The sequence below is a fragment of the Magallana gigas genome, chromosome 9, assembly GCF_963853765.1.
Source record: "Magallana gigas chromosome 9, xbMagGiga1.1, whole genome shotgun sequence".
Classification (NCBI taxonomy): Eukaryota; Metazoa; Mollusca; class Bivalvia; order Ostreida; family Ostreidae; genus Magallana; species Magallana gigas.
Window position 1 is genome coordinate 25,280,295 of NC_088861.1, and position 72,089 is coordinate 25,352,383.

General features: G+C 33.0%; 5 protein-coding genes and 4 long non-coding RNA genes across 12 annotated transcripts in view; 4 read left to right on the plus strand and 5 right to left on the minus strand.

The window, feature by feature from the left end:
- The first annotated feature begins 252 nt into the window (after positions 1-252).
- On the plus strand, positions 253-6,397 carry LOC105333986 (uncharacterized). Of its 2 annotated transcripts, none has more exons than XM_011437238.4 (4): positions 253-524; positions 1,249-1,375; positions 4,202-4,330; positions 4,571-6,397. In XM_011437238.4, the coding sequence occupies exons 3-4, from the start codon at positions 4,208-4,210 to the stop codon at positions 5,471-5,473; spliced, it is 1,026 nt and encodes a 341-aa protein (XP_011435540.3). In that variant the 5' UTR covers positions 253-524; positions 1,249-1,375; positions 4,202-4,207; the 3' UTR covers positions 5,474-6,397. The 2 variants fall into 2 exon arrangements, with proteins under 2 accessions (XP_011435540.3, XP_011435539.3); XM_011437237.4 differs by having other exon boundaries at positions 286-524; positions 1,249-1,354.
- Positions 6,398-7,043: 646 nt separating this feature from the next.
- Positions 7,044-9,314, minus strand: LOC105333985 (uncharacterized). Of its 2 annotated transcripts, none has more exons than XR_901053.4 (4): positions 9,182-9,312; positions 8,976-9,024; positions 7,965-8,097; positions 7,044-7,149 (listed from the first exon to the last, which is right to left on the minus strand). It is a non-coding gene; the product is annotated as an uncharacterized lncRNA (long non-coding RNA). The 2 variants fall into 2 exon arrangements; XR_010709260.1 differs by lacking the exon at positions 7,044-7,149 and adding an exon at positions 7,638-7,656 and having other exon boundaries at positions 9,182-9,314.
- Positions 9,315-11,156: 1,842 nt separating this feature from the next.
- On the plus strand, positions 11,157-15,369 carry LOC105333984 (snRNA-activating protein complex subunit 1). Its single transcript, XM_011437235.4, has 2 exons — positions 11,157-12,277; positions 14,982-15,369. Exons 1-2 carry the CDS (start codon positions 11,242-11,244, stop codon positions 15,293-15,295), a joined length of 1,350 nt encoding a protein of 449 aa, XP_011435537.3. The 5' UTR covers positions 11,157-11,241; the 3' UTR covers positions 15,296-15,369.
- A 4,429-nt stretch (positions 15,370-19,798) lies between these two features.
- LOC117692069 (E3 ubiquitin-protein ligase TRIM71-like) lies at positions 19,799-25,321 on the plus strand. The gene is made up of 2 exons (XM_066071926.1): positions 19,799-19,908; positions 23,471-25,321. Exon 2 carries the CDS (start codon positions 23,503-23,505, stop codon positions 25,075-25,077), a length of 1,575 nt encoding a protein of 524 aa, XP_065927998.1. The 5' UTR covers positions 19,799-19,908; positions 23,471-23,502; the 3' UTR covers positions 25,078-25,321.
- A 3,216-nt stretch (positions 25,322-28,537) lies between these two features.
- LOC136271154 (uncharacterized) lies at positions 28,538-30,018 on the minus strand. The gene is made up of 3 exons (XR_010709003.1): positions 29,949-30,018; positions 29,235-29,378; positions 28,538-28,837 (listed from the first exon to the last, which is right to left on the minus strand). It is a non-coding gene; the product is annotated as an uncharacterized lncRNA (long non-coding RNA).
- Positions 30,019-36,244: 6,226 nt separating this feature from the next.
- Positions 36,245-39,426, minus strand: LOC136271646 (uncharacterized). The gene is made up of 3 exons (XR_010709581.1): positions 39,319-39,426; positions 38,871-39,023; positions 36,245-36,522 (listed from the first exon to the last, which is right to left on the minus strand). It is a non-coding gene; the product is annotated as an uncharacterized lncRNA (long non-coding RNA).
- Positions 39,427-42,875: 3,449 nt separating this feature from the next.
- Positions 42,876-47,672, minus strand: LOC136271537 (uncharacterized). Its single transcript, XR_010709446.1, has 3 exons — positions 47,541-47,672; positions 47,099-47,253; positions 42,876-43,138 (listed from the first exon to the last, which is right to left on the minus strand). It is a non-coding gene; the product is annotated as an uncharacterized lncRNA (long non-coding RNA).
- A 2,267-nt stretch (positions 47,673-49,939) lies between these two features.
- On the minus strand, positions 49,940-55,682 carry LOC105345046 (ashwin). Of its 2 annotated transcripts, none has more exons than XM_034479072.2 (4): positions 55,527-55,682; positions 52,890-53,083; positions 51,829-52,225; positions 49,940-50,171 (listed from the first exon to the last, which is right to left on the minus strand). In XM_034479072.2, the coding sequence occupies exons 1-4, from the start codon at positions 55,626-55,628 to the stop codon at positions 50,106-50,108; spliced, it is 759 nt and encodes a 252-aa protein (XP_034334963.2). In that variant the 5' UTR covers positions 55,629-55,682; the 3' UTR covers positions 49,940-50,105. The 2 variants fall into 2 exon arrangements, with proteins under 2 accessions (XP_034334963.2, XP_065927804.1); XM_066071732.1 differs by lacking the exon at positions 55,527-55,682 and adding an exon at positions 54,861-54,932.
- Positions 55,683-71,619: 15,937 nt separating this feature from the next.
- Positions 71,620-72,089, plus strand: part of LOC105345446 (tripartite motif-containing protein 3-like) — a 2,242-nt gene continuing 1,772 nt past the window's right edge. The window contains exons 1-2 of the mRNA XM_011453575.4: positions 71,620-71,702; positions 72,082-72,089. The exon at positions 72,082-72,089 is cut by the window's right edge and continues 1,772 nt beyond it. The gene's annotated coding sequence lies outside the window, so the exon portion shown is untranslated. The remainder of the gene's footprint in view (positions 71,703-72,081) is intronic.

Below are 72,089 nucleotides of genomic sequence, written 5' to 3' on the forward strand. Positions count from 1 at the left end.
GTTGCAAATTCATTTCAGCATCAAATCTTTTTTAATCATAGCACGTTATCACATCCTACATCCTTTCTGCTATTTGACTCACCTTGCATCTTTTCTTTCAATAACGCATTTTTTAGATATACACATTGTTACTTCAGCCTTTAAGTTTTTCTTAAACGCGCTTACAAAGACATTCCAACCTGGGCACATCAATGATTTAAAATTTGTTAATTTTATCAGATGAAACGGATTAATATATTAAGGGGTTACTTGTTTCCGACTCTTTGATACCCTGTACGTTGTTTTCATAATAAACTATGGTTTACACTTAATCCATCATTACGTAACGAAGAGCGACCGTTGTTATCTACATAGAGGGCCGGGTGTTTACATTGCAGACTAACGCTGGACATCGTCACAACTTTATCTACTAAGTGGTCAGCGTTAGTGCGGACTTTGCGAGGTACTAGTAATTCGCAAACAAGTCCAAGATTTCCGCGTGACAGAGGGAGACCCAATTTTAACATGTCTATTCACTTATAAAGGTATGTTATTTTTGTGAATTTTCTAAAGTTAACGTACATGTAAATGCTATTTTAATGCTCTCTCTCTCTCTCTCTCTCTCTCTCTCTCTCTCTCTCTCTCTCTCTCAGTTGTATGTTGCGTTTGGAGGGGGGGGGGGGGGGGATGGGGAGGGTACAAATGTAGGGACGGGGGTCATGGCTTATGACTGTACCCTGCTTCAAGCTGACACTTAAGCTTTTAATTCAATATCCCCAATTCAACTGTCAACATCAAGAATGAAAATGATCGCGCTTTTAACTTACACACCCAATTTTATTTATAATTAGCTATCAAAAATCAAATACAGACTAAAGTACTTCTTGTTAATTGTACAAATATACTTTTCAGCTTTCCAGCTTTCCAGAGCGTCAGCCTGGGGGGGGGGGGTGTTACCTTTTCTTTATTTGTTACTCCCTAATACTATGCTACTAGATACACAAAGTTAAGACCTTCACCCCCTTCCCACATGCACTTATCCACCTTCCTTTCCTCGTTTTAAATTTGATTAATTTAATTATTATTTGATTAATCCCATATGCAAATTATGATAGCAATATTTTATTAATATTAAAATAAAATACAGTTGCAAGCTGTCCTTTCAGCAGTCGTTAAAAGGAAACGCCAAGCGGACCTTTCTCGATATAAACGCGTTCTTGTGTACTAGTCTACATGTATGTACATATGGTTGGGTGATTTTACTTACAGGTCCATGTGAATAAGGATTAGCCATTTCACTTCGACAATCATCACTAATGAATGTACCACATTGCCGCAGGCCATGGACATAAATTATAAGTGAATGATATGAAGAGTAAGTAATACGTGAAACGATGTGAGTAAACCTACATTTCTAATTTCAAGTGCAATACATGTACGTATTTATCTATGTTTTTTAACCAGAACTGCGTTCAATTATGACGATTGTATTAACACCCCTTGTACAACACGTTGTATACACCCCGTGTACAACATCATTTTTTCGCAAATATTTCTGTATTCGATTGATTTTATTCACAACAAATTTATGAATAATCAAACACTGATGGTAAGTAATTGTTAGTAACAAAACAGTGGTGATAAACGGAACCTTTGTCCAGATATTTGATCATTAACGTACGTCATGCAGGGTCAAACTCACCCCGACTGTCGGATTTGTGTTGAGGTATTTGAGAAAACTAGAACATGTACAATGGAATAAAACGTGTCTATGTATTCCGTAATTCATGCTTTCTTACGTAAGCATACTCTTTTTGGCAAAATAAGTCCTTTCGTTAATTAATTGGACAAATATCGTACCTTCGACACCGTTTTCTCGCTTCGGAAGCCTACACCCCGTGTACAACCTAGCATGCACCCCGCATTTTGTGTTATACGTGGTGAATATTTCAATGACCCTGGTTGTGTTCGCGGTGATGGTTTTGGCCATATTAGCTGTGATGTGCATGTTTTGTTTTTTTAATCATCACTAAAGACAAATCAATCACAAAATATTGCCAATCATATTAAGCACGCGCAGAAACATACTAATTTAATTAATATAGTATAATACTAGTATTGACGTTTCATCACGGGTAAATGATTTCAATCGTTTTTTTGTTTCATTTGTGCTATTTATGAGAAGACATATCAGTAACGAATTAAATTCTAAAAAGTTCACTTCAATTATTTTATTTCAAAATTATTCTATTTATCTATTTATTTATTTTTACACTTAGAAGTTTTGTTGAGTGTGTGTAACTGTGTATGTTATCATGCAGTTCATTACGAGCCGCCAGGAGGCGTTAATTGATATGCATTTATATATTGTAAATGCGTTTCTGCGGGAAAGCTTTTTTTTTACAGAATTAATACTATGCTTATTTTTATGATTTAAAAGTAAATTTTCATGAAGAAATATGTTTTATGCCTTTCAAAAAATATTACATATTTTTTGTTTTGCTCGTAAATGTAAATTAGGTCATAGACTGTCGTGTTAGGTGCGTTTTCATCGAGACTATAATTTATTCGGGAACTTTCGGATTTTTTCTTTCTTTTCAAAACAATGTATCGGGATCGGTATACGGCACATAGACCCGAATGACATGAAATTTTATATAAATGATATTACTTCATACTATGGCAATGATCATACAATTACCTTTAGAAATGCTTACAGTAACGAACTCGATTCTTAATAAAAGTAGTAAAATGGTCAACTTCAAAAAGTGTTACTGAAAATATATTATTTAAATTTTACCATAAAAATTATATAGTACAACCAACTCGTTTTTTTCTTCTTTGTGATGTGTTTTTGATGTAAACAACCAATGATGATTCTATACTCTGTCCCGGGTTTTTGCTTCCACCACTCTTTGCTTGATATTTCAATAATAGTAAATACCTTTGTGCTCAAACTATATTCGTCCACTAATATGAAAAATGTCCAGATTATCTGTTTTGAAACGCCCTCTCTACCGCTTCAGGTTTCAATACACATCCCGAAATTGAAAGTCTACGGAGATTTTGCATTGCAACAGCCATTAAAAAGCCCGGATGATAACGTTAAAAATTTGCGCGACGTATTCCGAGTGTATTCCGAATGGAGAAAAGATGTAAACATTCCCCATTATAAATCTCCGTAAGGAATCTGTTTTCGTTCCTGTGAATTTTTCTGAGTGAAAAGGGATAATTGTTCAATGAGGATATCTTGGATATATTCCCTTTTAACGATTTCAACTGTATTTCTTTCACAGTTCAACTGTATTTCTTTCACAGGTATGTGTAATTTTATTAAAAATCATCAAAAAGCGATGGAAGCAATAACTTGGGACAGACTATAACAACAATTATATTTTTTGCGGCCCATTTGACGCTTGTATGACCGCCGGCTTTGTACCGTATGGAGTATTTTCCGTACCGGGCGATTACTAGGGAATTAGCTCAACACTCGCTGTATTTTCCACATTTATTCCAGTAAATAACACAATAACACAAACAGTTACTCTCCACTCCGTACACATTAAAAAGGGGAAACTCGCTTATAAATAATTCTAACTTAATGTTAACCTACATATGACAGTGAGGGAAAACGTAACGGATTAGACGGACGACTTGTACCTTGACTCTTAACCTCTAACTATCGAACTCTGACTCTCTACTCTCTACTCTCTTCAACTAGCTAGCTATCATCTATAAAACATATAATAATATTTTACTGGCATGACCCTCTAAATAATTGACATGTATAAATCATCCAATCAGAGAATATTTCTTTATCCTTAAACTGACCATCGCCTAGGTTAACGCCCATTTATTCACCTGCGTTAATCCGCTAATTGTTATGTAATTGCATTAACTCTATAAGTGTCAAACACACATTTGTTAGCTGAAGCCATTGTCCTTCAATCCTGCCTTTCTAATAAGTATATTTCCTAAAGCTACACTTCATTACTTTGATGTCCTATTCCTTTGTTACAGTTAAGACGTTTGATAAACATTAATTTACATTTTATCACATCACAGTCAGGAGGAATTTCACGATAATTAAGAAGAGTAAATAACGTTAATTTACCAACAAGTTAAAACTATAGAGAATGTTTGCAACATGTAAAATATACATTTTGCCTGGTGACACTTGCGTCAATATGATTTCTTGTTTCACATTTGACTCTTTAATTAGGCTGCCATGTGGAAAATTGTCAGGAAGACGCGGTGGAGATTAGTATGTGTAGTTTGTTGTGGCGTCTGTATCTTACTGCTGTTGTTGCTGACCAGAAGCAAGTGTGGCATCAGAGGAAATCTAAAAAAGGTGCGAGAAACTTAATCTTTGTTTTCTTTTCTCATTGACACCACAATGATAGTTAAGGAAATTTATAATTAACATGAAAACTAATTTGAGATTATTATTATAGGCTCAGTGTTACTGCTGCATGCATGTCTACTATATATATATATATATATATATATATATATATATATATATATATATATATATATATATATATATATATATATATATATATATATTTCCTTATTTTGTTATTTGAAGGTATTCAATAAAGTGTTGTATTTCCGCTCTAGTCGGAAATTACCAGAGGAATGGATAACGACAACAAAGCACGACAACGTCACGATCATCTCGGCATTCTGGGACCTGGGTCGCTTCCGGAAGGGGGCCAGCTCAGAGTATTCTCCAAAGGATTATAAGCAATGGGCCGAGGTGTTCCGAAACATCGTCAACCCCCTCATCTTTTACACTGATTCGAAGGATTTCAAACTGCTCATGGAAAAATATCGAGAAAAATTCCGGAACAAAACCAAAATAATACTAATAACGGATCGAAAGAAATTTTGGCCATTCCAAATATTAAAGGAAATCCAGACAGTGTTTCAGCAGCCGAACTATCCTAAGTATTACCCAAATACTGTGATGCCGGAATATTCCGCCAGCCAACACGCCAAATACGCTGTCCTTGCAGATGCTTTAAAGCAGAACATTTTCCATACCGAGTTTTACGCTTGGCTAGACGTCGGCTACTTTCGCGATGCCACATGTGAAGGTGAAAATCATTACTTCCGGATTAATCCACCTCCGGAAGTGGACAAAACACGGCTGTCTATAAACCTAGTAAACCAATCTTTAACCAAAAATGTATCTTTCGATTCCATATTTAAAGAAAATTACGTGTGGGTAGGAGGGGGTATGCTTGTAGCAACCAAAGACGTGTTTCTAAAATTTGAACGACTGTATCATCGCGCTGTGGTTTATTTCTTGAGGCGAAGGTTGATGAACTCTGACCAGCAGGTGATTTACGGGGTTTATTGCGATGAAGGAAGGCGGGTTTTCTCTCCGGAAGTGAACCTTCAGTTGTTTTGGTCAAGTGGCTCTCGCAAAGTCTGGACGAGTAACACGTGGTTCTACCTGGGTTACTTGTGTTTAGAAGATATCTGAGTTTTTCTCCAATAGCACCAGAGAATATAAAATACATGTCATTTTTTTCACTTTTATTACCAACATGAGTGCAATACACACACACAATATACCGCTGTAATGATCTGAAAATGATGGTCTTTGTCCGTCATACTATACATTTGGGGCAGGATATAGTCAAACAGTATATTCAGGATGTCTATCCTTTATTTTAAGTGTAACAGGTTTTATACTTCAATAGTCAGTATTTGTTTAATAATAATATTACAAGTAAAGAAGCGGAAGATGTTCCTGAAACCACATAGATATATAATCATTTTATACAAACACGAGTTTTTGTTCAGGTTTTTTCTCCCTTTTTTCTGTTTTTTATTTTCAATGATTTTATTTCAATTTAAAATTAAGCAATTAATTACCGTAATTGAATCATTAAACGCTTTCCATCGTAACGCGCATGGTCACGATTTTGGTCAAATTTTATTTTTTTTTCTTCTATTTTTATTGTTTACAATGCTTTAGAAGTGCATTTCATGTGATTAACCAACATTTGAGATTCATTCGTAGAGTTATAAACAAGGTTAAAAACAAGGTACAGAACTTATAATTCTTTGTTAGGTAAACAATTGAAGGCTCTTAGGTCAGGGGTTTTTTTGGTTCAATATACCAGTAAAAATTCTTTTTCAAGCTGATTTTTCTATCTTCTAATTCGTTTTGAACATGAATAAACAGTTCTTGGCGTTTGTCACATTCAGTTAAAGACGTCTAAGCCTGGAATTTCCTTATCAACATTCAAAATGTAAACAAAAACAAGACATGAGCTTTGTTTACGTTACAAAGAATTATGAGCTCTGTATCTTGCTTATAACTCTACGGCTGACACTCTAAATTTGGTCGACAAATACAATTACTTTACGTACTGAAGCGTTGTAAACAATAAAAGCGGAATTTTGATCAAAATAGTGACTATGCCCTGCTTTATTTTTTGCTTTGTATGAGGCTATTTAAGCACATCCGTCTGTACAGTGATGTATATTTTTTGTATGCTGATCCTAAAATGGTATTATAAAATAAAATAAATATGCGACGTTTTCATGCGCGGATCCAGAATATTTTTTCCGGGGGGGGGGGGGGGGGGGGGGGGGCAAGGATAATTGTGTTTGCCGCGGGGGGGGGGGGTGTCCGAGGCATATTTTCGATAATTTTACAATGTAAACTTTATAAATTTTCATTTTTCAGGGGGTGTCGGAACCCCTCCGACCCCCCCCCCCCTTCTAGATCCGCGCATGGTTTTTTCCCTGATGAACAATATGATAGTGTTAATGTTAGTTTTTGTAAGCAGAACAGGGTAATTATATTTTTTACACAAATGGATGTGTTATTTCTTTATGGAGTTATATATACATTCTGAACACTATGATATTAAATCATTGAGATTAGATTAAATTTGACTCATTTACAATTGCTTGACCCTATAAAGTAACTTATCTTTTAAGCATAAAAAATGTGGAGAGAGAGAGAGAGAGAGAGAGAGAGAGAGAGAGAGAGAGAGAAAATGTCTGTATTTATATGGTTTCGTTGCCAAGAAATAAAGACTCTAAATACTCATTTTTGTTGGGTTTTTCTTTTCTTTTATTTTCCTATAATAAGAATAGTTATTTCTATTCACAAGATATATGCACTGGAAGTAAGGGATCCAGCTGAAAGAAAAGAAAATCAAAATCTTAAGAAAGACTCATTCATGTCCCATATATGCAAGCTGGATTATGTCAAAATTCAATAAAAAAATACTATAAATTGTATTTCACCATACAAGATAATTAACGACATGTCTACATGCAAGATAATTATATGTCGACATATCTGATAATTATTGTAGTATGCAAGTTACCAACTTTAAAAAAAAAGAGAATCTGATATGACGTAATAATGTTGCGTCATGTATGTATTATGTCATATACTGGAGGTGATAGACAATTTTTTCAATTTAGAAATCTCATTCGTAAATTGTATGTCAACACGTGCAACATAATAACCTTACATGTTGACATGATTATTTTTCAAGATGACATAATTAATTTTGCAAGTAGAGGTCATAGATCTGCCACCATACTACATTTGTAATACATACATGAATATTTTAAAACAGCATAATTCTTTTTCGGTGATTCATTCGGGTTATGAAGGTTGCGTTCATTGTTGAAAACCTTCATACATTTAAAGAACGCATTTTATTTTTAAATTTACATTTTTCTTTTAACAAATTAATAAAATGATTGTAAAAACTTAGTAAAATTCACTACATTATTGTTCATGTACATCAGAAAAGAAACCACAAAATTAACTTTAAGTTTCCGTAAGAAATAAGGGGAATCTACTCTGTATATGTAAATACTAGTATATAGAAATAATTAAGTACATCAATATTCTCTTAGACTATCAACACGTACATCTACCCCACGTGATTCAATATCAGAGATTCAATAACCTTATTAAATAAATTTAAGTGACTTACCGCGCTTGTTCTCAACAAAGAATCTCACAAATGTAGCCATGTTTCTCACAGAACTGATCGTACCCAATGTCTGATCTCAGGAGGAGGTCAAAGCAAAAGCTGGCCGCTTCCATATTCCCCGCAATTACATAGCCTGAAATCGCCATTGAAGGATAGGTTTAATATAATTGAAATTCCATAAATGTAGTGTTATAGACATACATTAATTAGCGCACTCAAAGTTAAGAGTAATATTCCTCTGGGTCTTCTATTAAACAATAAATGATTTCTTTGGTTTGGTGTTCAGTGCGGGTATGCTAGCTATTTAGCATTGCAGAAAAAAAAAAAAATTAATTAACCCGCGTTTACCAAATCCATGGTATCTCTTGTACATTAATAATTTTATTGACGAAATTTGATAAAAAAAAAAAAAAAAACCTGTCACCAAATGCATGTTATCTCTATTACATAAATTATTGAGGAAATTAAAAAAAAAAACCCTGTCGTGATTAATATCTCTAACAAACTACATGTAAAAAAAAAAAAAAAAAAACACTTTAAAAATGCTTTGTGAACAGATGTTGTGGTATCAATTAATATCGATCACCGTCTGGGTCTGAGTATCAAAATTAATGAAGTGTCGTGGTCGACAAAAACTTCTGCTTTTCAGTATTTTCATAACTCAAATAGATAAAGTGTCAAAATATATAAAATAAGATTAAAAATTACTTTCAGTAAATAAATTTTTATTCTTAATTTACCCCACCAACCCACGAAAATAAATTACATGTAATTAAAATTTAGTAGATCGAATTTTTATAAATGACACTAGGTAAAGCATATATTTACCACATTTAATATTCAATTTTAGCCTTTAACTTTAGATCTCGTCATTTTGACAACAGCTTTAAAATTAGAAAGATTACATTTTTTTAAAAAGTTGAATTTGTATTCTTTGAACCTGTGGTATTATACATATAATCATATTAAAAAGAAAGAGTTTTATCTTCAAGTAAAAAAAAATACATCTACCTAATGTCGAGAAAACAGCCATGAAGCAGATGCATTGGAGTAAACTCATCTGTAAATTAAAAAAAAATGTATATATTTAAATTACTATCATAGAAGCAATGCATAAATGAATAATCATACTCTCATACCACTTGTATAAATCATCCATACATTGCACATGTTGTAAATGAAATGATTTCAGTTGATAAATTTTAAAAAGCGCTTACCTTTATATATTGGTTGGATAAGGTGGGGGGTAAGCAATATGCTTTGTAACAAAATATATGATAGTCCGAGACAAGATCAGAATCGAGATAACATTTCTCGATTTTTGATAATCTTTTATATATCTAGAAAAAAGTTCATGCAATTAACGAAATATGTTACAATCGCCATGCAAAATCAAAAGAAATTCATTTAAACAGTAGTAAGAAGGTGAGTTTGACTCCATTAATTATTGCCACGACTTCTGTTACACGTACGATCGAGTCTAATGCACCAATTTTGACATGCACGTGCGCGCGGGTGTTATGCATGCACAATATTATTGGGCCCGGTCTAGTTTGACGTGCACTATTTTATCTCTGTCCACCTTTTTTCTGTCTTTAAATTAAAAAAAAAAAATTGAGTTTGTTATTAACCACGCTGGTGTTTTTTTTTCTCCATAAACTGATTCAAATCTTTAACTGTCATGACAGATGCATCTGTTCGTTAATTTATGTATCTATTATGTTAAACGCCTCTTCGTTTACCGATAATAAAAAGGTATCCTTGTCTTGTTTTTAATAGCACATGTAAACATATTTCATTTTTTTTTTAAAGGGGGGGTGTTTGCATTCTTTTACAAGACACATTCAACTCATTATCTTTTTATTTCATTCTTTACCTTGCTTTTCGCATTTTATGACATAGATCTAATGCCTCTTCATCTGTTTGAACATTTGGTAATCTAGTATGCTATTATGTTCTATTATGATGAGAGTGCACGTGGGCCCTAGTCCTGTAACTTATATCAACCCCTCCCTATAATAAATCTCAGTATTTTTGCATGCAAATGAAAGGTCACATATTTTATACATGCACACGTATAAAAATACGATTCAAAATTTATACACACGATAAAGTAGCTGCAGGTCGGTAGCTCCCGGTCCAAAAAAAAAACAAAAAAAACCCTACAGCTATAACAATGAAGGAACATTTCACACATTTCAAGTTTCAGTGGGGTAGCGTCCATTATAAGGCAAAAAGGCAAATGCCTACACATAATTTTGTAAAGCAAAATTTTGAATTTGTGTACATTTTAAATCCAAAACCAAGTTGACTTTAACTCTGCCTGGTTTACACAACTTTATAGTTCGTTTACAGAAAAGCCATTAGATCCTTTAATTGTAGAAGCAAAAAAAGGAAAAAAAGAAGAAAAAACGTGTTAACGTCGTTTTAATATTACAGTAGACATGCGATTGCATTGCCGAAGTGTTAACTCTATATAATCCATGAAAAGCTGAATTTGAAGGGTTTTTTTCACTAAAACTTAAAACTCTTGGCTATGTTTGAATATATATTTTCAATAGTTAATTAAAACGATTACTTTAGCGATTATACTGAATTTTATGAAAAGGCAACTTTCTGAACAATAAACATGATATGGTCTGGTCCCTTAAAATTTATCTTAACGTTGTCATGCCTGTGCAATAAAAAAATAATATCCGTATTCGATTAAGGGACTGAAAACATGTAAATGTGGCGTATCAAATATGAAAAAGAAGCCCTCCCCCCCCCTTGCAACCCCCTCCAGCAACTACCCCCTACCAAAAAAGCAAACAAGAAAAGCTAGTGACTCCATATCGGTTATTTTATCAGATTTTATTGGTGTGTGCTTTTACTATAATACATGTAATTATATTATCAATGTTCAAATGTACATTGCAAGGATGAGATAAATATAACACATTTGTATAGCTATTAGTATTTTATCATATTTTATAATACACATGTATCGTGGATACACGGCTGTACTTCAAATGTATACATGAAAAAAAACTTGAAAATTAAACTGCCAAAATTGTATCAATTTCTGAGGATGTCAGAAACTTAATATTTTGTTTTGTCATACACGCATTATGTAAATGAAGTTTTAATCGTGTAAAAAAGAGAATTCCATTAAATACATGTTCGAAAGAGACACGAATTCAATTACGCTCGAGTTACTTTACATGCTAAAGCGAAAGTAGCTTCTCATGAGAAAACGCGGGTTGAAAACAAAGTTACAGTTTGCATGGTTTGAGCGATGAAGCAAGAACGTTTTCCTCCTTACAACCCAACAAATGGCGTTCGAACAGACTTTGAAGCTCTCTTACAAAAGTTTACGGAGACGGAGTCTGTTAGATACGAAGAATTTGCCGCCATTTGGAGGGACATGAAGTTTTCGTTGTTGTTTGCGGGGCGTCAGGATGATAGAGAAGTACAAGACTTTGTGGACGAGTGTTTCAAGATTGCCTTGAAATTCTGTTTACCCCCACACAATTTCCAAATTCGGGTGGGGGGTCTGTACATTTTGTATGGAATATACTGCACTCAGCCGACTGTGAAACGTAGAAAGATCCGCGTGACACAAGATATCTGGAACAAGATATTGGAATTCCAGAGCGAGGCGCACCAACAAGAGCATCTAGATGTAGAGTTCATATTTCATAAGTTGAGGTATCATGAAGCCTTTCATTATTGTGCGACGGAATCCTACGTGTATCCGAACAAGAGTGACACGGTGATAGATGTCACGACGCGAGAGGAATTCAGAGAAGAGCAGAGCATGTTATACGAGTTATTCTCGACAGACGTACTCGAACAATTAGCCGCAGTCCATCAGCACTATCATCACATGAAAGTAGCCTTGGAAAACAAGAAGAACATCGCGCAGGGTGAAACGGAGACGGATATGCCTGCTAAATCGTTGGACGTGATTCAGCAAGATTTGGTCCCTGGTATTACGAAAGCTCTCATTCACTATCAAGAGAAGAGGAAAGCGCTCCAACGTGTGAGGAAAAACGCAGCAGAGACAGAAGAGTCGGAAGGCGATTTAGAGGAGGAGGATTATTCTGTGTTTTTGCGTATGGGTGAAGGGACATCAAGGCAGGCCTCAGTAAAGAATAAGGCGTTTAAAAGGTTGGCCAAGAGTAGCAAATCTAGGCGACACAGACAGACTCTTGGAGATACCAGTGAAGGGGAAAGTCCCCAAAAGAGAAGGAAAAGGCAGAAAGCACCTAATTACTCCCTTCCACATGTTCCAGTATCCATGACAAGCATCAAGATAAAACATGTAAAAGGTAAAAGAGAAAAATAAATACCAGTACTTTGTTACTATATATTGAAAAGATAAAATATACATGTAAATGATTTTAAGGTTCTCCGACCCTTAGCCACAAAATGTTTTTTACAACATGAAAAATGTTATTTCTCTTCAAACTTTATAAATGAAACCTGTTTTAAACATAAAAAGAAATTTATTGATGGTATCATTGCGTTTTACAATATTATTGCAAATTTGCCCACAACAGATATATGTATTATGGAATAGATATATACAAGTTGGGATCAAATTTTGAAATTTTCAAAAAGGTTGTAAGGCCTAACAAAAAAATAAGTTTGTTTCCGCTTTCAGGCTGAAATAAATTAAGGTCGGTAGGTAGGCTTTTTTTTTTTTTTTTTCCCTTCTCTATCTGTTCAGTTGTGCATATTAAACCATTTATCTATTAAACTGGGTAGCCCAGAGGAAAATGATCTGATGAACTTTTTCCCCGGCTGGTGGGAACATTTCTGGAGCTCAACTGACATGTGCTGCCATTTGTAAATAACATAGATCTACACAACACTAATGACATCTAAATAAGTTCTATAAGCATTTTTACGACTTAGAATTAGAGGACACAATAAATTTTTAAATCGGATAAAAATGGAAATTTTAACAAAAAACGGATAAAAACAGAAATTTACCAAAAAAAAAATTTTGGGGTCGGCGTGTTTAAGTTAAGGTCGGTTGGGAAAGCGGAAACAAACCTATTTTTTTGTTAGGCCTAACTTGTAAATGTTGTATTGGTGCATTGGTGGCTTGAACCCCTCTACCTATATTTAGATGCTGGAGATCTCCGTGGACCCACTTACTGGCACTATGACAAGCAATTCATCGAATAACTGATGGCAATATTACATGTACCAGTAATATAATTACCAATAATTTCTTATGTAAAACTTGAAGGCAGATTTATTGTACAAATGAAAAAAAATCCAGTTAATTTAGAGTTATTGGACATGGCTGAGGATCGAAGATCGTTAAATTATGTTTTGTTTTTATATTTTTATAAAACATTAGAATGTGTTGTAAACAATATGAAAATACTTGGTACAAGCTAATTAGCCTATTAAAGGAAATTATTCTGATAAAAGCTTGCCATGGCTTCTTCGCGATCTTTGTATTAATCTATATCAAACCTACATGTACATGCGTATGCTTAAGGTGGATGGGACACCTGTTGATATTAGTGTGGGCTAAAATTGAACATATATGTATCAAGATTACTTTTTATAAGTCTTCCAATGGAATATCAAGAAAATATTATATTTTCTGTAAAATTCTCTTATGGTCTTCATGTAAAAAGGAAATAAATATCAAAGAAAGGTAACGTTTTAACATCATAATGGTTCTACCATCAAAATGACACTTAAGAATCATTTACCAGGTACCGGTACTGTAAATTCCTTATATTTCGCGAGTACTTAATTCCGCGATCTCGCTGCTTAGTATCAAATCGCAAGAATATAAAATCGCGAACAAAGAACTTTTATCCTTATTTCTTATAGTTCTCAACTCTAAGGAAATTAATGACGAGATTTTTAAATCTGCGAAGGGTGCTCGCGATTTTACGCGGAAATTAATTCCTCGCGTTTAATTAGGTATCTACCGGTACTTGATCTTGACTTTCAGGAGGCTGGATGGTCAACAAATTAATCATCTACCTAGAATTCTAAGAAATGATTTTTAACTATAAACTATTATTAAGACAGTAAAGAAAAAATCCATATATTTTAACCTTTTAAATTCGGGTAGTTTGCCATACAGTTATTGTAATATATAGCTCTTCTTCTAATTGAAAGTAAATCAATACAGTCTATTAAATGTTGGCCACGACCATCAAGCCCTCTTAATTAAGGTAATTCAATGACGTTTCTGCATTTTGTTTAATGTGATAATACATGTACTGTTAAACTCAGTTACACAGTAAAACAAAATCTCAAAATATCAAATTAAGCATGTTAAAATCTGTTTTAACAGGACAAATGGAATCAATCAAGTCTTGTAGGGTTAATTTCAACTTTTATTTTGATTTAACTATTTAACTTCTTGGGATATGAAAAAAGACACACATTTGTATGGAATCCTGCAGTTTTATTATACATGTATTATTCATATGTAAAGACAATGAATAAGAAAAGTGAGAGCTTTTAACTTTCAAATTGTAGAATTTTAATGCAAATGTGGCATGTTTCTGCGAGGAATAAGGGAACACTGTTCAACAACCTTAACAGCATAATATGTATTAATAGGAATATCTTCATATCTCCTGGAAGGGGTGTTGTTGATTCAGGGATTGGACCAACGTTGAAAATTCAAACTCATTAAATTCACATAACAAAAACTACCAAAAAAGTCGGAACCAACACACCCAACCTCAGGCCCTTACAAACAAAATAAAATTTTTTCCATTAGAAACAACCCCCCCCCCCCCCCTCCTCTTCCAAAAAATTTGCTTGATTTGCATGTAGATGCCATTGCCTATACATTAGGTTAACCTTTCAATATAAATGTACATGTATTTCAAGTAGATTATAAATTTAGAACTACGGTAGTAAGGGTATTACCTTGTACCTTCAAGGCAAGCTATTTTCATTGTATTTCAGTTTTAGTGTCTAAACAGACCTTTCTGAATGTAAAAATGAATGTGATCGAAATGAATTTTGTCTTAATCTTTACAGACGAAAAAGATGTGGAAGGTTCTGTCAATAATGATGAAAATGATGAAGATAAACATGATGGAGATGAAGACAACTTCATAATGAACATGCCAGTACTGGATGATCTTCCACCCATCCCTCAGGCTTCAACTGCACCAAAATCCATCAACAAAGGAAATGTGTCCACCAGAAAAAGAAAGACGGAGGCAAAAGCTTCCACCTCTTCCAAGCGAAGACCCATATCCAAAGCCACACCTTTGAATTCAGACCTGCCTAAAGCAAAGTCAAAGGTCAAAGTGAAATCTGGCAAAACACCTGCCAGATCAAAAAGATAATTTAAATGCAATTGTGCTAATACACAGAACAATTTGACTGAATTGTGCTGGCTATATTGTATATAGTATTTGATTTTTGTGATAAAAAACTGAAGCTATGTTCAGTATTTTTACTGCTTTGAATGGTTTCACAGTTGATAAACAGTACTAAAACTTGAACATCTTCTCTTTCAATCTACATGTTATTGTGAAGATGAGTATTTCAGTGATTCTGAATCATACAGGGTTGGCCTTGAAATACTGGTACTGGGAATTACCAAAGGTACCTATACATGTAAATAGAAGAAGTTCCTTCCTTTCATGGAAAATACTACAGAATTTCTCTTCATTTGGAAATACAAATTTAGAATTTTCATTTGTTTGAGTTTTTCAATGTAGATGCATGTTTAGGAAATAAGATATATAAACAGTATGTATCAAAAAACAAAATTCCAAAATGTTTAGAAGCTGAACATTTGGATTTATCTCCCTTTATAACGTGCCAGTTACAACCAGCATCTCCTGTTTCGTTAAGGATCAAACAACTTTAGAAGTCAGGGCTGCGTTTTTCAAAAGAACTTACGACTTAAGATCAAATTAATGAATGCTAATTAATCACCAACTAACCAATGATTTATTCTTATGACTGGAAAATATAATTATGGGAATTGAAATATTTGTAAACAAATGGTTTTATGTCAATTTTGTTCTCTAAAGATCATTTTACGAGACTGTAAATATTTACGACTTTGTCGTAAGTTCTTTAGTAAAATGCAGCCCAGGTTTACATGACGTTTTGTCAGCTCAGTATTTAATATGGACTCTTTTTTTGTTGTTGACATAAACGAAAAATTGGTACACTATATTGAGGTCACGAGAAGTATCGTTGCTTTAGATTCCGAAAACACCTTTGCTTGAGCGCTTTTGTCACATGTTAGTGGGTTTCCCTACAGCCTCAAAATTTGAATCTCTTGTAAACAGTTATTAATAAATATTTCCATTTGAGAAGATTAAACATTTCTGACAGTACGCAGAATTTTCAAAGGAAAATGTAAAAAAAAGAAAAGATTTTTATTTCAAAATTTCCAAACAAAAGTAATTGCATAAGGAAAAAAAGTATTCTTTCCAAAAAAAAAAAGTTAGTTGTCTTCAGCCTCATATATTTACATCTACTAAGTATTATTCCCCCTTTTTCTTACGGAAACTTTTAGTTAATTCATAGCTCTATAGATACAGCCAGCCTGAAATCTACACGTCCCGTTTGTTGATAGGTCGAGACATACAGCGGTATAATTCACATAATAAAAGATAAAGCAAAACAAATGCCTTGGATACCCACGACCCCTGGCAAACAAAATTATCTGGCGAACTTTCATAACGTATATTTATATTATATAGATGTACATTTAATATAATTATTTTTATGAGAATTCAAGCAAAAATTTTTTTTAATTAATTCTGGCAGAGAGAATCTAATTCTACTAGTTTACAGAGTTGTCAATATTTTAGATGGGACCCATTGCTCGATAACACGTGCCCGACGTTTACAATCTTAACATTTCTGAATTTAGGAAACTTGGAGATGGGAATAGACCTATAAATCAGTAAATCACGTGATGACTGTACAGGTAACAAGACCAGGAATAGCAAATAACCGAATCGCCATATTGATTGTAAAGGTTTGTAATTTGGTTTTTAGGAATAATTGATGTTTAAAATCTAGGAATAATTCTTAACAACTAATTGCGCTCAGGCGTTATTAAAGGAATAGACTATTTTATCGGTAAAATAACATAGATCAGTGCCAGTGCTGTATGCCTTAAATTCACGGGGCCTGCCTAGACCTGTACACTGGACTTGGTTGTCGAAAAGTAGTACACAGCTGAAACAGTTATTTTTTATTTGTTCTTGAAGACATAAATACAAATTAAATATGGTAAATTTATATACGTGTTTCTGAAAAAAACCTAATTTTATCATGTTAAAAAGAGTTTAAAGGGTGGGGCAAGATCATGACTAGCACACCTAAAAGTATTCGCAGATTCTTCCTGGAAAGTTTCTAATTGCAGATACACATGGAATCAAAGTACTGAAGAACTGACGGGAGTTGATTTTGTCGATGTTTATTTATTTTAAAATCAATGATATGTTATTTTGCATAACAAGTACATATAGTTTCTAATTTAAATTACGCACATTTCTACAATATGAATTTTTGGACTTTTTCGACAAGAATGTCGAAAAATTCCCATATGAATCATGTTAAATAATTTAATAAAATTAATGCAATCAAACAATGTATCAGTAAGAGAAATATTTCTTGAAAATTGTATGGATCCAAGCAATATTGAACTCTAGTCTTCAAGTTGTTCAACCAAACGCTCGGCTGACACCGTAAATCTCCGACAAGGATTTACGGAGACAGCCGAGCGTCGAGTTGAACGAGGCTTTATAGAACTCTGGTGTAGGAATACATACGACTACAAAAAACATTTAAATTGTTCGTACCATTTAAAATCTGACTATTTTCAAGGTATTTATAATAAGTTTCCTTGAAGAACAATGCTTTAGCATACATTACATCGAATTTATCAATTATTTTCAAGAACTAAGTCTTGATTTGTGCTGAGGTCCAAACACTGTTTCACTTTCGGTTTGTCAGACTAACTGCATAGGAGAGTTGATTAAAATCAACTCCCAAAAATCACCGAGAATGGGCATTGATTAGATACAGAGCTCGCAATTCTTTGTTATGTAAACAAGACTAGTGCCATGTTTTCGTTTATGTTTGTTCAATATACCTGTAAAACTTTCTTTGTAAAGCTGATTTTCTTTCATGCTATTTCGTTTTGACCATAGATGAATAGGCTCCATTGTTGGCCACATTCATTCAGGTCTAAACATGGTAATTTCTTTTCATTTTTTTTTTAAATGTAAACAAAATTATGAGCCGGGCTTTGTTTACATCCTTTGTACGCTTATGACTTGACACCTTATACTCGAATTTTATTGCCAAATAGAAATGCCTTATTTAAGGTCTTTCGATTGTCGTGTGACGTCATTGTGAGCATTCCGGAATATTTTACCGTTATCGGTTATAATAATAGTGTTATGTGGTGCATAGTTTTGCCAATATTTCTTGATTTATACTTGTGTTTAACACATTTTAAGCTATGTAAAGTGAAATGACACCAATGTTTAACAATTCATAGAGAGTAGTTTGAGTTGAAATCGCTGAATTCAATGAAAAACTGATAAAACCGTATATAGGCAAACGGAGACCACAATTCATAATTTTTTACCAGGCAAGGTTGACATTTCTTTGCATATTTCGATAGGATATATCATGAATTACAAATGTACCAATTTTCAGTGAGTTTGAACCATTATTTTAAAAGTTATAGACGTTTTATGTTGCTAAACTGTACTTATTCATGGTTGAAAAATCGTATCAAAATGCACTGTAAATGTGATAGCTTTCATACTGGCAATTTTTAAATGGCCTTAAAATGTTAAAATACTTAAAATAAAGGATTGCGATTAATTTCTTTTAAAAATTGCTTTATTATATCGAAATTAGTTAAAATAAATGTGATGTTTGATAAAAGAGCAGTCGTTGCTATAACTGTCCTGATAGTGTACCTGTGTTAGCTCCTACAGCATGAACAACATATTTGCAACATACCAATATTTAACTTCAATTTGATTGTTTGCAAATTAATCATCAAATTTAAACAAAAATTACACAGATTAAACCATAAAAACATCGAGGGTGGAGAAACCTTAAACATCGTAAGCAATAAAAAATGAATTTTTTTAAAATTTGACTAAAATCGTGACCATGCTTCTTTTTAAGTGCAATTGAAATGTTTACAATGGTTTGGACTACTTTTGAATATATGAATTTAATTTTTTTATATCCTGAACTCCTATTCAAAGTGCTTACGTCATGTTGTAAATTATGTATTTACACCCACCCAGTAAATTCAAAACTTTTAAACCTAATTTCATACAATTTTCACTGTTCATTTTTTTATATGAAGTCGTGTATTTTAAACATTTTATTAGTATTAGTATTATGTATCAATATAATAATCATTTTCTAGCAAGAAGTATACCTTTTATTTTATAAAATTTGAGCTCGGTATAAACTGATGTTTATTTATTTTCTTTAGTACATTCTTACATGTAAGAAGGTCATACGGAGATATAGAATGGGGGAGCGTCCTTGTTTTTAAACTTCTATAATTTACATAGTAAAACATAAAGCTAAATAAACGACTTGGATATCCACGAACCCTGGCAAACAAAATTATCTGGCGAACTTTCATAACGTATATTTATATTATATAGATGTACATTTAATATAATTATTTTTATGAGAATTCAAGCATTAAAAAAAATTATTTAATTCTGGCAGAGAGAATCTAATTCTACTAGTTTACAGAGTTGTAAATATTTTGGATGGGACCCATTGCTCAATAATAGGTGCCCGACGTTTACAATCTTAACATTTCTGAATTCAGGAAACTTGGAGATGGGAATAGACCTATAAATCAGTAAATCACGTGATGACTGTACAGGTAACAAGACCAGGTAGAGCAAATAACCGAATCGCCATATTGATTGTAAAGGTTTGTAATTTGGTTTTAAGGAATAATTAGTGATCAAGATTTAGGAATAATTCTTATTCTTAACAACAAATTGCGCTCAGGCGTTATCACAGGAATTATAGACTGTTTTATCGGTAAAATGACGTAGATCAGTGCCAATGCTGTATGCCTTAAATTCACTGGGCTTATTTTTTAGTTGTTCTTGAAGACATAAATACAAATTAAATATGGAAAATTTATATGTTTTTCTGTGTATAAAAGTAAACACCCTCAGAAAAAAATCCTATTTTCATCATGTTAAAAAGTGTAAAGAGGGTGGGGCAAGATCATGCCTAGCACACCTAAAAGTATTCTTCCTGGAAAGTTTCTAATTGCAGATACACATGGAAAAATTACCGAGAATGGGCATTGAAACACCCCAGTCGTCGAGTTATTAATTAGATACAGAGCTCGCAATTCTTTGATATGTAGTGCCATGTTTTCGTTTATATTTGTTCAATATACCTGTAAAAATGTCTTTTTAAAGCTGATTTTCTTTCATGCTTATTCGTTTTGGCCACATTCATTCAGGTCTAAACATTGTAATTTCTTTTCAATTTTTTTAATGTAAACAAAATTATCAGCCGGGCTTTGTTAACATCCTATGTACGCTTATGACTTGACAACTTACACTCAAAATTTTATATGACTATAAGAAATGCCATATTAAAACTTTGTAAGCAACACAAATTTTAAAAAGTTTGATTAAAATCGTGATCATGCTCCTTTTAAGCTACTTATGAAGATTTATCAAAGATTTTTTTTTTTTTTGCTTTTTTTTTTTTTTTACACATTAACATTAAGATGTCCTCTACAACATATATATTTTTCTGTGACTAGTTTCATACTTAGCAAGAGAGATATTTTGATAAAAATTCCCCCTTTTCTGGATTTATGATTTTTAATTTTTACTATTCAATTTTTTGCAATAATTATTTTATTTGACGGAAATTATTTGCAAGTTGTATTCATTAAATTTCAAAACAAATTTTAAAATTAATTAGAACAGTGACCTTTTCTACATAGAAACTACATAATTTTACGAAAAAATGTTTGATTCTAAATATGAATAAAATTTGATTTTAATCACCCAATATCAACCTTAGCATATGCTTAATGACATATAAAAAACGTGTGGCAGCTTTTTTGACATTTAAGGGAGATACTATAATAGGAATCATCCCTACCTCTTATTCTGAAATCATGACTCTGAGAAACAATTTTTGTTTTGAAACATCAAAAAAGTAAAACAATATTTATATTTATTTATTAACACAAACAAATTAATAAGCAGAATATATATTCAATTATATTGAACACTTATGATTTGTACTTTTACATTTCTAAAATAAAAAGAATGTTAAATTTCTTTCAACTTATTTACTTTTAATAGGACATTAACATATATATATATATATATTATATAAACGTTTAAGAATAACTTGACATTCACAATGTTTATTACATTTTACTATGTATTTTATAATAACTGTCATGTGGTTTTAAAAAAGTCACGTGATCAAAGTCCAGTCTCCACAAGATTATAAGGGGGTAAAATAATCGATTTAAAAAAAAATTTAAATGCAGTATATGACTAGAAACATTGTAAGTTTTATTAATTGATATGTATATGCATCCTCATGTAGTATACTAAATAGCTCACTGTTCACCCGTAGACCGTACGTCTGTCTCCATGTCCGTCTGTAACCTTTTCTCACTTTTGACTTTTTGTAACTAAAGTTTTTAATTTTTAATTTTTATTTACATATAACCCCCCCCCCCCCCCCCCCACACACACACACACACAAATGTATAAACATATTTCAGGCATATTTCATACATTTTAAAATTTTACATTAACATATTGTAATATCTCATTGATTTAGAAAAAAATCAGTTATCCATACAGTGTGAAAAGGTGTTTTTCATGCAAAACAAATAAATAATGACAGTAGATAAAGAGGGGAAAAAGGGAGAGAAGGAAATGAAAAAGAACAAAAAAAGAAAATAGAAAAAAGGGGTGTACATTTATTAGATTATATTGTTACGAATCAATATACTTCAGGAAAAAAAAACCGAAACAAAAAACAAAAACAAGAACAGCTAAAGGTAAAGGAGATAGAAAATTGTGAAGACAAGGCCCTCCTTCCAAGGAGGGGGGGGGGGGGGGTGTAAGGAAGAAAAGGAAAAAAAAGGGTGGAACCCCTAAAGAATATTTTTGTTAAGAACCACTGGGCCAGAAACGCTGGAACTAATTTGGAAGCTTACTTAGGTACAGTAGATTATAAATTGTTTAATCATGGCTTCTTGTGGATATATAAGGGACACAATATGGAATCAAATTTTTACATTTATATGCATAGGAAAATGTTATCAAATTATATAATTGTGCCGACCATGGTACACAGGGGAAGGATGGGACCACAACAGGGAATTTTACATTAAAAAATATAAGTAACCACTTGGTCTGAAAAACTTATACATTTGTGGAATTTTCCTGGGGTAGTGTAAATTCTAATTTGTTCAAATTATAGTCTGTAATTGGGTTGCGGCCCTAATATATAATCTACTAGTATGTTTTATATGAGATTTTATATGGAATATCATTAAAACTCCAGCAGCAACAACTACATCTTTAGAAACCAGAATAACAGCTCTGGAAAATAACAACAAAGAGACAAAATGCTTGCTAAGAGAAATATTACAAAGAAAAAGATCAGAGGAAATAAGCCCTATACGTCAGCTCGACTCAATGAAGCAAGGCCACAACCACATACCAGATTCAATTATCAAAATCTAACAAAATCATCAGGATAAGTTTGAATGAAGAACAAAAAAATAAAAATAAATAGTAAATCATAAAAACTTAAATCAAGTTATGTTTCAACATAAATATCTAAGTACATGTAGTCAAGTTTGAAAAAAACATTAATAAAATTATATAATAAAACAAGAAAGATGCAAATATAACACATGATCATAAACTTGAATGATGCAGTCTTGACACAATGGTTTTGAATTATCGTGAACTGCTTTTTTAAATCACTGTTCATTTCTTTTAAATCTATGTTTTGGATTTTATTTATGTCAATAATTTTATGCCTCTTAATAACAGTGTTATCAGTTTTCATTTAATCTTTGTGTATATGAAAATCATAACATATTTAAACATCATATTTAAACATCACACTGACACACTTTAAGAATGCTGTAAATGCAGTTAAACTGTTTGATTGTAAACAGCTGATTTAGAATGTACTTTCTTTATTAGAAATGAAAATTATTTTAAAGTTTTACTAGTCCATTCTAAAATGATGGAAGGGAATGTAGGATATATGACAATCGGGTTCGGGATTACATTAATACACAACATATTTTTGTATCTATTGAAAACAAAGTTAAGTTGTGATATATATATATATATATATATATATATATATATATATATATATATATATATATATATATATATATATATATATATATTCACCTTCACAACAGTAATAACAATGTCAGCTATAGTTATAATTTTTTTTTCTTTCAGAAATCATTTAAGACCCATAAAGGTGTCTGACCATGAACCCTGATTACAGCCTTCAGGATGTGTTACGGTGTCATCTCTGTGAGACCCCAATCCCTCCCATGTACTGTGACATTTGTCATTTATATCTGTGTAAAGTCTGTGTTGGGGAACATCTCTCTGATGAATCCAAAGAACACAAAATGGTGCCATTCAAGAAGCGGGGGCTTACTCCTAAATGTTTAAAACATTCCACACAATTATGTGACCTTCATTGTGAAGAATGTAACATTCCTATTTGTGTGGAGTGTGTCTCCTCAAATGAACATCTAGGACATAAGCAAGTTGGCACATTAAAAATATTAGATACTAAAAAAGCAGCTCTACATAAAGATTTACAGGAATTAGAAAAAAACACTTATCCTAAATATCAAGAAATTGCATCTAATATCAAAGTTCAGAAAGATGGTCTGCAAAAAAACTCACAGAAACTGACAACAGCTCTAGACAAACATGGAAAAGATTTGCACAGAGACATAGACATTGCCATTCAAGAACTGAAATCCGACGTTAATAAATTAGAATGCAAATACCTGGTTGTCCTAAATAAGCAGGAAAATGAAATCAAACAAAGTATTTCTGAAATCTCACAGAGCATCGCTGATCTACAGAAATTACTGAACTCACATGATATCAACCTTGTTTCTGCCTACAAATCCAGGAATGCTGAATTCAAAATATTGCCTCAAAAAATCTCAGTTTTTTTGCCAAGATTCATCCCTAAGAAGATTGGCAAAGAACAGATTGGTTCTCTGTCAGTGTTTTCTATTAAAACAGAAGAACATGGTTACACAATGGATTATCCTGGTGCTGAGTCCTTTTCCCCGGACAGACCGCTGATTGATGTTTCACAGATCATCTCAGATATAAACACCGAGTATGGAGAATCTAATAAGTTACGCAGTTTGTCCTGTCTTAGTGATGATGAAGTATGGACGTGTGGTGGGGACTGCCGTGACAACACGATGAGACTCTACAACCTCCACGGTAAACTAGTGAAGTCAATTCAAACCAAGTCAGGGAACATGCCAGGAGACATAGCAGTGACATTAAGTGGTGATCTTGTTTATACTGATCCCAAAGATAGAACTGTTAACATAGTGAGGAATACACAGATACAGACAGTGATCAAACTTCAGGGATGGAGACCTTGCTTTGTTTGTAATTCCTCCTCTGGTGACCTCCTGATTGTCATGCTTAATATAAAACAAGCAAAAGTTGTGCGCTACTCTGGCTCCACAGAGAAACAAACGATTCAATACAATAGCACAGGACAGCCTCTCTATTCCTCTGATGAAACTATTTACCATAAATACATTATTGAGAACAAGAACCTAGATATCTGTGTAGCTGATAATAGAGCCGGTGCAGTAGTGGTGGTCAATCAGGCCGGGAAACTCCGGTTTACATACACCGGTTCACCTTCTACTACCAAGAAACCGTTTAGACCAGTCGGCATCACTACAGACAGCCTAAGTCGGATTCTGACAGCAGACCATAACAACCACCGGATTCACATCCTGGATCAGGACGGAAATTTTCTCTTCTGCATTGACAACAGTCATATTTAGTTTCCATATGGTTTATGTGTAGACACCAGAAACAACCTCTTTGTTGGAGAGAGAGACACAGGTAAAATAAAGAAAATCGAGTATTACATGTAGAAAAACCGTGAACTTTACATAATTATCTACAAAGTGCCATGTAAGAAAACTTGTTTTGAATGTGAATAAACTGATCTGTTGATGGTATTCAAATATCGTAGATCAACAAACTGCGTCATGTATCTATCAGATGTTACCATACTGTGTTATATTATGTTATTTTTTTCATCAAACTGAGTGACTGTAAAAAATGAGAGAATGTTCATTATTTTTGTAATTTTTTATACAATTGATATAATATCTTACATGAAAATTAACTTGTTATGTGTTAATAAATATAAACAATAGTGTCGTTGATGCTGTATCTTACATTATCACGATGGGTTTCGACATTACAGACATTTCTTGTTCTTCCGTGTTAATTAATCAGCTGCTGATTAATATCTTTATACAAAGTTATATAAATACAATTTACACACTTGCTTAAACCTTGAAAAACTATTAATAATCGTTAATGTAACATATATAGGTTCAATGGGCCGGTGTTTAAGATTAATGAACAGTTGTTTAATTATCTTTATCTTAAGAGACATAATTACAATTGTACATAATATGCAAATGTCACTATCATAATAAATTACTTATTGGCAGTTTGTATTAAAAAAAAAAGGGGGGGGTTAAATATTTAAGACTATTGTAATATTAATCTCCTTACGAGATTTATTTTATTCGTATCATCTTAGCAGGTGATAAAAATCGACATGTGTAAAAAGAAATCTTAAAACTTTTTTCTTTTTATCGATTTTAACTGTTCTTTGACGAAAGGTATGCATGTGAATTTATTTAAAAAATCAATAAATGAATAAAGTCCATCGCACACGATTTAAATGGGAAAACTGGGACAATATATATAAGCAACAAAACGCTTTCTTTGTTGTTTCATGCCCATATGAAGGTAGTATATGTACCTCGCTCTGCAACAAAAAAATACATAACCAGCATCAGCGGCATGGTTACAATGTCTGTAAAAAAGACAAAAAATATTATGATACTTTCATGTTTAATACTGAAATCTGATTGGTTTATACGCAGTTGATAATCCGTTCTATTACCCTCAGCGTTAGCAACACACTCGGCAACGGGTAACAATATATAAGTAGTGCCTGTTTGGGAGGATAACAGTTGAAATTGACACCCCGAGAAAACCATTGTCAACCGACGCGAAGCGGAGGTTGACAATGGTTTTCGAGGGGTGTCAATTTCAACTGTTATCCTCCCAATCAAGCACTATTTATTTTGTTATACTGAATGTCTTAATTTTTAAGAAAATTTTACTGCTTTTATATAGGAATAACGTGAATTCTACAGCGAACCGTACGCGCATAATTTTCGGGCATGTAACAATTTTAAATGTTACCCGTTGCTAAGTGCGTTGCTAACGCTGAGGGTAATAGAAAGTATTATGAACTGCGTCTTAACCAATCAGATTTCAGTATTTAACATGAAAGTATAACAAAACTAATTGTTATTGGCGCGTAAAATATGCGGGTACGGTTGGCCGTAGAATTTACGTCATTTCTATATAAAAGCAGTAATTATTTCTCTAAAATTAAGACATTTAGTATAATAATAAAGTAAATAGTGTCTGTTTGGAAGGATAACAGTTTAAATTGACACCCCTAGAAAACCATTCGCGTCGGTTGACAATGGTTTTCTCGGGGTGTCAATTTCAACAGTTACCCTCCCAAACAGGTACTTGATCAGGGGTTTCATCCCCAATTTTAGACTCCAAAGAGTCTGATGTTTACATTATATTGTAATATGTGAATTATTGTAAGCTAATGGGCTGTATTGCCCAAAGTTAAATTTCTAAATAAATAATTATTGACTAGTACACTACAAATTGTAGTTATATAAGCACTATTTATGTAATGTTACTATATAACTTTCTCTGAATCATTATGCCAGTTAATCGTAAACATGAATGAAAGTATGTGTTGTCGATCACAATGCTACACAAAAAGATCGAACAGCTAATTTACGACACATGTGAATGTCATGATATAAAACTACTTGGACATGTTGGATGTCGGAGGTCAGCTTGTTTAAGTCTTTGAACAGGTTGGACACAGTTACCCTAGTGAGGAATGATTACGCTAAACGGGAACTATTCCCCGTTTCAGTAATAAAGAAAAATGCTCCCGCAAATTCGGAATTTTCTCGATGTATGCCAAATAAACAAAAACTCCCACTTAGGTATAAACAATCGCATGAGAAATGCAATTTAGTGCAAATTATAGTACTTTATACAACTGACCTTCGTGGCCTAAAACTTAAGTCCTCCACTGTTGCAAACGAAAAGATGACGATTTTGAACTCATGGAAATCATGTGTATTATTGCATTGAATTTTTGTGAATTTTCTATTAATAGTTTGCTTTCTTTGCCTAAACCCCCCAAAAGTTCAGAGTCTGTGTTCAATGAGTTGGTACAACTTTATCATGCAAGAGAAATTTACAAATAAATGCAGAAATTGCTGCTTCTTTTGGATTAAATATGTTGATCTCGGGAAGACCATGAAAACTACGGAAGCTTGTACCAACAATGAACAAACCGAGTAATCTTATATCGTTTATTTGTACCACGTGGATTTTGATCGACAATAATTGACACGTGCTAAAAATTACAAGATTCTCGCCCGACTACGATCATCATGGAATACGAGGTAAAAGAGACTCTTAAAACGGAACACGTCATCCTTTCTCGATAATTTATAGATGGTTAACTGACTTCAGTTCATTTCAAAATTAACAGACATAAATTTGTCAAATAACCTCTAAACGAGCCCCTCTTAGAAAATGAATTTAGTAAAATATAGCACTTCCTGAAATGAAAACGCAAGATTCATGCTTAAAAAATGATGATTCTGGTTAATTAAAAACTTTGAACAAATATTACCTAGGAGAAGTAGAAAAGATATATTTCTATCAACAAACCTGTCCTGGAGAATCTTCGCACGTGTTTTTTTTTTTTATAGTAAATACGCATGCGTTATAGTATACAGAAAGGCGGAACCCCGTTACACGTTGCGATGCATGTATTTATGGGTTATAAATAATTGATAATTTTAATGAAATACCCCGGTAATTAGATTTTATTTCATGGAGAAATTTGTAATTACATTTATGAGTAGTACAAAAATATCAAACCCATTCGGAAAATTTGTTAAAGTCGGTTTTTTAAAAAGGTGTGCCACACTGTCTCTTTAAAGATACCAATACGTAATTAAGCTAGGTAATGAATTTTAAATGTAAAGAAAGGCGAATATTAATGATACACCGATGTCTTAAATGCTTTGCATAAATTTCACCAATATTGTCATTTTCTATATATATCAAAATCGATTTCCATACGAAACAGAACAAAAAATACATCGTGGATGTTAATAGCATCATTAATGTGTGTGACATATAAATCATGCTTTAATTATCACGCTTTTAATTGAATCATGATGTGGTACATTATTTGCATGCTTAAATCACAGTTTATCATGGTTTGCATCACGTTGCAATCTTTTAACCATGGTTGTCATTTCCTCTTCTCACAGAACTCGTGACACTCCGCCTTAAACTGATGACAGAACTCAGAACCATCGTAATGTTTCTCCATACAGAAGTCGAACCCAGAATAACTCTTGCTTATTTTGTCAACAAGGGAATTCTCAAGATCTGAATCAAAACAGTACATACATATTATTATATCAACATGTATATTATACATTTACCGGCACATTCAAGATAACCATATATTGCAGGGTCATAATAATACCTGAATGCAGACACGAAGAACCTCACAATTGTCAGTGAAATCTTTGCTTTAAAGTTAATTGACCCTCGTAAGTCAAGGGTGATAACTCGATATAATACACTCAAAATGTATAAGATTTGTGCAAATTAGGTAAATATATTAAGAATGCTTTTGTTATAAAAAAAACTCCATATATAAACTAGCATTTCTTCAAGCGACCCATTACGTGCATATTAACATGTGTCTATTAATTGTCTTGTATACGTCGATCAGATGTACAGCTGTTGACCAATAAACAATACCAAAAAAATTACTTACTTTGTTTCGACTTTCCAGCCGGTGAAGCCTGTAGATAATCGAAGAAGTTTGATGCATAGACAATGCACATGATGAAGACCTTTGTGCGCATGCTCATCTTGACACACGAAAATGATGTTTACTTTGAACAAAATAAACGGTCTTCTGAAAATTACAATGTCCGCTGTGTGAAAGTAATATATACTAGTAAATTAATAAATTCATGGTTTTGAAAAAGGATTATATGAATTTTTCAATTTTTTAATTTATTTTTTTCAAATAAAATAAATTAATTATTTCAAAAGCTAAGAGAAACGCATAAAAACGATAACGATAAATAATATAAATAGCTAAAGAGAAACGCATATTTTGCATTTTGGTTTGAATGATTAGCCATAAATTTCATGTTAAAAAGTATGACTTTTTATATGTTAGCATTACTTCAATAAGTTACGCATGCCTTTTTTCAAATTATCTGGAAAGACCATGCGTCTAGTAATGAATAATGCCCTAGCATTTGTTGGATTAAATAAATTCTGTTTTTTTAATCAGCTAGTCTGATAGGGAAAAAACTGAGCAAAACTAATATACCCAGGTACTTTGTTCTTGATGGATTCCTTAACATTGTTAACTTTGTTTAAAGTAAAACATTTTGATAATCTAATAATCATGTCTTTTGTTTCAGAAAAGGTGCCAATTTTAAAATAAGTAAAAATGTTTGGGTAATACATTTACCTGTTTTTAAAATTATCCGAACAACTACTGTCGGCTGGCTTTTGCACTATACATACTCACAGGATGTTCCTATATTATGTACAATTCATATAATTACGCCGTGGTTTTTAACTGCACGTGTTGCGTTTGAAACTTGTCATAACAACAATTAATCGTAACAAATGAGTAATATAATTATTTGATTGAAACAACCTTTAATCCTCAAGATCAAAATGTCCTCATTTTGTACCATGCAATACATAATCACAGTATTATCAATAGTTACTGTATTCATATTCAAATTCGAATTAATACCCGTTAGCGAATTACAAGTGTCAATACAGGTTTTGATTTATGCACATGCGCGGATCCAGAAAATTTTTCCAGGGGGGGGGGGTCCGAAGGATAATTGTGTTTGCCAGGGGGGGTCCGAGGCATATTTTCGCGATAATTTTACTATGTAAATTTAATAAATTTTCATTTTCCAGGGGGGGGGGGGGGTCGGGACCCCCCCGACCCCCCCTCTAGATCCGCGCATGATGCAAAATCATTTCATATAGAAACCTGTAGAAAGTTGTTACTTAATGAACATAGATCACAGGGGCTCGTCACGCGAAGTTTTTCAACTTTTTTGAAAACTTCGTGAATGGATACGCCGAAATTACATGTACGACTGAACGAAGTAACTTCATATCTCAGTCGACAGCAAAACAAATATAGTTTTTGAGGTTCGTTCGAACATGAGCATAAATTTACATCTACAAAGTATTATTCCCTCTATTTCTTACGTAAACTTATAGTTAAATCATAGCTTTATAGAAACAGCCAGACTGAAATCAACTTGCCCCGTTTATCGATTAATCAATATCTATAGCGGTTGAAACTGATATGGCTCAAATTGACACGCTCTGTTTATTGATTGGTCGAAACCTACAGCGACCTAAGAAAAATCACGAACAGCACGAAATAATCATGATAATATCAGACTCAAAGTGTCACAGGAGACGATTTGGCTGTTTCTTTTAGCTAACGTACTTATGTACATTAACAGTAATTTAGTGAATTTTACTTACTTTTTATAATCAATTTATTGATTAGTTAAAAGAAAGATGTTACTATAAACAATAAAATGCTTCCTTTGATGATCCATGCGGGTTATGAAGGTAGTGATCATTTCTTCGGCAATGTCGCTACCTTCATATCCCGAATGGATCATAAAAGAAAGCATTTTATTGTTTAAATATGTGTTTTACATTGATTTATAAAATTGAAATAATCTGTTTTATTGACATGATTGTATACAGTTATACCAATTATTGAAAGTCTTTTTTTTTTTAAAGAAATTTGTTCATTAAGATTTATAACCGTTACGAATAAGCTGAACAAATATTTTATAGAATTATAGATTTTCCATTGTTCACTAAAAAAAATTGACTGTAAGTGTTGCAGTTTTTATTACTAATTGAAAAAAAATATGACATGATTGTATACAGTTACACCAATTATTGAAAGTCTTTTTTTTTTTAAAGAAATTTGTTCATTAAGATTTATAACCATTACGAATAAGCTGAATTTTTTTTTTTATAGAATTATAGATTTTCCATTGTTCACTAAAACAAATTGACTGCAGTTTTTATTACTAATTGAAAAAAAATAAATATGCATGTATTAATGTAGGGAAAGTTTATAAGTACAATGTATATGTGTGCATATTTGTAACGAATAAGTAAATATGTTCAAAGTTTAAAATTAAATATTTCTAAGCTTATTTATAGCAATTTCTATATTTTTTAACATCAATTTCTCTATATCTTTATTTTTATTTACGTATTTATTCAATAAAACAGTGTTATTTTAATTTACAACTGTTACATACACACTGTCTTATTTGTTCTTATTAATTCTACAAAAGAATTTAACGAAGATACTTTTGGAGTATGATTGATGACTTTATATCAATGAGTCTTTATATTGACACACGAACTTAAAGGATAACTGCACTTAGCGCCGGGTTTTGGGTCATTTTCGGTCGCTTCTGTTGCGTTTATTTCTGATCCTAGTATCATTTTTGTTTATTTTATAATAGAGTCTTGTCAATTTTCAACATAAATTAAGATTTTAGACTGTGGTACAATAAACTTAATCTTTGATTTTTTCCGTATAACTTTCGAAAAAAGGAGAAATATCGCTTATCTGCCCTTGATCGAACTTGAGATTGATATTTCAAAAGCTGATATAAATTCATAAATACGCATTATTTTTCTTTTTTATCTCCGACTTCCCCCATATTAGTTGTCGATTCTATTGTTCTGCTCATCGCTACACACCCCCTACACCCCTGCGAATGTTTCCGGAATGTTTAATTTCTTTATCGTTGCTAATTATGCACTAAATCCAGAATTGCTCGAATGAAAGTTCACGAGACTTCCGCGAGATTCGTCTAGTTCCTGTGAAATTTCGAGCGGAAGTATAAGTGTTCGGATAATATTATCAAAATACATAAGTACTGGTCGTTTTACATATCGCAGCCTACTTTGAGTTTTGTGGAAACACGAAAATCTATCAAGATGTATGTATTTATTTCATCATTTAGCAGTTACTTAAATTAAACGATGATATTCAGAACAAAGTTATCGTTCGTGTTCAACCACTCTACATGGGGTTGATAATAATTCTTTGAGTATTATAAGGTGATAATTTCGGTGGGGACGTGATCAAATCTAATAAAGCCCGAAGGGCTATTTGATAGATTTGATTACGCCCCGACCAAAATTATCAGCTCATAATATTCAGAGAATGATTCCTTATTACTTATATTGATAGAATTTTAAGCCATCGTACGATTAAGGATGACGTTTACTCAGAATGAAAAAAAAAATCCACTGATGATAATCAAAAACCAACTATTGTGTGTTATAGACCTTTTATTGTAGTGTTATCTTTCATTTTCAAAAAAGTAGGTCAATGACCTACTTTTTGAGTTAATGGCCATTGTATATTTTTGGAAAATTAAAGGAAAATCACTTACAATTTTACACTATGATTGAGATTTTCTTAATTGTGAAAATAATACAAATTGCTCAACACTTTTGAAAATGAAATACAATTTATGAATGGCAGTGACACTAAATACATACAAAGCATTAAGTTTTCCTTCACAATTTTTATAATTATTCCAGTCCGAATTTCCTCTATCACTTTTCAAATTCCTACCAATTTTTGATCCAATTTTACAAAAAATTGAATGATGATAATACAAAAACATTTATAGTATTAAACTACTTATATTGATCTTATTCTGTTGGCATAAAATTTATATGAGGTCAAAGATCAAAATTTTGAGATATGGTGTCCTTTCTCGTTTTTAAGCATATTTCAATATTTTTTAAATTCATGCCATACGGTTATTATAATGAATAAATGAGGAAAAACTACCAGAAATATGCAAAATTATATAGACTAAAATATAAAATCTTAACTTTTAATATTAGAGTACTACCAAAAATGTTTTAGCAGAATACAGAATCTGCAAAATTTAGTCCGAATTTCCTCTGTTTGGCTAAAAGTCTATTTTTGTTTTGGCATAATTCCATAATATAGTAGAAATATCGAATGTTATGTCAATAATAGTTCATATCACAGATACTTTTTGTGTTTAGAACAAATTTTACTCATGACATTGAACTTTATAACAATCCTATTTCGAGAACTCAAACCCTGAGTAAACAACACCCTTAAATATTAAAATATAAATAAGCAAACCCCGATGGCGCCTCAATTTGGCGTCATTTGTAGTTCTGGTTTATATAGTACAAAATCAATACGTAGTCTTATCACAGGCAAAGACACTGGAAAATGTAATTATAATCATATAGCTACTGTGTTGGATGTAGTGCTGCCAGGATTTTCAAAAAGATGCAAACGTTATGCACAATGTTGACCATTTCTACAATTGAATGAAAAACTCTGCTTTTAAAGGTTTATTATCTCGCAAATATGTCCTAAAGTGCAGCCATACTTTTCTTTAAAGGTTTATTCTCATTGAATCGCTAACAAAACGAAATATCTATATACAATGTACACGTAGCACTTAATTACAAAATTAACGTCGGCGCAGAAAAAAACCCCCCAAATAAAGTAAAAATTGATCATAAAATATGACGAATTATGTCCAGAGGCCTCAATATCGTCTGTTTATGTTGAAATCCTTGGTTAATTCCCAATAGTTCAGCAGCAACTCTCCCCTTGGCCGTGCTAATGACCCGATTGCTCACCTGTCACATTCATTACTTTGTATGACATCATGATCCAGACCTTGCATGCACTTAAATTATCTTTTGATAGCATTAATATTAACCGGGGAGGGGAGTATGATCGCAATAAAAGTATTTCGGAACTCTGCCGGGAAAGACACAATATATAACTATTAACTGAGGGGAGTTGGGTATATCCCTCTAACTATTTTTAGAATCGGTAGGACAACAAAGTAGTGCCTTTAAGCAAAATAGTCCATAAACTTGCAGAGTGTATATACATTTATTGGGACATTTTAAATCAGAATGCTTAACACATGTCCGAAAAGAGGATTTGCAATTTTAAAAACAAGTGTCAAAATTGAATTATCATTTGAAGAAAAGAATTGAAATTGTTTGATGTACACCCTTTCCAAAAATGAGAAATTCCCTACTTATACTTTTATTTTCAGGGTTTTTCAATACAGACGCATTTTGCCGGAAAACGAATCTGACTTCAAACCACGAAATTTTAACAGGAAAGAGACAGTTTGATGAGCTTTCATTCAAGAGGTCCCTCGTTGCTGAACGAAAATTAGGGCCGGAGCTATGAACCCTAACGTTAACATTACCCCTATGCAAAATGCATTAGTGATTATACCCAGTTGGGTGCAATAGGGATAGAAAGAGACTAAAATGCATGCGTACTGTGAGAGGTAAGTCTAGTCAGCATAATCAATGGCGATTCAGTCCCTCCCATCCAACCCCAACTTGATTAAACAATAATCAAAATAAGATGGATTCTATATCTTCATTGTAGTTATTCATAAAAATAAATGTCTTAGCAAAACTTTACATACAGTATGGCCATCTAGTGTGAAGAAATGCAAAGTCATAACATCTCCCAGATCTACATGTAGCTGCCATTTAGACCAAAGAAAGAGGCCCATGGACCACAACACTTTTTGTACATGTACCAAACAACCCCTCCTTTCTTTGAGCAATAAAAAAAACCTTTTATTTTTATGTGATGTTCATTTTAGTCGGGCGTGTTCAAATCCATTATTAAAAACCATAAAACCTTGGACTTTCAGTAGGACGTCACCATATTTTCTTTGCATCAAAACAAGTTTAAAATGACGTTAATTTCAAGTGAAATATACAGATTGCGTAGTCTAAGCTCAAATGCCAGACAAATCTTGTTGGTTTCAAAGATCCATGGTTGATTGGCTAGCGATGAAATAGACAGGCCTACGTCACATTTTTGTTAGACCCAACCACCCAAAGTCCAAGCTCTTGTTAAAATGGTTCTGAAGCCCAAAGATCTTTCTGATAGATTTGATAACGCGGCGACCTTTATTTTCAAAGATTGTATATGTACGATTATCTTTACCCCGCTTGTGCGTCATTTGCGCCATTGATGGATGAAAGGACTATATATGATATGCCGATTGGGCCTAAAAGTCTTCTACAAAATAGCATAACATTTGACTGTATCCGAAACACTTTAAAAAATGGCGAATTATGGGGGCCAAATTTAGATCATACCATATATAGTTCTTTATTGAATTATGCGTAAAAATTGATTTGCACAGTAATGTTATCATAGATAAAAACATTAGAAAATGTAAATATATAACAATCAAAAATATATAATGTGAATAAAAAAACACCCAGTAATTTAAAATTATAAAAAGTTGTTTGTAAGCACTAAACACATGCGCTTAATATCCGTGAAATTCGCGAACCGCCTTGCTTGCAGTTATTTAAGTTCGTGGACAAGGTGTTTCTTGTTTCTTGTTTTTGTTTGTTTGTTTGTTTTTTGTTTGTTTTTTTGTTATTTAGGTCTAAATAATTTAAAGATACTTTTTTTAAATTCATTATTTCAAATTAAGACACGAACAATAGTTTCAGTTTGCAAATGTTTTGGGGTGCGGGGGAGGGGAGTCTCGCTTCCATTTAAGATTAAGTTTCCCGAACACTGAATATTTATTATATCATTAGATAAACCATCATCTGATAAGTTCTAATTAGTATATTTCACATACTATACTAAAAGATAAAAAATAAAAATAAAAACTCAAATAAAAATCAATAATAATTTCCTTTATTTGAACCATCAAATGAAAATGTGTTACGTTTTTGTTTTTAACACAATTTAAATCACACTTATAGACATGGCATCTTTTGTTGTGCTCACTGATAGTCTATGGAACGCTGTTATTTTTTACAGAACTCGTGGCATTCCGCCTCAAATTCAACACAGAAGTCCCCGGCTCCAGATAATTGTTTCTCAATACAGAAGTCAGATGCGGCGTAACTTCTCGCCACAGGCATGCTGCCCCTTGGGTCATTGACAAGCTCTGAATCAAAAATAGAACGTTAACATTATTGATATCATACATATGCATATTATATATAAATGAAGTACATCTATGCTTATTTTTTTATGCAAGAAATGAACTCTATACCTTGCAAGAGAATTCAAACAAAATTACCCCCCCCCATATAATTATATATATATATATATATATATATATATATATATATATATATATATATATATATATATATATATATATATATATATATATATATATAATGCTTTCTTTGGTGATTCATTCAGGATATGAAGGTAGCGACACTGCAGAAAAAATACATATACATGTAACCCTCGTTAATGCGTTATGTAATTTTTACTGCAATGATCGCTACCTTCATAACCCGCATGAATCATCAAAAAAAGTATTTTATTATTTTAACTAACATCTTTCTTTAAACAAATTGATAAATTGATTATGAAAAGTTATTAAAATTCACTAATTTACAGTTAGTGTACATAAGTACGTTAGTTAAAAGAAACAGCCAAATCGTCTCCTGTGAGACTTTGAGTCTGACATCATCATGATTATTTTGTGCAGTCCGTGATTTTTCTTATATAAACACTCTGAGCCCTAAAATCGCTATAATGTAATTTACCGATAGCACTGGGCAGACAGAATTAATCAGGCATCATAGCACGTGGGCTAGGGTACCTGTCAAGTATCTTGTTTGTTTACCGCAGTTCTTTTTTAATGTTATGTAATAGGAAAGATGCGCTTAATAAAGAAAGGTTTTGTACAATTCTTGCGTGTATTTGATTATTCTATGCAAAGACGCTATTTTTAAGAAAACCGGATTGTCTCACGTATGCATTGTTAGATTTAGTCAAACGCGTTAGTTTCGCTAATGAACACGAAACTTTCGCGAATAAACGCGTTAATTTTGCGTAAAAACGCCAGTGCATTGTTACGTCATTTTATCAACACATAAAGTTATATACGAAAAATGACGTAAAAATGCACTGGCGAGAAATGGTACTCGACGAGAACTGGTCGCATGCCAGTATATTATTACTTATTAGGTTTGTTACTGGCTGTTTACAGAAATTTGTGGGGTCGGTAAAGTCCATAGACGGCGAGGCGGAGCCGAGCCTTCTATGGACTTTACCGACACCACAAATTTCTGTAAACAGTCAGTAACAAACCTAATAAGTGTTTTGTTTTGTCGAGGACCTACAGTTTGATATGTAAACAAACATAATATAATATATAACAATTAAATTCATAGCTTAATTCTCTAATTTGTAACCTTCCTCGTCAGTCGTTTGTGCAAACATGGATGCTATTGTATGATCATAATATTACGTCACGGGCAACAATAAATCTACAGCGACTGAAACTGACAAGAAATTGACAGGACCAAACTTGACACGCCCAGTTTATCGATTGGTCGAGACCTACAACTACCTAGGAAAAATCACGGACTGCATGAAATAATCATGACGACGTCAGACTCAGAGTCTCACAGGAGACGATTTGGCTGTTTCTTTTAGTTAACGTACTTACGTACATTAACAGGAATTAAGTGAATTTTACTTACTTTTCATAATTAATTTATCACTTGGCTAAAAGAAAGTTGTTAATATAAACAATAAAATGCTTAATTTCTTTGATGATTCATTCGGGTAATGAAGGTAGCGATCATTGCAGAAAAAATCTACAAAACCCGCAAACGCGGGTTATGTATTTTGTCTGCAATGTCATTTTATTATGTTTTAATCAGTCTTCATAATATCTAAACCAATTATCTTTACCAATTATGATTATAAATTGTTAATAAATACACTATATAAATAGTGCCTGTTTGGGAGGGTAAGAGTTGAAATTGACACCCCGAGAAAGCCCTTGTCAACCGACGCGAAGCGGAGGTTGACAATGTTTTTTCGAGGGGTGTCAATTTCAACAGTTACCCTCCCAAACAGGCACTTATTATTTTGTTATACTGAATGTCTTAATTTTAGAGAAAATTTTACTGCAATCAGATTTCAGTATTTAACATGAAAGTATTATAAAATGTAATATCACAGTCTAGCGAATATCATATACCTAATGAGGCTAAAACGTGCTGTATATTTCGTAAACTTTGTTCTCCCATTTCTTCTCTGTAAATTGATTAAGGATATTCACTTATCGGACTAATAATTCGTATAAAAAATCTTTTTTTGGCTCTTTGTCTTTCTTTTAAGATAGAGGGGGAAGGGAGAACTAGTGCTAAAATATACTAAACTAGACTACATGCATATGTAAGTAAGACTTTTTATAATCATTTACATTGTAGGCATAATCTAATATGTCAGGAAAGGGAAAATGATCCTGGACATGGTACTCACGTTCTATCAACTGTTTTAATTTTGCGGGTTTAGCCTGTAGAACATCAAAGAAGTTGGATGTACAGACAATGCAGACGATGAAGACCACAGCACGCATGTTCATTTCACTCCAAGTGCTAGGCGCAAAGATTTACGAGGGAAAAATAAGGTCCGCTGAAAATTGAAGCATTCATTTAGCTTTATAAATGCATCATTTAAAGGGATTTGATCCCACATTGTCCTGTTCTTGTTTTTTTTTTGCCAATCATTCTTACAGACAATGCACTTTAATACGTGTGTATACCCCCAGACCTCGTAGCGGGGTGGAAGTGGGGGGTCGAGTTTTAAATAAAAATTGAACAAGTAAAAGATTAAGTTACTTAAGTTAACCGTCTCAAATTGGGAACTTTAAAAAAAAAATAATAATTTGCTTTGAGTTAGTTATTTTTTGTAAGTTTGATAATATTACCTGTATTCAAAATTTTCTGAAACGTCCCGTCAGCTATCCTACAATTGCAGCAGTAAACATATTCATTGAACGTCCATAAATATATTATAAGCCGTAGCTTTACATATCAAATACACGTGTTACATTCGACGATCATTCTAAAACATCACTTAATCTTAAAAAAATGACTGATAATGCCTAATTATGCCTTATGTCAAAAACTTGGAACACGATGCAACAAAAACTTTAATACACTATACATGGTAGACAATGCAATACACATTCAGCTATATATATATATATATATATATATATATATATATATCAAAACCTCTTTATTTAAACATGAAAAAAAGATCAAATATGGTGGACACTGAGATGATTTGAAACAAATTACGGCTATGAGGAAATACGTTTTTCACTGCATTAAAATTTGAATACAAATTTAAACCCCCCTCACTCTCTCAGTATTTGTAGAATTGATTAACATATAAACAAAATAATAGATTTTCTCCCATGAAATTCATTAGTTTTTACAAACGGTGTTATCACATTACTGCAGGCACATATTTTGTTGATTTCATGTTCAAGCAACCACCATTTAAATTATATATTTCAATGTAACTGACATATGATAAGTTGACTGGTGCAAAAACAACAACAGAATTGATCATCATTTATGAATAATTATGTCCAGAGGCCTTAATCTGGCTGATTATGTATCAATATATCGTAGAAATTCTTGGTAACGGTGTGATTTTTCATCCTTCAAAAGCCACCCTCCCCCAGGAGATACTATTGACCTGATATTTGTCTTTCCCATTCATTACTGTATGACATCATAAACCAGACCTAAAAAGCACTTATCTTTATAATAATTCATTAAAAAAGGTCTGGTTTTTTTTTTACCAAACTGACACAACATTACTTCAATAAAATGAAGAGCAGCAACTCTAAACAAATAATTATAAATAACTGGTATGACCGTATTTAATAGAAAGAATGCACAGGTATTATTATTTTTTAATCAGAAAAATGCATTAATTCTTCAATTGTTCATGTGTGTATGAAGGAAGTGAAATAAAAACATACATTATAATTTACATTGTGTTTGAAGAAACAGTTGACTGTACATTTCTATTTCATTAAACATGAGAAATTTTAAAATATTTGCATTAAAATGCTAACAGCATCTCCTTTTTTTAAACTGACAGTTGTGAACTACATGTACAGTGTAGACGTAATTTTAACGAATGTTCAGTGTAGAATGAGGTACTGTGAACCAACTTTTATTCGCTGGCGAGACATTTTCGCGAGGTTCGCAAGAGACACGTCGTAAAGATTTTTTGCTGTGAACCAGCCTTCAAATGTCTTTGGTTTGTACAGTATGTTGTTTTTTTTTAGAAAATCTTTATCTTTATTGTGAAAATTAGTTGTCAAAAACCTGTCAAACTCGGATAAATTGTGAAAATAAGCGGTTGGGAATAAAAGTTGGTTTAAGTACACATGTAAAATAAGGAACCGTCCCTACTTTATATTTGAATCATAAGTAATATTTGCATATTTTTTATACAGTGCAATAATATTTAAGAAATATGGAATCAGTCTTTGAGTATTACGAGGTGATAATTTTGTTCGGGGTGTGATCAAATCCAATAAAGCCCGACGGGCTTTATGATAGATTTGATCATGCCCAGACCAAAATATCATCTCATAATTTTTAAAGTATGATTCCTTATTACATGTACTTATATTTATATAATTTTAAGCCATTGTATGATTAAACATTAAAATATAAATAAGCAAACCCCACTGGCGCCCCAATTACACGACATTTAAAGTTATGGGTTATATAGTACAAAATCAATACGTAGTGTTATCACAGGCAAAGACTCTGGAAAATGTAAATATTAAAAGTTGAATGACAATCGCCAACACTGCAAAATGAGCATTTTCACTTAATTTTATTGCATAAGTCATTCTATTCACATTGAATATTAAATAAAATCTCTTTTTTCTATGGCCTTGAAATCTTGCTAGCTTTGAAAGTCTTTTTAGATGAGCTGCTCTCTGAAGAAGTGTACTGAAAAACAAAGGAAAAAAAGTATGTGTTATTTCATCAATAATAATCATTGCGTCTTTACATTGCCAAGATTTCTTGGTCATTGAAGTGTGGAGTTTCAAATGAATTTTTTCTTTCCTATTTTTATTTTTTTTTTGGTCAAGACTTTTCGGACAAATCAGGTTCCCTACTTCCACAAACAATGTTAACATGTCTGTATAAAATATCAAAATGGCTAATAAGTGCATTGTAAAACTCAAACTGAAAATATTTTTCAACCCCAACTGGTTTTAAACAACAATTATCAAAATAATATGGATTCTATATGTTTTGCAATACATATACACTGTAGTTATTCATAAAAAATAAATGTCTGAGCAAAACTTTAAATACAGTATGGCCTTTTAGTGTGAAGAAATGCAAATTTAGAACATCTCCCAGATATACATGTAGCTGCTATTTTGACCAAAGAATGAGGCCCACGGGCTACAGCACTTTTTGTACATGTACAATACAACCCCTCCTTTATTTAAAGAATAAAGAAATCTTTTTAATTTTATGTGGTGTTCATTTTCGTCGGGCGTGTTCAAATCAATTAGAACCATAGAACCTTGTACTTTCAGTAGGACGTCTGTCGTCGCCATATTTTCTTTGCATCAAAACAAGTTTAGAATGACGTTAGTTTTAAGTGAAATATACACAGATTGCGTAGTCTAAGCCCAAATGCCAGATAAATCTTGTTGGTTTCAAAGATCAATGGCTGAGTGGCTAGCAATGAAATAAACATGCCTACGTCACATTTTTGTTTGACTCAACTACCCAAAGTCCAAGCTCTTGTTAAAATGGTTCTGAAGCCCGAGGATCTTTCTGATAGATTTGATAACGCGGCGACCTTAATTTTCAAAGATTGTACATGTACGATTATCTTTACCCCGCTTGTGCCCCAACTGTACGTCATTTGCGTCATTGATGGATGAAATTTATTGATTATACGTAACAAATTTGATTTGCGCAGTAATGTTATAATAGATAAAGACATTAGAAAATGTAAATATATAAGAATAGAAAAAATAAAGAATGTGATATAATACCAACAGCAAGATTATATAAGGTTGTTTGTAAGCATTAATATACACATGCGCTTAACATCAGTGAAGTTCGTGGACACGGTGTTACATTTTTTAATTTTTTGTTTGTTTGTTTGTTATGTTTAAATAGATTGTTTGTTTAATAAATTTGTTTGTTTGTTTGTTATGTCTAAATAAATTAAAAGATACGTCTTGCTCTCTTTTAAATTCACAATCTCCAATCATTTCTAACAACAAAACTCGAACAGTAGTTTCAGTTTGCAAATGTTTTGGGGTGCTGGTGAGGGGAGTCTCGCTTCCATTCAAGATTAAGTTTCCCGAACATTTAATATTTATTATATCATTAGACAAACCATCATCTGATAAGTTCTAATTAGTATATTTCACATAATATACTGAAAGATAAAAAAAAAACCTAAAAACTCAAATAAAAATCAATAATTATTTCCTTTATTTGAACCATCAAATCAAAATGTGTAACGTTTTTGTTTTTAACACTATTAAAATCACACTTATGGACATGGCATCTTTTGGTGTGTTCATTGATAGTCTATGGAACGCTGTTATTTTTTACAGAACTCGTGACATTCCGCCTCAAATTCAACACAGAAGTCCCCGGCTCCAGATAATTGTTTCTCAATACAGAAGTCAGATGCGGCGTAACTGAACGCCACAGGCATGCTGTCAATCTCTGAATCAAAAATAGAACGTTAATCATAACATTATTGATATGATATATATGCATAATATATAGAGGATATCTATATTGTGTGATTTTATATTTGCTTTATCCAACGAGTTGAAATGGTGTATATATTCGCGAGGCTTGCCGAGCGAATATAACCTTTTCAACGAGTTGGATAAAGCAAATATAAAATTACACAATTATAGATGTTCTATTTATCTCATACAATTTGATTTATATTATGAAGCTTTTGAGACAGTCCCTTATATGACCCAAATTGATTTTTTTTCAAAGATTAAAAACGATGATGCAACGTTGTGTTATCCGGTTATTGTGACCTTGCGCAATACAATTTAGTACGTCATTTCTGAGATAAATCTAACTGTTTTAATGTAAAGTATCACTGAAATAAACCTTGAAATGATTTTGTAGCTCTAAATAATTTGTCTTGGAGCTTATTCACTTGATTAAATGGAAATACCGATCAGAATACTTGAATTATCAAGTTTGTTGACATACACAAAGTTGCGAATGCACGTTAGTTTGAATTGACTCGAACAAGGAACAGTTGTTGATGCATGATGTTTAATAAAACAAACACTAGGCTAGCCTTATGATTCAAAATTGAAAATAGTGAATAAGGATGCTTACTGGTGGTGGAATAAAAGTCTCATGAAACATTATTTCGGTAAGTTCTTGTATATAAACACAACCAGATCGCCAGAACGCTCTGTTTTCATCGCGTTGTCAGGATGAACTCCTTGATAGTTAACGTAATTTGTAGTTTTATAAACTTCAAATTGAAAGTTGGAAGTGGGCTAAATTTATCAAAAATCTTGACAAACAAGAAAAAAGGGTCTTGTGGTTACGGTTATGAATAACTTTGCAAAAAAGGTGTGGGGGAGGGGGGGCTAACCCCCCCCCCCCCCCCACTCACAATAGCCCCCGGTTCCGACGCCTGTGCTACGCAGTTATGTGTTTTCCTGTATTTGTAATTTAAATCTTCAACAAAATCAATTTTATATTAATTTTTGTAGTAGATATAGTTATGTTGAAAGTACTAGCAAATCTTTGAAAATATGTCACTGAAGCGTTGAAGCGAGGGGCTGTGTCAAAAGTAGTTCCGACCGGAAGTATTTGATATAGCATCACCCGTGTGATATAGCAAAGGTTTATCACACGGGTAATATACACCACACGTATGAGATAAATATAAATGTAGTACATCTATGCTTAAGCTTATTTTTTATGCAAGAAATTATTGACTCTATAACTTGCAAAAAGATTCAAACAAAATTTACTTTACCCCCCCCCCCCCCAAAAAAAAAACAAAAAAACACATTTAAACAATAATAGGCCAATTGGCCTTAACGGTCACCTGAATAGCATATAACCCATACACAAACTTGTCAAGGAGACTCATAATGCATTTAATAAATTAGGTTTCATTCTGGAGTAGAAACATTATAAATTTGTAATGACGACCATCTCCCTGCCTAAAATATTTCAAAAAGAACTATGTAACCTATAATTTTGGCGAAAAACTTAAAGATCTGGTCTACAAAATCTTGAATTCAGTTTTCCTTTCAGGTGTGTGGGAGTAAAGAAGATATTTTTTTAACATTATATGCATTAACACCTATACATCTATTTTGGCCCTGTCCTAGAGTCAAATACTCCAGGGAACATGAAAATAAAAAATTCAGGAGAGGACTTCCTGGTTTTTAAACAGATGACCCAGGGGTCATGAATTTCACAATTTTGATAGAGGGCCTCATGGACATCATAACCAGGCATTTAGTTTGTAACAAATATATATGGGAGTAGAGAAGAAGATTTTCTAAGATTTAATACATTTTTACTTTATGGCCATATTGGCCCCACCTTAGAGCCTGAACCCCTGACCCAGGGACCATGAATTTCACAATTTAGGTAGAGGGCCTCATGGACATCATAATCATGCATTTAGTTTTTATCAAATATATATGGGAGTAGAGAAGAAGATTTTCTAAGATTTAATACATTTTTACTATATGGCTATATTGGCCCCGCCCTAGAGCCTGAACCCCTTACCCAGGGGTCATGAATTTCACAATTTTGGTAGAGTGCTTCATGGACATCATAACTATGCAACCAGTTTCATCCTTACAGGCGCGGGAGTAGAGAAGAAGATTTTTGAAAATTTGGCTTTTTTTGCATACATGTATTTGGCCCCACATATGGCGGCCCGGGGGTGGTAGATTCATGAATTTCACAATTTAGATTTCTCTTACCATAGAGATGCCTCACGCCAAAAATGGTAACAATAAGCCTTGTAGTTTTTAAGAAGAAGTTGTTAAAAAAAATGTAAATTGTTAACGCATGACGCACGACGACGGACGAAAACGGATAGCAATACATGTAGGTCACCTAAGTTTACTCGGGTGACCTAATAAAATGCTTTCTTTGGTGATTCATTCGGGGTATGAAGATAGCGACATTGCAGAAAAATACATATAACCCGCGTTAGTTTGTATTTTTTTCTGCAATTATCGCTACTTTCAGAACCCGCATGGATCATCAAATAAAATATTGTATTATATTTATTAACACATTTGTTTTAACTAATTCATAAATTGATTATGAAAAGTTAGTAAAGTTCACTAAATTACTGTTAGTGTACATAAGTACGTTAGCTAAAAGAAACAGCCAAATCGTCTCCCGTGAGACTTCGAGTCTGACATCATCATGATTATTTTGTGCAGTCCGTGATTTTTCGCTGTAGGCGTCGACCAATCGATAAACAGGGCGTGTCAATTTTAGTCCTGTCAGTTTCAGCCGCTGTAAAGGACTATATATGATATGGCCTAAAATGGCCCCCTAAAAATGTACATCATCATTTTACTGTACTAGTAATTCTTTGTTTTCTTTGTACAGATATATATGTGATGTTTTTACATAATGTTCATTTTTATTCAACTGCCCACAATTTAGAAATATGACAACGTATAAAAGACAATCTTTTCCCGCCATTTTTGCACTTTTAGCAATAAACAGCTTGTTTTCAAGCAGTTTTTCTTTCAGAAAACATGAAGTACATGCCTGAACAAACACCATATTTTAATCAGGGATGTGTCTAGCTAAGGCTTATAAGTGACAAAAATATTTTCCTTGTTCAAGCATGCGCTCTATATTTCCTATTCATAAAAGATAAGAAAAATGTCAATTTTTGACTGATTTTGATTGAATTATAGAAATATCGTCACTTCTGACGTCATATACTGCCAGTTAGTGCAACTAAATCAAATAAATAGGTGAAAAATATATTTTTACATCAACTCTTGAAAAAAAATAACATAACATTTTATTGTACCCGAGACACTTTAAAATATGGCGAATTATGGGGGCCAAATTTTACTTGTATCATACATGTATATAGTTCTTTGACTAATCGATAAATGGGGCGTGTAGATATCAGTCTCAGGCTGGCCTTTTCTATAGAGCTATGAATGAACTAAAAGTTTCCGTAAGAAATACTCATGAGTTTACTGCAATTCTTTTTTAATGTCATGTAATAGGAAAAATGCGCTTAATGAAGAAAGGTTTTGCACAATTCTTGCGTGTTTTTGATTATTCTATTCAAAGACGCTATTTTATAAGGAAAAAAAAAAAAAAAAAAAAAAGGTTTTGTCTCATGTATGCCTTGTTAGATTTAGTCAAAACCGGTAATAGAGGGAAAAACCCAAAATGAAAGCATATCACTACTTATCAGCTAATCGAAAGTCTATTAGGTGGATCATGCAATTTCTCCAGCTAGTAATAGACCGCTTAATACCATTATTTTCCTGGCAAAATAACAATAATTATATTAAGTCTGGACAACTCAACTTCTATGCATATGTAAGTAAGACTAATTATATTCATTCACATTGTAAGCATAATCAAATATGTCAAGAAAAGGAAAATGATCCTGAACGTTGTACTCACGTTGTATCGGCAGTTTCGGTTCTGCGGGTTTAGCCTGTAGAACATCAAAGAAGTTGGATGTACAGACAATGCACACGATGAAGACCACGCCACGCATATATTCATTTCACCACAAGTGCCAGGCGCAAAGATTTACGAGGGAAAAATAAGGTCCGCTGAAAATTGAAGCATTTATTTAGCTTTATAAATGTATCATTTAAAGGGATTTGATCCCACATTGTCCTGTTCTTGTTATTTTTGCCAAGTATTTATACAATTCAATTCATTTTAATACATGTATATACCCCCAGACCTCGTAGCGGGGTGGAAGTTGGGTGTCGAGTTTTAAAAAAAATGTTGAACAAGTATAGGTTTAAGTTACTTAAGTTAACCGTCTCAAATTAGGAACTTTTTTATAAAAAAAAAATTGCTTAGTAATTTTTTGTAAGTTTGAAAATATTACCTGTACTCAAAATTTTCTGAAACGTCCCGTCAGCTATCCTACAATTGCAGCAGTAAACATATTCATTGAACGTCCATAAATATGTAAGCCGTGGCTTTACATATCAAATACACGTGTTACATTCGACGATCATTCTAAAACATCACTTAATCTTTAAAAAATGACTGATAATGCCTAATTATGCCTTATGTCAAAAACTTGGTACAGGATGCAACAAAAACTTTAATGTACTATATACATGGTAGACAATGCAATACACATTCAGGTAGATATCAAATCAAACCTCGTTTTCTTTAAAGTTAATAACCTGAAAAAAAAAAAGATCAAATCTGGCGGACACTGAGTTAATTTGAAACAAAATTACGGCTATGATGTAATACATTTTTCACTGCATTAAAATTTGAACACAAATTTTAACCCCCCCCCCCCCCCATCCCTCTCCCAGTATTTGTAGAATTGATTAACATATACAAAAAAATAACAGATTTCCTCCTGAAATTCATTAGTTTTTACAAACGGTGGTATCACATGTACATCACTGCAGGCACACATTTGTTGATTTCATGTTCAAGCAACCACCATTAAAATTATGTATTTCAATGTAACTGACATATGATAAGTTGATTGGTGCAAAAACAACAACAAAATTGATCATCATTTATGAATAATTATGTCCAGAGGCCTTAATCTGGCTGATTATGTATCAACATATCGTAGAAATTCTTAGTAACGGTGTGATTTTTCATCCTTCAAAAGCCACCCTCCCCCAGGAGATACTATTGACCTGATATTTGTCTTTCCCATTTATTACTGTATGACATCATGACCCAGACATAAAAAGCACTCATCTTTATCATAATTCATTAAAATAAGGTCTGGTTTTGTTTTATACCAAACTGACACAAAATTACTTCAATTAAATGAAGAGCAGCAACTCTAAACAAATAAATAACTGGTATGACCATATTCAATAGAAAGAATGCACAGGTATTATTATTATTTAATCAGCAAAATGCATTAATTATTTGATGGTTCATGTGTGTATGAAGGAAGTGAAATAAAAACATACATTATAATTTACATTGTTTTTGAAGACACTGTTAACTGTAGATTTCTATTTCATTAAACAAGAGAAATTTTAAAATATTTGCATTAAAACGCTATAACAGCATCCCTTGCAGATTTTAAAATCTCCTTTTTTGAACTGACAGTCGTGAACTACATGTACAGTGTAGACGTAATTTTAACGAAGTTCAACGTTCAGTGTAGAATGAGGTACTGTGAACCAACTTTTATTCGCTGGCGAGACATTTTCGCGAGGTTCGCAAGAGACACGTCGCCGCAAACATTTTTTGCTGTGAACCAGTCCTCAAATTTCTTCGGTTTGTACAGTATTTTTTCAGAAAATCTTATCTCTATTGTGAAAATCAGTTGTCAAAAACCTGTCTAACTCGGATAAATTATGAACATAAGCGGCAGGGAATAAAAGTTGGTTTAAGTACACATGTAAAATAAGGAATCTCCCCATTTGCATATTTTTTTCATACAGTGTAATAATATTTAAGGAATAGGGAATCAGTCTTTGAGTATTACGAGGTGATAATTTTGTTCGGGGCGTGATCAAATCCAATAAATTTGATTTCATCACGCCCCGACCAAAATTATCATCTCATAATTTTCAAAGAATGATTCCTTTAGTTATTAGTTATATTTATGTAATTTTAAGCCATTGTACGATTAAACATTTAAATATACAGTAAAACTCAGTTATAGCGAAGTCCTAGGGACCAATAAGTTTACTTCGTTATATCCGTATAACGAATTCGTAATAATAACTATAGCGAATTCACTATATACATGTTTACTTTCACTAGACTATTGGTTTTTTTTTAATTGAGGCTTAAAACAAAAATTACATTACTTTAATACCTTAAATAATCGGACTGTGAATTGAAAAAATTATAAGAATAAAAAAGCATTCAAACTATCATGTTGAATGGTACTATGGTAGTGCAAACTTTTTTAACTGTACTGTAAAGAAATTCGTTATAAAAGGGTTAAATTTCGCTATTATTCACCGCTACGGGACTCAATTCCAGTTCGCTATATCCGTAAATTCGTTTTATTCGAATTCGTTATAACCGTAAAATTTTGCTAAGTTTTGTTAAGAATTTTACCGGGGACTCAAAAAAACTTCGCTTTATCCGAGAATTCGCTATATTCGTGTTCGTACAAAACGAGTTTTACTGTAAATAAGCAAACCCTGCTGGCGCCCCAATTATACGGCATTTGAAGTTATAGATTATATAGTACAAAATCAATACGTAATGTTATCACAGGCAAAGACACTGGAAAATGTAACTAATAAAAGTTGAATGACAATCACCAACACTGCAAAATGAGCATTTTCACTTAATTTTATTGCATAAGTCATTCTATTCACATTAAATATTAAATAAAATCTCTGTCCATTCTAAATTGTTTTACTATTCACACTTGACACTCTCATTTAAAATAAATCAGGTCAAATTCTCTATGATATGATCTAATAAGACTAGAATTTTTCTATGGCCATGAAATCTTTCTAGCTTTGAAATTCTTTTTAGATGAGCTGCTTTCTGTAGAAGTGTCCTGAAAAACAAAGGAAAAAAAAATTATGTGTTATTTCATCAATAATAATCATTGCGTCTTTACATTGTCAAGATTTCTTGATCATTGAAGTGTGGAGTTTCAAATGAATTTTTTCTTTCCTATTTTTTTTTTTTGGTCAAGAATTTTCGGACAAGTCAGGTTCCCTACTTCCACAAACAATGCTAACATGTCTGTATAAAATATTAAAATGGCTAATTAGTGCATTGTAAAAATCAAAGTGAAAATATTTTTTCTATGATATCTGAAATATCAAAAATTTGTATGTTAATTAACATCGATATCATGATGATTAAATTTAGTTGGGAGTTCTCACCACTGTTTTCTTTTATAAACTTCTGCTAGTCTCAAATTCTTGCCAAGTACAAAACGTTGTAGTGGAATCGGCATGCAGGAGGTACATAGTACAGTCAAACTTCGTTATCTCTAACTAGATGGGGCTGTTTAAAAACTTAGCTATATCCCAGTATTTGAGATATCAAAGGTAAAATACTTAAAATATGAGTGGTTGGGACTTACAAATCACTTTGACAAACCAATTTTATTCAAGATATCAGTGTTCGTGATATCAAAGTTCAACTGTATTTATATCCTACATGTATTATATTTTTGGAGCTTCTTTAGACAAAAGTGCAAAAGCTCCCATTAAACAGATGGTCGTCATCAATGTTACAGTCATTAAGTCTTAAAAATAAATCCATAAAAGCAGATAGCCGAATCACAGCTTGTAGTAGGAATACACTGTACTGATTTTACTAACAAATTTATCGACAACTTTAAAGCTAATACAGTAAAACACGGTTATAACGAAGCCCCAGGGACGGGCGATTTTGCTTCGTTATAAGCGTAATTCGTTATATCCGTCAAGTTTACAATATGTTATATAGTCACGGGGAATGAAAGTCACTTCGCTGTAAGCTTCATTGTATTAAAAGCGTGTTCGCTATAACCGTGTTTTACTGTATTGTTATATTCAGTATTGTTATACCACAGGGGCTTGTGATAAAAAAAAAAATTGTTACAAATTTAAAGTAGTTAAAGGGAGGACACCATCTTGGACACCACCTCACTTCATCAGCCAATTTCTCATTTAAAAGGTCAAACTAGAGACTTGTGCCAATTTGTACTCCTTCATAAATAATTCTTCTTTAAGATCCCACCTCCATTATATTTTCTACACAAGCCCCATGGGTTATACTTGCATATAATTAAATATTCCTCTTTAAATTTCCTACCAACAAAAAGTCCAACAAAATGAATCAAAATACAAATGGTCAAGCACATGACCCTTGACCTTTGACCTTCAAAATCAATAAGATTCTTCTTTTATCAATAAGATTTCATTTCAAAACGTAAAAGGCTTTTAAAAGATATTCACTGGAAACAAAAACAGAATATTCATTCTTGACTTTTAACTTTTTGACTTTAAGGGTATAGGGAGTTTTGATATAAAAGTTTATTACAAAAGCTCAAATGCTTTTTGAGATATTGTTTGAAAATGAAAGTATTACATAGACAGAACCGAATTAATACCGCCCACTTTCAGTTAAAGCAGGGCACTAAAATTATTTTGAAAAATTCAATGAGGGATTCCGCAAGGAAACGTTACTGAAATATTATTCAAACACTATGATCTTACCATAGGTTGGTGTTCAGAGGTTTCTGATGAGTTCACCGGGGTACATTCCCCCATCTTACTGCTATTAGTATCCGTCTGCGAAGCTGATACTGACAGTTTATTATTAAGTTTAATGGTTTTCTTTCGTGAAGCTGACATGTTATCATGCCCTGATTCTTTCGAAAATTCTGATTTATGGTCGATTCCACTACTGGCTGAGTTTCGTTTCAACGTCACTTTTCCGACAGCTGTGTTTGTGGACGATTTGTTTTCCGTGGAGGTCGCACTTCCAGAGCTCAGCTTGATTTTCTTCTTTCCAAAGTCAATGCAAGAGGGTGGGGGTTTGATCCTCTCCCCTGAGGAAGGAAGGTTGTAGGAGGTCAAAAACCGGGACTCAGGACCAGAGTTTCTCGTCCTCCTACAAAAGCAAGAGTTCAATTCATGTCATTTTCGAAAATTTTGTCCAGAAAAAATATGTGCACAAATTCATTAATCATAACATAAAACCATAATGTATTAATTAATTTCTTAATATTTCTTTGAAGAAAGCATAAAATTCTGAACTCAAGTACATGTAGAAATGATTTAAATTGCCTCCATGTTCATGCATAAATGCTGTGCATATCCTAAAGTATGAATAACTTCTCACATCACTGTTTAAGGTACCTCACAACAATTACACTTATACTTTTAAGACACAACATCACAACATGGCGATTTAAATCTTTTGTTAAACTGTTTATATCGTTTGATTGGGTTGTTTATCATCGTAGATCAGTGGTTAAAGTATTGGGCTTCTGAACCGCAGATCATAAGTTCAAATCCACCAGGAGCTTTTGTTCATGTTAACTGAATTAAATTTTTGAAAATGCAATTTTTCATTTAACACATTATTTTGCCTATTATACTTAAATACTACTTATCCATTATGATATCTATCAAAATCAAGTAATTTTTTGCTGATTTAAGAAAATATTTCACGGTGTAGTGAGCCATCTTACATGTAAGTAATGAAAATATGGTATTAAATGAATCTAGAGTAACCCCCCTTTGACTATATGTTAAGATATGACTGTACACACTTTCTGTCAGAACTTTCCTCTCCTTGAAAACTGGTCACTCTCTTCTTTTCCATGGCGGCCTGTCGCCGGGTCATTTCTTGTCCCCGGCGGTTCTTCCTGTAGGTTCTCTGGGGGAGAGGAATGATGTACTTGTAGTATAGGTCCACCAGCTCATCTTTCTGAAGCTGTTCCAGGTCGGTACGTCGAATGTACCTCTGTAATTTTTAGAAACAGAAAAATGAAGTACATGTAAATGATTCAAGGCTCTAAAAAAAATTCCTAACATATTTTGAAACAGAAAAATGAAGTTAATTCAAGGCTCTAAAATAATTCTTTACATATTACTACATAATCGCAGGCACTGAAGCTGTATTGTTAATGCTGAATACTACCTATTACTGTAAATTCCTTATATTACGCGAGTACTTAATTCTGCGATCCTGCTGGTTTGTATCAAATCGCGATAACATCAAATTGCAAACGTTGAACTGTTCTCCTTCTTTCTTGTAGTTATCAACTCTTAGAAAATAACAGCGAGATTTTAAAATCCGCAAAGGATGCTTCTCACACTTTTACACGGATATTAATTCCTTGTGTTTCCAGTATATTAACTATCAAATTCATAGTGAAATCAAGCACTTTTTTCATTGGTCAAGAGAATGGAGTATATCATAAAGACATACATATAAATACTCCTTTGAAAAAAGCAAGATACCCCAGCTGCCTGCTACATCCTATTTCTTTATTTTTTGATAAATGTTTTTGAAATTTGTACTTTTTGCTAGTAACTGTATGTGTCACTGGGTTGGCCAAATATTGATGAAATCTTTTCGTAAACTTGAAATGTATCCTAGCTTCCAAAATCCACACATGCCTTATCTGTGTTTACCTTCGAAAGGAAGCTATAAAAAATAAAATTACAATACTGCAAAAGAGATTGTTTTGATTGGAAAAGTGTCTGATAAAACTGTTTGAATTTTCAATAAAACTTTCATTGGATATAAATCCACCTCATATTGTGCACTTATTGATTTCATGTCATTAGACGTTGTATATTTGATAGAATATATACTTCAGATGTCTTGATATTCATGCAAAAAATATTGCATTTGATCTGTTCAATCTAGAAAATACAGTATGATGCAATACCAGAAATTGCATGACTTATCATCTCAGTCAGTTCAGAAAAAAACCTCTGGTAATTCAACAGACAATGAGACATGCAAACAAATACTCTTCATACTAGTCCAAGGTTTTTTTCTAAGTCAACTGTTTTAAATTCAATTATAAGTATACCCTTGCAGATTTTATAAAATTCAAATTACCGTAAGTTTATAATACATCCCTTAAAATAATCTATTAATCACATTTGTGTATATTTGAACTGCTTCCTGCTTTGTATTATTTATTTAAAAACTACTCAATTTTATTACATGTACATGTATACAGTCATGTTATATGCATGTACACTTCCCTTCAATCTACAAAAACAGGACACATTTTTGACAAGGTCATATTAATAACAAAGCATACGGAAAATAAAAAAGAGTGGACATTGCATATTTATAATATATACTACTTTAAAAGGTGTCAAAATATCTACATATATGTGCTTACAAAGAAATCTGATCAAAATCACTTATTTCTAAATTCTAATTTGTTTACATGCAGAAAAGATGTAGCCAATAACAATTAACTTGCGGGCAATCAAACACCGAGTCTCTATTTTAATCACCTAGTTTGCAGTGTAGAATGCACCTGTATTGATGGAAATTGATTTGTTTCATCCATTTTATTTTATTTTCCTGTTCTGGGCATTTATAAAAAGTAGACATATACCATATACATGCATGTCTAACCTAGGGTTATTTTTTCTCTGCATAGGATCCTGGATTTAAACACATGATATAAACTCATAGATACATGTATTAATAGTCTGTCCCAAGATATTTAGATGCAAATTTAGACAATTTTTAATGAAAATCAACATACCTGTGAAAGAAAAGCAATTGAATTCGATAGAAGGGAAAAATACCAAGATAACTTCATTCATATCATTTTTCCCTCGTAAAAATTCCTAGGAACAAGAACAGATTTCCTATGGAGTACTAAGGAGATTTATAATGGGGAATGATGATATCTTTCCTCCATCCGGAAGTCACTCAGAATACATCACACGATTTTTCAATGTTATTATCCGGGTACCTTCATCTTTTTTGCAATGGTAATTCCTCGTATCAGTGTATTGAAACCTGACAAGCTAGAGGGGGCGTTTCAGAGGGGAAATATTTGAATTTTTTCACACTATTGAATGAACATCATGCATCATCTGAACCAAATATGCAGCAAAAATATCTTGGGTCAGACTATAGTAAAACATGCACACATTAAATATTAATTTTAAATTTAAATGGTTTAATCATCATTCAAGTATTCTTTTTTACCATAAGCTTATAATCATCTTAATTTTACCTTCAAGGTGTTTATATAGGTTGCTCTGTATAGCATTGTGTTAACTTAGCCGGTTAAGACATGACAGATGTTTTCATCACCACCACCTGACCAACCAAACACCCCCCCCCCCCCTCTTCTTTCCCTGTAAACATTAAATCTTCAAACAAAACCACATGCTTTCGTACGTGTTTAAACTTAACCTACCTGTCTAAGAATTTCGACAAGTTTGTTCTGCGACATAAGCTCCGGATACAGCCAGTCATGATTATCTTTCGCGATATCTGCATTACTCTCCACTCTTTCCATGTTTTCTGTTTCATGCCATAAAGGATTTATTGAATGTTGATCCCGACTTTAGTTAGTGTGTGCGTTTAGGAGGCCGACTTTAGTTTTCAATGCGCATGTTTATGCGCATTCTAGTATAATACAGTTGATTTATACTTCTTATGAGAATTTGTCGATACCATTTATAAAACTGAATACAATAAATAAATACAGATAAAAATATTTATATTTTTTCAGGAATTTTTTATTTTTGAAACGATTTTTCCGTTTAGGGTAGGGAAGCGTTGCCATTGCGCTTTTCTGACGTTATAATAAAATGAAGCTTTATAGGAATACATGTAGGCCTACGTTATATAAGAAATAACATAAAAGAAAAAGTAAAATTGAACGCTGTTGAAACTTTATATACAGAATGATGCTATCCTCGAAGACATTTTCCTTATTTTTTTAATGAATCCATTTATCCAATCTTCATTCGTAATGATCCAAATATATAGTCAAATTTGGTGCATTTTAACATTTTGAGATGGCCCCCATTAAAAACCAGGCGGTAGAATATAGTATTTTTTTTTACATATAAGGTAGGAACTGATTTTACTTATCATATATAACAATTTGAGAAAAAAAGCTATTGTAGTATTTTTTAAAATTTGCTTTGATGTGCGGAAAATGACAGTTTCAAATATATTCCTACTAGTAGTAAATGTACTTTGAGATAGTCCCTAAAAAAAAGAAAAAAGATTTTCTTGAAACTTCGCAAACAAACTACAGTTGGTTTAAATTCATATGGTTAAAAATTAAAGAGTTTTGCTATTGTAGTTTTTCTGCAATAAAACCCAAATCGGCCTCCTTAATTAAACATAAAAGTGATCCGAAATGTTTTTACACGTTTCATTCGTTCATTTTTTTTCGGTTTGAAAAACAATGAATCTATGTACCGTAGAAATTTGTTATATTTAGCTATGATAAGGAAAGAATTCGAAGCCTCCATCAAATTTATTAACTGATTGCCCACCCTGGATCAATATAATAGCGGGATAAGGGGCTCTGGTTTTAGGTTTGGATTATTTGGTGATATATATTAAATATGCATAAAAAGCTTAATTGATAAATGTCGATAACACGGCTGTATAGATACCGAAGGACCATAATAGAAGCACTTCATTAGAATTGCAATTCGTTATACATGTACATGTATATGTTTTAGCAAACATAAAAAATGTAAAAGCAACTCTGCTATAAAAATGATGTTTTAAAAAAGATGCATTTTACTGGTAACACTGCATATCTGTGAATGAAAGAAAAGATCGGCTAAATTGTAGCTATTTCATTTTAACAAAATATCTAAATTTAAAATGTGTTTAAATTAAAACACAAAGTGACTAAATCTTTAAAATATCTTCATTGATCAATGTATGTTATAAAGAAAAAATATTGTATGCAATACTTTCCGTAGGAAAACAACACAAGCTTGCTGAGACAAACATTCCTTTGGTATACGTGTAAAATCGCTTCAGGTCTATTTGTGATATGTATATTTGAGGGTTTTTTTTTAAAACATAATATCACTTACTAGTATATCAAATCAAAATGATCTGGCAATCAAAACCGCTGTTTTTTTAAATGCATTTTAAAACATTGATATCACAAAATTCCTGGAAATCTCGAATCAAAATTGATAACCATGTTACAGGACGGTGAATTCATGTGATTAATCCGATAAATCAAAACTTATAATCCAGATGTAATAAATTTTATCATGCAAACTTGAATTAACCCGGAAACAGCGGGGAAAACAATGTAGGTCGGTTTGTGACAGTGAGGCACGTAGCATGGTTTTTTTAAAAGTGTGGGTGTGGGTGGGGGGGGGGGAGGAGGTGGGTTAGACTCATTCAAAAAATCATGAAAAGCCAAAAAAAAAAAGAAAAAGAAAAAGACATTCCTTATTTTCACCTTAATTTTTTACATGGTCCCAAAAAGTAAAAAAAAAAAAGGGGGGGGGGGGACTAAGAGATAATTCACTTTTAATGTCAATGCCCCCCCCCCCACCCCTCCAATGCTACGTGCCTGTGACAAATGACAAATAGTACGACAATTTTAAAGTATGTAGCACAGTATTAATGCATAATATATCAATGCTACAGTTGTCTTGGGTAAAATAATAACACAACCAGAAATTGACAAAATTTATTAGCATTATATATATCCTTATGACTAAAATTTGTTTCAAATAAAACTAACCATGAATTAATGTTTGTAAAAAGTATTTGTATTTAAAAAAACACACACACCCCTATTAATCTACATTATCAATTGGACAACTCTTTAACCGTGTAGGCCCATATAAGTAAATATTGCTGTCTAGTACATGGGATACTCGGATCAAGAAATTAATGGAAAATGAGTTAAAATTAACCTTTTCCTGATTGCCTTTGACGACATTTGACCTTAAAATCAGAGGGGGTCATCTACCAAACATAATTATATGTACTTTATCTGATCAAGCTGTGACACAGGTGCTTGTGGACTGGACTGTGCACTACCCCCGCCCCCCTTTCTATTTTAAAAAAAAAAAAAAATTAAATTTCTTTTATTAATTATCGTTAACAACTCCTTATATATGTCTCCAGTCGAAAAATAACAGAAATATCATGACTCTGTGGCATTTTATATTCACACTCGTTTCCTCTATATATATAGGGGAAACGAGTGTGAATATAAAATGCCACAGAGTCGTGATATTTCTGTTATTTTTCGACTGGAGACATATATAAGGGGTTGTTAACGATAATTAATAAAAGAAATTAAAAAAAAATAGAAAAGAGTGGGGGGGGGGGGGGGGTAGTGCACGGTCCAGTCCACAAGCACCTTATATATTAATTTCTTTTACATAATTATATGCACGTAGAGGTGAACATGATACACATTTGTGTAAACATTTAATTTCACAACCGAGTTAAGCACCAGCGAAGTGTCAGAAAAATAACACAATGACACTTAATGAACTTTATTCTCATAACTGAATTTACAGTGAAGAGAAAATACTTATGTACAGTAAATACAAACTACTGTTCAATATAATATATAGATGAAAATCATTGGTACAGGCTTGATGAAGGGATAACAGATAATTGGTTCAAGTTAACCAAGAGAGCTAACTCTCTCATATAGAGTATCTAATAGTTTACAAATATCGATAAGTTGGTTTATGTTTGTGACATTGAATAGTGTTTCAAATTTTACAACATTGGAATTTGTTACTTAGACCCTCTTACTACATGCGTCTAAAAGAAAACTGCCGAATTCCCATGGCGCATCCTCTGCTGTATTCTGAGCATATAGCTGTGTTTGGTTTGGTTTGGTTTGGTTTACTGTTGTCCGGCTACTGTATTATCTGTAAAATGCTGTCTCCATTACCAGAGGACCCTATTAAACTTCTGCATGGCCAAATACAATCATAATTACATATATAGTAAATATATGTGGCTAAGTGCATCCATGAGAATTTCGGTCAAAGACATTCAAAAGAGTTCCGGAGGCCATTTATTAAGGTTCCAGTCAAGAGAGTGCATATGCATACCAGTTCAAGTCAAGGGCATTTAATAAAAATGTGGCCAGGACTTTGCTTTGACTCCCAGTCAAGAATATTCATTACAGCTGTAATCTTTTGCTCTGTTGTTTACAGCCGAGTCGCTCCAGTTCGATACTGTTATGCTGTTTACACAAGTTTTGAATTGTTCTGTTACCAAGGGAACTTAATCGAAAGCGTCGCACCATATTCAGTAACTGTTTTTGTTCGGTGTTTTCGATTGGTAGTTCGGGTTTGACATCTTCAAATTCTATCACCGTCGGCTCCGACATTGAATTATGATGGTCTCTTTTTCTCCGGTTAATTTCATCGTCGTCACCATGCGACGTTTTCTGCCCGAGCCGTAGAATCTCCTCCGCCGTAATGCCCTGTTTCAAATTCCTACCATATTTCCTGGATCGGGAAAGTGAACGTACCTTTGAGTATTTGGTAAAAGAAGCCCTTGGGGAATCGTCACAGGCAATCTCTTTTGTAATATCCTGATGTGTGACAGAGTCCGAATTCACTCGCTTCATCTCCTTCACTTCCAGAACCATTGCCACTTTCCGTTTGCTCAAAGATTTAACGTACTTCAGTTTTTGGTCGACGAGGACTTTGCATATATTGCGAAGCTGGACTTCTGCGCATCGATTCTTCCTTTCGACATAAATTGATGGCAGCCTAATAGAACTCGAGACTCTATTCTGTTGTAATAACGAAATTGGAATCATTGTTTATAGGACTTGCAGTATTTTTTTCTGTATTAATTAAGAACGTCCATCTAGTTCAAACTTACAGCTGAACATGAAGGCAAGTTGGTTTTAATAGTAAGAATAAATTTAAATGGAAAACCGTAGACCATAAAACCATACTGTGCATGTGTGGTGATTTAGATTGTAAAAACAGATATATGTGTAATCATGTACACGACTTTCGAAATTAAATGACTTTGCGCCTTTGTTTTAAAATCCTCTCGCTTTGTCCAAAAGACAATACAACATTGGTGGAGGTCTCTCCTGCAACGAAAAAGTGAATTTATAGCTTCGACCAACTGACGGTAACCAGACAAGATTTACACGCAGACGATAGTGCCAGGTTACTGAGAAGTGTCTGTCAAAAAGGTCAACACGTGCACTCACGTGTAAATATTGACAGAAAACTGATTTTTTTCTCTCCAGAACTCTCGATACTTCTCTTTCATAAAATTGAATACTTTCTCTTTTCATTTTTGTTTAATATGTAATCAATTTATGTGTATAAATCCATACGGAATTTATGTTAACACCGTGTCAATAATATAGATGTTAAAAAAATAAAAATCCTACGGCCATTAATAAACTTTTCTTAACTGCGTGTTGGATAGTTTCACTTGACAGTTTTGTTTAATGTGTAATCAACGTATGTAAATAATTACATAAAGAACTTGGTTTAACGCTGGGCCAATAGTGAAGATGTTGAAAAAATCCCCCTTTTTAAAACACACCTGAAGAAAATTAGGCGAACGTGATAAAAACAGAGTTTTGATGCTATCTTGAGCACTCTTTCTTCGTTAGACAGACTAAATTTTTCTATGTATGCCTGATTTGAATTCAATATACTTGAAATAGCTTATTATACTTGACACCATCTCCCCTTGCCAAACAGAGAAGAACAATTTAAAACCAAACCAAAAAGTACATACATGTAGTTTAACAAAAAAAAAAACCCTGGTATAGGAATCTCCCATCAACACCCCTTTTATTCCTTTCCATGTTGTGTTTATACTAGTCTTTTCTGTCTGTTTATTTCCATTGCTTCCATGAAATATTTTGCTTAATTATGCTACTTTTCTATATCAACTATAATCACACGTAATACATTTTTGGCCCAAACCATGCAGTAGCAAAGCTCTTGCAACATTGTTACATGTATAGTACAGATATATCCATGACACCTTTTATAAAGTAAAACGGATATGATATTCATCCTAATAATATTGTTTAAGTCACTTTTTTTAAGTCACCCCCCCCCCCAAAAAAAACCCCTAAAAACAAAACTATGAACTATGACAAAATAAAAAAAAACCAAGCAAACAAAAGGGAAAAAAACCAAAGACTTAAAATAATAAAAAAAAAAATGATAAAAAAGGAAACGCATATGTAGATATAACAATTTTTGACATCTTTATTAAACTACATGTATCAACAGTTACAATTCCACAAGCCCTGAAGAACCAAGACAGAGCCTAGGGGTTATATTGAATTCTATTGCACATTTGAAGTCTTCCGGTACATAAAAAAAGATGTTTTACAAAATAAATACCGTTTTGTTAATGTTACACAAACATTAATATAAACAAAACTTCTGAAAGTTTAAGTAGTTTTGACTTGAAAAACTTTGCACCATTTAGCACCATCTTTGTGTTTTCATATACATGTACACAGTCCGGAGAAAGTTATTGGCGGTTGCCGCGCGACTTTTACCTGAAGAAGCACCTCTGGGAATGGCACCGATCACCAAGCACCGATTCGGATATGGATATAGAATAATAAGAATCTATTATGTCTATTCATCATTTTTCAGTCTCCTATTAACATTGACAATGGGTTCGGTTCGCACTTGCGCCGAATATCTCCTCTGCAGATTGGCGATTCGCGTATCACGCAGTCTTTCCTCGCACGATGACTTTTTGGCGCTAAGTTTCCTCGTATTGGGCTTCAAAATGGTCAAACTGTCCTTAGACGGCGATGACGCAATCTCTTCCTCTTCGTCCTCAAGGGAGTAGACGCTGGATCCATCGTCCGAACTATTTCCATCAGATCGGTATTCGTCTGCTTTGGCATTTTCTCTCAACGCCTGCAGCCTCGCTTTCTCTTTGGCTAAAAACGAAGGAGACGACATTGTCGTCTGCGCTGGTTTTCTCTGATCCCGCTTGGCGGCCCCCTTGACGTTCTTAATTTTAGCCATGTCTTTCAGTAAGTCCTTCTGCTCTTTGGACATCTTGCCCACGGACAGCTGGCGCTTCAGTTCAATTTCCGTCACCGACTTCTGCATCTTCTTCTCCACCCATTGATTAATGTGCTCAGCGAAGTCATCAGCGATGGATCTGCCTTGTGGTGGACTCAGAAGAGTAAAATCAGTCATGTTTTTTTTTTGTAGCTTTTTTCTCCAACAAAAACAGGCAGTTATGCTAATGTGCGTCTCTTTTGGCTGGGAGTTTCGCAGTGGTGATAAACCAAATAGTTGCATGGTCTTATATATATATGAGACAATCAGAAGAAAAAAAAAAGTTCCCCCGCTGAGTTGGAATATACACCCAGTGTGTACTTAACGGAACTTGTTACAAGTGCCCGACTGATCGAACTATATATCATATTGCACCCCTTAGCGTGAATGAGCTGGTGGAAGTATTCTTTGAACGCGACAGAGCAACGAAAAGGAAAAGTAAATACCCACGGCGAGAACGCTTGATCTCAACTGATAACGGGGTAGGCCTTACTTTGGAGGTTTTGTTTGATGGTCTAGGGGGTCTGCTGTTTTTCTTGTGGTTACAAGTTCATCAAACTGCACTATAAAACAATGTCATTGAGGTTTAAAAAAAAAGAAAAACAAAACAAGAATTAGGCAGGGTCTCTGTCATGCATTACGGTTAGGTGTACGTGTACAGGAGGAAATGATCTACTTTTTAATCGTTCAATTGTCTGATTTAGATTCAATTTTTCTATCACATGAAGGAAATAATTGAGAATCATCTACAAGAAAACTGGCCAACTGAACTTTTTATATTGTATGTAGGTTTTAAAGAAAGTTTATTATAATTTCAGGATTTTTTTTTTTTAATTTTGTGGATTAGGGTTGTTTTTAAAATTCAAACGATTTTTATTCATGCAATTTCTTTCACTCTCGAGTGATATGATTGTGGACACTTCGTTTAAAATTATGATAAATCTCCGTAATTTTTCAATTCTTAAGAGAGAACCCCCAATTCCAATCCTCTCCCCTCCCCTCTCCCCCCCCCCCCAAAAAAAAAAAAACAAAAAAACAAACCACTATCTAGTACAGTTAAAACGGGTTTTTTTAAATAAAAATATTTTTAAGTGAATAGTTTTGAATTTTCGGGTAATTATAAGCTTTCCGTATTTTATATGGGTGCATTTTGATTTGTTGTAATTCTAAATTGAATAAATTTTATGTTTCGATCAAATTTTCTATTTGACTCCCAATATTCTATTTATTAACGAGTGAGTAAATACCAGATTTATTAGAGGTAAAAATCATCCCACAGAAAAATCGAGTTATTTGACATTCATAAAATATCTATCAAATTATCTTGATTGCCCAATAGGTGGTCTTCAATAATAAATCAGATCGATCGATAACCCTTTATACGATGTCAGGAGTATATGTTGGGGTACATGTACCTTTTATGTCGGGTATTATTAGACTCTTCACTGTCGCCTGGTTCTTCATGATTTATGCAAACGTAGTGAAGACCCTCCCGATATTAGATAGTTTAATGTCGGTATCTGTTTGAAGAAGACGTAATTCAGATGAAATACTACTAGTACGTGCCCAAAACAAACACAGCAATGGACGAAAGTATATGTGATGACACAGAATGGGGAAACATTATTTACTGTTGTTTCGATTTGAAATTATGAGGTTGGATATTGCCCATCTATTTGAACAACTTTTTTATCTGAAATAAAATTCGAAAATAAGTTTTGGAATGTCAATTGCAAGTACGTAACTGAACATATTTTATCATGATTGTGAAATACAATTAGTGTATGGGAATGTCTGGTTTTGCCGTTGGATGCCACCGTGCAATGAGATTGGGGAGTAACTTTAATGGATGTAGATGTATGTCCATTTGACAAATGGTGAAAAAGTCTGCTTCTCAAACTCTTCCCATGAAAACTTTTTGGTTTGCATATTATTTTATATTTACATCATCCAGTGTCTTTGTCTGTGATAACACTACGCATCGATTTTGTACTATATAACCCATAATACAAATGACGCCAAATTGAGGCGCCAGCGGGGTTTGCTTATTTATTGTTAAAGATTTAATTGTACAATGGCTTAAAATTATATAAATATAAGTAATAAGGAATCATTCTTTGAATATTATGAGGTGATAATTTCGGTCGGGGCGTGATCAAATCTATCATAAAGCCCTTCGGGCTTTATTGGATTTGATCACGCCCCGACCAAAATTATCACCTCATAATACCCAAAGAATGATTCCTTATTCCTTATATAAACACATAGGTATTGTATTGTTTATTTGCTAAAATTCATATGAATTATAAGCACATATGTACATAATTATAAACATATTCATACACTCTATCTGAGCAAAAGCACATGTCACTACTACTATTAACGTTATACAATATTCTACAAAAATAATATTCATAAATGCACATTCATAGGAGCAGGGATGGGGTAATGGTAATTTGTAATGGTAATTGAGTGTAATTAATTACAAATTTTGATGTAATTGAAAGTATTGTGTAATTGGCCAAATTTTCAATTACATGTAATGGTAATTTAATTAATTACTTTAAAAAAAGGCATGTAATTCCAAATACTTTTCAATTACTTTCAATTACACACTGATGTACATATAAATATGAAGCTGTCCACTACCCATTGTTCCCCACACTATCAATGGTACAAGATCAAGTTAGGATGAGAAGTTAAAAAGCATTGAACTATTATTATAGCTATCATACTTAATATTTTTCAGAATGAACTTTTTCAGTGATTCAATATTTAATAATAAGTTTCCCAAATTTAATTAAGTACATGTATTTGATGATTTGCTTGATCTCTTTTTTCTTAAAAAATACTTACCGGTATTTCCCTTCTTATTAGAAAAATTAGTGTGTCAATTACCATTGAGTTAGATTAAAACATCACTGTTTAATTTAAAAACAAAATCAGTGTTATATAAACTATCAAGTCATGCAGCCTAAAATACATAGAGCTAAAATGCATGGCTTCAAATGGGTTTTAAGTTTTTGATGTCTAACATGTCCACAGGGTGTGTTCCCTTATTGCAAACATTTGATAATTAGGTAGAGAACAACAGGTGTGAATTGTGTTTTGATAACAATTATAGTCTGCCCTCTACCTGAGATTAACCTGTAATTTGGCATTGTATTTATAAAGGAAAAAAAGGGTATAAAAATGCAAAGGATAAAGTTTTCATTTAATAGTTTTGCATGCTGGAAATACTTGCGTTGACATGATAGATGTAGGTTAGGGGATATGACTTTCAAATATTTAATATTGAATATTAAGGGACACCTCCATACTGTGACTACCGATACCTGCGTTTTGAAATAAACAATAAAACCAAATTTATATTTTTTCTTTCCAAAAATTGTTACTTATCAAAGTAGTAAGCAAATTCTCAAACAGTGAAAGTATTTTAATTATGACGAAATTTTATTCACATTATAGACATACCTCCTTAAATGTTTATGTGTTGTAGATAAATTATAGTTTTATTAAATTTTTATGAATTTCAAAATGTAATTTGTAATTTAATTAATTACATTTGCAAAGTAATTGTAATTTAATTAATTACATTTGCAAAGTAATTGTAATTTAATTAATTACATTTGAAAACTCTTGTAATGGTAATGGTAATTTAATTGAAGAATTTAAGCAAGTAATTGTAATTTAATTAATTACTTTCCAATGTAATTGACCCCATCCCTGCATAGGAGAGACCCTATAAATCAATAAATCAAAAAGTTATGTTAATAATAATAATAATAATGGTAATACATTAATTGGATGTAGGTGCACTGTCAAGTAGCATTCGGGTTTTTTTTCTACAGCACCATCGCTTGATTGGATCAGTATTACGGTTGTTGTCTTTTTCCTAATATGTTTTACGGTGCGACCGTTGGGGCGAGCACAGCATGTGATCAAACAATGAATTATAATAAATTAATAAAATAAAATTAACAACGTGAAATTTGAATGCCAAAAAATAAAACATACCTATTTTTCAGTAAATTTTCATTATTCATAGTTTATAAGATTTGTTATAATTTATTTATTTATATGTAGAACAATAGTTTAATCTCAGATACAACAGTGGCGTAGCTACCATGTATGCTTATATGCCTGAGCATGCACATCATTTTGGAAAAAAAGGAAGAAACTCAGTAAAAAATAAAGAAAGAAAAAAAATTAAACAAAGAATTCAAGTATTAAGGTCCATACTTAGTTATTCCATGGACAAATTTATCAATGCTTAACATAAAAGTACCAAATATAGACACGCAACGTGGTCTTACAGTACTATATTAAAGAAACACTTTAAATTTCCCCCATAGAATATCTCAGCTTTTTGAGATTTTCATTACCATAAACTAGGTGAAAATGAACTTAAGAATAAAAGCTTTGATTGGGTCTAAAACAAACGTCAAAAGTTTTTTCTTCTTTTCGCTTTTAATAAATTTTGTAATTTTATTTTATGCCTAAACTATAACCAAAACAATTTTAACTGCCTTAGAAATATGTTTTTCAATTTCTGCGATGATTTTTAGTGTTAAAAATCGTCAGAATCCATGAGCTTCCGGGGCCTTCGTCCTGGACCCACTGGGGGCCTCATGGCGGCCCCCAGACCATTTTAAGCATGCACTTCGTTTCTGGTCTTGCTACGCCACTGTACAATGTTGATATAAATATTCATTGCACTGTATCTCCTCTTTTAAAGTGATTGTGATTATGATTGATTGATTGATTTCCCCCTTTTTTTTTGCAGTAGACATTTTTTCTTAAACTTACATATAAAACTTGACTCATCATAGAGCTCCCCCCATGCTAATTATTTTTTCATTTTTGTCAATTTATACATAGAAAATCGACTTACCGTGGATTTGCCCCTCCACTTAAAAAAAATAATTAATGTTTAATTTCATTTTTAATTTACGCTTAAAAATATTTGCTTATCATGTTAAAAGAACAATGTGTTGTCCCCCCCCCCCCCCCCCCCCGAATGTAATAAATGGAAGTGAAAATAAAGAAACCATTGAACTGCTAAAGAGCTGAAGGATTAGAATTTTCATGATTTATTTTTCTTTTTGCTTGCAAAGATTTTTTTGGATGAGGCTGCCATCCACCCACCCACCCCCTTTAAAAAAAGGCGCTGCTACGTATAACGTTACGTTTCAGGAAATTACCGTAATTATAGTGAATAAAATATTTGTGAGCATTCATCCAAATTAGTGCAATTTACAACTGTTTCCTGTATCTGAAGAAATGTCCTTATTCGTCAGCTGTTCTTTATCTTAGCCTTTGCAAGATTTTAAGAGGATTTTGGTCATTTCAGCAGATTTACAATAACTTCAATTAGAGTAATTTCCCCTTATCAGTGCTTATTGTGACGTCAAAGCTGACGTTGGTTAAGTGTCGTCTTACTCTTTAAAACTCCCCTGAGAAATAAAAGTATGCGAAGTATACTGTTTTATTTACTTAAAAAGCATGATGTTCTTAAAATTACACATCTTATAAGCTTTTCAAAGGTTTTACTTTGATTCTCGGGAGAACGTGATGTTGGAACGTGAGGTTGGAAACCATTGGTACTATGAATTGTGGGTCAAAATTTACTGACTCCGAAAAAATATATCGGATCAATGTGTAAACGTTTGTGACGTCACACGATTATTTTTGATTGAAAGTGTACTGAGGTGAACTTTAGAGGTAACATTGACTGTATGTCGCTTACATCGTTCCAGTATTGTATTTACTGTCTAAAGTCTTGCTGATTCTCGTGAGAGTGTGAAGTGATAAAAATTGCCATGATTACAGGGAACTACTGGGACGATTAAAACGATGCATTACTGGTCCGATTTACTGACGCCAAAAAAATCCGTTGAATGAATGTGCAACTAGTCCGAATTTTCTATTCACACACGCCTTGCCGGTAGAGCTCGCTGCGCTCGCTATAATGCTATAGTTTAGACATCTGTTGTCTAACTTCTGGACCCTCCCCCTCTCAGTTTGCTTAGATCAACATTGTACTAATTTTGGTTCATCTTTGCCAAGCCGACTGATGAAAAGAACTTGCCGACTTAATGTACTATACTGTAAATTCCTTATTTTACGCGAGTACTTAATTTCGCGATTCCACTGTTGTGTATCAAATCGCGAGAATGAAAAATCGCGATCACCAATTTTTTGTTAGGATTTCCTATAGTTCAAAAGTGTCTAAAATTTAAAAGCGAGACATTAAAATTCGCGAGGGATGCTTCTCGCGATTTTACGCGGAAATTAATTTCTGGCGTTATAAACAAATAGAGATTTTTAAAAGTTGTCTATAGTTTGATTCTCTGCATGCAGTTTTTGTGAGTTGATTTTAATCAACTCTCCTATGCAGTTACTCTGGCAAACCGAAAGTGAAACAGTGTTTGGACCTAAGCACAAATCATCACCGCTGACAAGACTTCTTGTAAATAATAGAAAAAAATTCGATGTGATGTATGCTGAAGCATTGTTTTTCAAGGAAATCTATAAACACTTTAAAAATAGTCAAATTTTATATACTACAAACAATTTAGATATTTTTGTAGTCTCATGTATTCCTACGCCAGAGATAATATAGTCTCGTTCAACCATACGCTTGGCTGTCTCCGTAAATCTGCGACAAGCAGAGAGAGGGCTCTCTTGCTTGTCGGATATTAACGGAGACAGCCGAGCATCTAGTTAAACGAGACTAGAGTTCGATATTAATAGTGCTTGGATCCATACAATTTTTAGAATTCTTTCGATAACTAATGCATACTAGTAGTTGAAATCTATCTTTAAATATTACAAAATATGATTCATATGGGGTTTCTCGAAATTCTTGTCGGAAAAGTCTAAAAATTTATATTATAAAAAAGTGCGTAATTCAAATACAAACTAGAAACTAATTGCCATGCAAGATACATTGATTTTAAATTAAATTATAATCGATAAAATCAACTCCCGTCAGTACTTCAGTACTTTACTTTGATTTTGCATATGCAGTTTATTTTGAGACACTGATTGAAACAACATAATTGTCTAAATATAGACAGAATCACGTGGACGACTATATTTACACAGTCGGCGAGTCCTGTATGAAAATCAAAAGACACAACATTTTACGAGCATTTTTTCGAACGCGGCAAGGACCAACCAATTTTATAAAAATACAGTTATATGCGGGGATTCTTTTTCCACCTCTCTATTTACACCAATTTCCTTGTCACTCTTTTTCATCCCCTCTCTATACTCTCACATCCTCTCTCTCCCTATTCTCACACCCTCTCTCTCCCCACTTTCCCTCCCTCGCACTCCCCAGTCTCACACCCCCTCCCTCTTTCCTCCCACTCTCACACCCTCTCTCTCACACACCCTCCCTCCCCACTCTCACACCCTCTCTCTCCCCAACCTCACATCCTCTATCTCTCCTCACGTCTCTCTCCCCACTCTCGCCCGACCTCTCTCTCCCCATTCTCACACCCTTTCTCTTCCCAATCTCACCCAACCTCACTCCCTCCTTTCTCTCTCTCACCCTCTCTCTCCCCACGCACACCCGCTCTATCTCTCCCCACTGTCACTCTCCACTCTCAGATCATTCTCTCTATCTCTCTCTCTCCCCTTCTGATTGGAGTTAGAATGTGTGTGTGTGTGTGTGTTTGTGAGAGAGAGAGAGAGAGAGAGAGAGAGAGAGAGAATATGAAGAGAAAGAGAACGGGAGGAAAAGAGCGAGCGGGATGAAAGTGGGATGAGCAAGTAAGTAAAAAAGAAAGAGTGCTTCTCTTACTCATTTACTCCACTCTCCTCAACACTCACTCCCCTACTCACTTTCTCCCTAAAATAACAACACACCAAAAAACTTTATTGATATAACTTCAAACGAGAAAAATACACAACCCGTGTTGATATTAACATCTTTCTTTAAACTAATTAATAAATTGATTATGAAAAGTTAGTAAAATTCGCCAAATTACTGTTAACGTATATAAGTACGTTAGCTAAAAGAAACATCTAGCAAAATCGTCTACTGTGAGACTTTCAGTCTGACATCATCATGATTATTTCGTGCAATCCGTGATTTTACTTAAGTTCAAACCAATCGATAAACGGCGTGTCAATTTTAGTCCTGTCAGTTTCAGCCGCTGTAGATTTCGACCAATCGATAAATGGGGCGTGTAGATTTCAGTCTTGCTGTTTCTATAGAGCTATATGAATAAACTATAAGTTTCCTTAGGAATAGAGGAAATAATACTTGGAAGATGTAAGCATAACATCTTTGATTTTATTACCAGCCTAGAGTTTTATTCGGTAACCACATGTAGAGCGGTTAAACAGGAACAGTAGCTGTATTCTAATTGTCATAATTGCTTTATAATTAATTACCGGTAGATGTTAAAACAAATCGTTTGCTTTTATATTTTTATGTTCAGACATTTCAATATATATCATAGCAATTTATGACATTAAAATGCTCAATACTCACCTACTTTGAGAATCTTATTCGAACATTCATAATTTTACAGGAATTGCATAGATCTCGGACACGTTTTGAAGCAAGTCTCGTAAACTTTCCTTCGGGAATTTATCAGATTATACATGTAGCAACGATAAATAAAAGTATCTGAACACATTCACTTGGGTAGATTAGTAGTTGTCGTATGGCTTTTAGGTTGTCTATCCATAACTGAGATGATTTAACAATTTTAATTGATCTAAGTACATTGAATATATATTTTTGATAATCATGAGGCTGACAAAAACCAAACTCGGGGGTATACTATGTATGTACTCAATTAAATGAACTTTTTTCCCTTGAAACTTTTAATAGAGTTGTCTACCCTTTAAAAATCAGGGGAAAACATTTCTCAAAATATGTACCGTAAATTATGAATTTTTCTAACATTTTCAAAGAAGGGGAAAGCTTTTGCAACTTTTTTAGAGAATAGATTTGTGAGAAAATTACTTGTACTAAAAAATAATATTTAAAATTGCATTTTCCCATAGACTTGAATGTTCATTAATATTCAAAATTTCAAAAGTGAATCTGTATTAATCAATAATCGACATAAAATCACACTAAAATTTTAGTGATCAAACTTGCAATCTATTAGATAAGAAATATGGTAGTTATGGATGGACTACCATAACTGGGAAAACTACAGCAAATTATGTTTTTATACACATACTTGGCATAACCATCGTTTAAAAGCGTACACAAAATTTGATAAAAATATCAAGCAGTGCTTTAAATATATGAGTGCGCATTAGTAAAACAGTTTGAAACGACATAAAAATATGTGTGGGTATTGACGTGCATGTAGACCCCCCCCCCCCACCCCACACACACACGCCCAACTCGATTATCTGAGTCCGCTTTTCATGATTTGAATATTGACACCCCTTTAAATCCACCGGCGGGTCCGCTGTTGGAAGTAAATAAATCACGTGATGATATCGATTACGGTTGACCTAGACCAGGAAGTAAAATACCTGACCCGCCATGTTGGAATTTGGAGGTTTGTACATGTAGATTTTTTTTCATTTATTAGTGACAATACTCTGTCCTAGCTTTCATTTTCATTGGTATTCGTTTAATAACTATATAATTCTGTTAAAGATACTTAAGTAGGAATCGAGCTATAGAATAAAAGAATCCTTCCAAAATTTTATCTCGGTCATAATACAGAACATGAACTACGACGCACAAAACAGTGGCGTCGTAAACAAATTGAAAGTGGGGGTGGGGGTGGGGGCTAGACTTTTCAGAAATCTTGACAAGCAAATAAAAAAAAATGCAGCTAGCCCCCCCTTCCCCCAGTCTCCTCGGTTCAGAAAAACTTTCTTAGATTGATCAGAGAGCGGCAAACTAATTGGTTTTTCAAAAATTTATTTCAGGATTCTCT

What these genes read in the sequence shown, in the direction of transcription:
- LOC105345046 (XM_034479072.2), bottom strand. Translation starts at nt 55,628, where the DNA reads ATGGAAAGAGTGGAGAGTAATGCAGATATCGCGAAAGATAATCATGAC. An exon ending in TTGTCGAAATTCTTAGACAG is followed by an intron (nt 53,084 to 55,526) that starts GTAGGTTAAGTT and finishes TAAAAATTACAG; the next exon opens with AGGTACATTCGACGTACCGA. An exon ending in CCTCTGAACACCAACCTATG is followed by an intron (nt 50,172 to 51,828) that starts GTAAGATCATAG and finishes TTTGTTTTTCAG; the next exon opens with GACACTTCTACAGAAAGCAG.
- LOC117692069 (XM_066071926.1), top strand. Translation starts at nt 23,503, where the DNA reads ATGAACCCTGATTACAGCCTTCAGGATGTGTTACGGTGTCATCTCTGT.
- LOC105333986 (XM_011437238.4), top strand. Translation starts at nt 4,208, where the DNA reads ATGTGGAAAATTGTCAGGAAGACGCGGTGGAGATTAGTATGTGTAGTT. An exon ending in TCAGAGGAAATCTAAAAAAG is followed by an intron (nt 4,331 to 4,570) that starts GTGCGAGAAACT and finishes TGTTATTTGAAG; the next exon opens with GTATTCAATAAAGTGTTGTA.
- LOC105333984 (XM_011437235.4), top strand. Translation starts at nt 11,242, where the DNA reads ATGAAGCAAGAACGTTTTCCTCCTTACAACCCAACAAATGGCGTTCGA. An exon ending in CAAGATAAAACATGTAAAAG is followed by an intron (nt 12,278 to 14,981) that starts GTAAAAGAGAAA and finishes TAATCTTTACAG; the next exon opens with ACGAAAAAGATGTGGAAGGT.